Source organism: Lathyrus oleraceus, chromosome 2 (genome assembly GCF_024323335.1).
Source record: "Lathyrus oleraceus cultivar Zhongwan6 chromosome 2, CAAS_Psat_ZW6_1.0, whole genome shotgun sequence".
NCBI classification, from domain to species: domain Eukaryota; kingdom Viridiplantae; phylum Streptophyta; class Magnoliopsida; order Fabales; family Fabaceae; genus Lathyrus; species Lathyrus oleraceus.
In genome coordinates, this window is record NC_066580.1 from 63,000,222 (window position 1) to 63,072,310 (window position 72,089).

The following is a 72,089-nucleotide window of genomic DNA, read 5'->3' on the forward strand; positions in this document are numbered from 1 at the left end:
GCTCTTGGAAATAGTTTTAACAGGAGATAATCACAAAGTTGCTAAGGGACGCCGACAACCATGCATTTCAACAGCATTCATCGTATTAGTAATGTCACTGTAATTACTTCTATTACTATAATTACTTCAATATCATTAATATCAATCTAATGACTACAAACCATAATTTATTACCATCACAGTCAAATAAAACCCAACTTTAAACCAATATCACCAAGACAAGATACGAACAAAATTGGGAAGGAAAGCTGAGTTGTAAACAGGGGTACTACCGTTACCAAATTTGAAGTCTGGCTTAAAATGCGATGATGTCGGCGGTGAGAAAGCGGAAGCACCAGCTTTTGGGTATTGTTACTGTGCTGTAAATACAGAGCTTGGTGACAATTGCTGTCGGCGGTAGTGAAGAAGGGACAAATCTGTTGTTGTTCACTGCTGGGTTGGGTCGGTGTCCACCGATGGATTTGGAAGAGTTGTCTTGGAGGTTTGAAGGTGAACTGCGGAAATAGAGGGTGGTTGATCGGTAGTTGTTGAGGATTTCACGCGGTGAGGGTTTTGAAGGAACGTTTTAGTTTTGGGGTAGTTCAAAGGTGATGACGGCGTTGTGAGTTGTTGACGGCCAGGCGAGGGTTTTGAAGGAGGCGTTGGAAAGGTGAAGCGGCATTGGGGTTGCAGTGATTCATGGATCAGATAACTATGAAGAGAGTAGAAGGTCGTTGGGTGGAGGTGTCTCAGAGGTTGTAGCGGTGGCGATGGTTGAAGGGTGAGGAGTGAACGGCGGCAGTTTTGGGGTTTTACAGTAGTGGGTGTAGGTTGATGAAGGTTGTGTTTGGAAGATGAAGATGGAGGCGGAGGCGAAAGATGATGAAGTGAGGTTTTTGACGGTGTAGGTGAAGTGTGGACGGAGACGGCGTTATTGTTGGTGTGGGTTTGAAGGTGGTGTTGGGAAGAAGAAGATGAAGGGAAATGAAGATGAAGGGAGAACGTGAGGTGGTGTCAGGGATTGAGAGAGAAAAGTGAAGGCTTTTCCATTTTTTTCTTTGTTCTCGTTAGGAGTCTTTCTTTCAGAGAGAGAGAAATGTGAGTGGGTAGGTATAGGTGGAAGTTGGAGAGGTGTGAGGTGTCCAAAAGAGAGAGGTCGGGGACGCTATGATATAACCGTTGGGGAGTGTAGTGTGAGTACTGAGTGGGTGAGAGAGTGAGGTAACGTGAGGTGAGTGTGGGTGAGAGATAGAGACGTGAGAGTTTGTTTGAAGAATCCAATGTAAGAATATATACATATTTTTTATATTTATTATTTATTTAAGAAAATAAAATCATAAAAGAAAATTTTAATTAATATTTGATTCTAATTACTTTAATTAAATAACTAATCAAAAAATGTTGACCAATTAGAAATAGAAACCGAGTATAAATTTGCTCAGAAAATTAGATCGGTCACACTAAAATTGTCAGCATAAAACATACTTATTAAAAAAATACAGCGTTTCCTCAAATTCTGAAATAAATTTGCATCGGTTAAATGGCTCAGGCGAGTCAAAATATAATCGAAACAGTCGCTGAAAAATACAACGAGCACACTCGGTTAAACTACGTGAACAGTAGATTACTAATACTGGTGTCTGCAATTTTAAATTTGAAACTTTTTTTACCCGCTGATTTTTTTGCATGTTCTTGAGAAATGATTCAACCGATTTGTCTGTATCTTCAATAAATTTATATTGACTGATATTTTAGGTATTATTCATGATGAAATGTATGTCATGTTATGCATATGATGCAAAATAAAAAATGAAATCAATTCTATGAAAATTAAAATATGCCCGGTCAAAATTGGGGTATGACATTTGTTCCAAGGGGTTTGACCTAAAAGTCAACATTTTGAGGTCAAGGTTCCAAGGATCACAACTCCTTCAATTATCAACATTTTTAATGCCCCTTTTTTCATATGACTCTTCTCAACATCCTCTACAACTTCTCTTTACATTATAAGAGTCAATTATGCTTTGAGGATCATCAAAATTTTGGATACATTATAGGTCATTTATGGACTTAGTGAAATTTGACCTATTTTCAAGTGACTTTTTGCCAACTTTCAAAGATTATAACTTCTTCAATTTTCAACATATGGAACTGATTCTTCTTGCACAATGTCACTTATGATGCCATCTACAAGTTTTCTTCAAGGACCAAGGTAAAAATATGTTTGGAAGGCCATAGAATTCATTGGGACATTATAGGTAATTCTCAGTCATGAAGCACTCAAATTTTTCTAAGTTATGGAACCAGTATTTTATGCCAACTTCAACAATCCATAACTTTGTGCTCAAACATCCAAATGCAACCTTTCTTGGATCATTGTAATCTTGGCCATGATGTTAACACATTTCAAAAATAATGGGATCAAAAAGCCTCTTGAGTAGGATGCCCCATTGAGTTGAACATGGTGACTTGAAACTGAAGAAATCACCATTACCCTAAATTTGATCATGACTAAACTCAATTCCAAGCAAAATTATCAAGTTTTTTTGGTCCTAAACATGTTTAATCAAACCTCCAGAAGTTAATTGACACTTAAAATGCATCATTTGGCTGAGTTTTTAGGAGTTTCAAGCCATATTTTTCACACACTTGGATCAAATTCGTTTTGCACGAATTCAACATCATTCCACACGTATTTGGATCCAATTACATTTCCTATAAATAGAGGAAGCTTTTGAATTAATTTGCAAGCTTTGGAGAGCCAAGAAACCCCTGTTGCAACTTGAAGTTTTTCCAGAAAATTCAGCTATCATGTTTTGAGTTTTAGCCTGTTTCAATCCATTTTCTTGATTCTATTAGCTCCATCAGCATCCTCTGAAACTTTTACAATAATTCTCAAGCTCTGAGACCTTCTGAATTTCTCCAACCAGAACGAGCTTCATCAACTTCTGATCACCATCTGGACAATGTAGTTTTGAGCATCATTTGAACTCAAACAAGTTACCACAATGTAGTGTTTCACTCTCTGATGCTTTCCCCTAACTTATCTGGTGTTGATTTTTCATCATTTAATTTAATTTCTCATGACTTGCTTGTTTCTGAAACATCTTTGAAATTCCCTTTACTCAGTTCACATAAATGAATTTGAATCATACGGTTGAATTCGGGATGAGAAGAGGATCACAATGGTGGTGGTCTCGTGTCCTGAAGTTACCAAACGATGAAACTCCGGTGAAAGCTCACCGGAGAAGATGACCGGAGCATTTCTCAGGTGGTCTGTGTTTGGACCAGACACGTTGGCATTTTGAAATGTTTTGATTGGTTAAATTCAAATTGGATCTTGTGTTTGGCTTGTAGCTTGTTCCATCGTGTTTCTCATTAGTTGGTGTTAGATATGCCACGTCAATTAATGAGGCGTGATCCAACACTCCTGGTTTTTTTATGATTTTAATTATTTTAAATTAATTTTTCTTTAAAAATCCATAGGAATTTCATTTTTTCTCCAAAAAAATCCCAAAATAATTTCTAAAATTCTCTTTTATTTTTCTTCATCTGATTTTTATTATTTTACATTTTATTTCATTGATTTTCTATTTTTCATGAACTTTCTCTTTTATCCTTTGTTTTAATTGGTTTAAAAATACTTTTCTGCATTTTTTAATTCTGAAAAGTCTATTACATGTTTCTCATTTTATTTTCAATCTTCCATAATTTTCTTGACCATTTATTTGGTGTTTTGGAGAACTTTGTGATTTTCCATTTTAAAAATCATTTAAAAATACCTTCAATGCATTTTTATTTAATTTCATTTCATTTTTAATTTGTTTGATCTTATGGACTTGTGTTGGCCTTGGATCATGATGATTTTAACTTCAAGTCTCATCAAACTCAATGGATCTTGAGTGTTGATGGGGTGAAAACCCTAATCCACCAAAATGGATGATTGATTTTGATGATGACTTGATCAAACTTGTGATTCAATTTGGGTGTGACCTCTCTTGTCCCCTTTAATCTTCATCCCTTTCTTTTATTTTGATCAATTGGATGGATTTGTGTCCATCTTGTTCATGATGTGTGGATTGGTGCTTGATGAAATTTCATCATTTCAAATCTACCTTCCAAGTGATCATGAATCATTTAAGGTACTTTGGATTGATGCATAAGTTTGTCCTAAATATCATAAAATATGGATTGAAGTAATGGACCATCCTCCTAGCCTTTTTGTGCTTGATCACCCCCTTTCATTTTCTTTTCTTGTGTGGCATAACTTTATGAGGATGATTTACATATCATTTCTCTAGCATGTATTAACACAAATATTATTATTGACCGACCTCAGATAGTTGTGACTTCTACATAAGTCCAATTATGATTTCTTAACATAGCGATAAATTTGTCCCAAAGGCAATGACATTTTTATAAGTGAGATTTTAAGTCTCCTATTCCTCACGGTATTGTGTGAAAGTTTTGCTCCTTTTCCATTTGTGAGAGCTAGTGGCATACTTGTTTATTTTATCCAAGTTGGAGCCCTTCTCATAAATGATGCATAGGTTCATATTTTCATGCTTGTGAGTGGATAGTTGAGTGTTCTCCAAAAAGTGACCAAAACATCTTTTCATCTTCACTAACATCTTTTACTAATATTTCATTTGTATTAACTTTTATTTCAAAGTCATTTACCATTATGCCTTTACTTTTTATATCATTTATTTTATGCTTTATGTTTAATATTTCATATCATATTATTTATGTTTATGTCATTTTGTTCTTTGTCCATTTAGACCATTCTTTATTGCATTACTAAGAAAACCTAAAAAAAGGGAAACTTGTCTCTCTTAATTCGTGGACTTGTGGTTACCATCCTTGGCATCTTTATGGATTTATGGACTTAGAATTAGGATCTTGACCTTTGTTTTGGGACTTGTTACCTGAGACCTTGAAATTCATCGGATGCCTTTAACTTGGGATTTCCTCTTGAAGACTTGGATTGGTTACTCTAGTTTCATCTGACATATGGGTTACTACTTGCTTATTATTCTTGCTTGAGGCTTAATCCAAATGAGGGAATTATTACTTGACTTATGTCACAAAGCTTGCTATCTCTTGGTTAGATCTTTCTTCTTTAGATGTTACTTTATTTCTTTAGGATGGTCTCTTCTTCTCCTCCCCCTACTTTAATTTTTAAAATCTTCTCTCTTTTTCAAAACTTTCTTGTTTTAACTTGAACCACTTTCTCAATAAACATTGACTTTTGTCAAGTGATTTTCAAATCTTTTTCTCAATAAATGTTAATCCATCTTAAGCATGTTTAGACCAATTTTAAAAGATTAAAAAGTGCCTAACTCATTCAAATCATTTTTGTACCCTTGTACATTTTTCCTTTCAAAACATTTCTCAAGGTATTAGACATGAGTCATTTCCATAGTTGAGTTATAATTCTCATATCTCCATAGTGTTGATGACAATTTTTTTCCATCTGTGGGAGCTAGTGGCATGCTTGTTGATCTTTATCCAAGTTAGAGCCCTTCTCATGATGATGCAAAGCTCTCATATTTGTGGGTGACTAGTTGAGTATTCTCCTTAAAATGACAAAATGTCTTTTCCATATAAAAATTGAATCAAAACAAACTTCTTTTGATATTTTTACCACAAACTACGAGGTTTTAATCCTCCATTGCACTTTGTTGGTACGTAGGCATGAGACTTTAAAAGTCTTGGCAAGCACTAAATCATATTAAAAATGCTTCTTTTATCATCTCTCCAATCTTTTGACAAACACCATCTTTTGACAAACCAAAATGTATATATTTTCAAAGAGGTTCCATGGAGTACCATGGATGTTTAGGGTGCTAATACCTTCCCTTTGCATAACTAACCCCCAGACCCTTGTTCTCTTCTTGCAAGTTTTATTTTAAAACTTCTTTGGGTTTTGTTCGTACTCTTTCCCTTTTACTTTAGAAATAATAAAAGTGTGGTGGCGACTCTTGCTTTGCGAGTTAAGTTAATCGATAGGTTAATCTCAAATTTTTTACCGCTACACTTTGTGTGTCTCTCTTCGTTATTGTATTTCATATCCGCTGCCTACCTCTGATTGAATAGAATTTTATATATTGTGTTTAGAATTTGACCATGAGTTTAAAAAGAAAGAAAAATTCAACACAATTCAACCCCCATTTTTGTGTTTTTCTCACCTTATTTTGGCATCATAGCACGGTCTGTGCTAAACACTTAACAGTGAGGCAAAAAAGATCCTAAGAAAAATATATTGAATTATGTTTTGAGTTTCCGAATATAGTAGTGGTACTCCTAATCCACATGATGCTATTAATTATGATTATAACACTTCATAAAAGAGCAATTATACAATTAGAGCTTTAACTTTCAATGGAGACTCGACTGGGTTTGAATGGTAGAAGAGCAAGATGTATGCTCATATCATAGGTATTGATGATGAGTTATGGGATATTCTAGAAGATGGCATTGATATTCCAGTCAATAGAGTTAGAATGGCGTCCGATAGAAAAACTTCCATACCTGCTCAGAAAAATATCTATATAAAACATCATAGAGTTAGAGGAAACTTGGTTGATGCTCTACCTCATTCTGAGTACATCAAAATCATTGATAAATCTACTACTAATACCATTTTTAAATTCTTATGTGCTACTTATGAAGGGAATTAACAAGTTTAGGAAGTTAAGGCCAGCCTTCTAGTTCAATAGTATGAGTTGTTCATAATGAAGGATGGTGAAGATATTGAAACCATGTTCTCAAGGTTTCAATTTCTTATATCTGGACTTCAGGTTCTGAACAAGAGCTATATTACCTTTGATCGTGTCAAGAAGATTCTTAAGAGTCTTCTTGTCAGATACAGACCCAAGGTGATAGCTATCCAGGAGGCTAAAGACTTAAACACATTATATCTTGAAAGTCGTATCCCCAACCTCCAGAGCCATGAGATGAAGCTCAACGCAGATGAACCTGTCAGAAAGTTAAAGCCTCTTGATTTGAGATCAATTGCTAAAACTACCAATGCTTCTAAAGTTTGGGAGTCTGAAGAAGTTTCTCATGTAGAAAGTTCTGAAGACGATTAAGATGATGAGGAAATTGTCTTTATCATCAAAAGGTTCAAGTATATGGCCAAGAAGAATAAAAGATTATTTGGAAGAAGCAGTGGCTTCATAGGATCTAGCTCCAGAGAAAATAAGGATGATCATAAAGGATGCTTCAACAACAAGAAGCATGGCCACTTCTTTGCTTATTGTCCAAAAATGCAAAAGGACAAGTCAAAGAAGGGGATATTTCAGAAGGATAAATTCAAAAATAAGTTCAAGAAGAGTCTCATGGAAACATGGGATGAACTTGACAATGAAGAAGACTCTGAAAAGGATGAAGAGCAAGTCAATCTTGCTTTGATGAATCTTACATCTTCTGAAGCAAAATCTGACTCAGATTCTGGCTTAGATTATAATGAAGAAGATTAGGTATTTTCTAAACTATCTCGTTTTGATTTAATTACCTTCTTTCAAAATCTCATTGGAAGGTGCTAAGAGAAAGTCAGACACATGAAAATATTGAAAAGGCAATATGATCTTTTGAAGGAAGAATTAAATTTTTTTCGAAGAAAAAATGAAGCCCTAGAGAAAGATCATATTGATCTAGTAAAACAAGTGTCTGATAAACCCCTTGATGAGCATGAAATGACTCTTCAAGAGTTTATCATAACCGGCTTCAATGGAATTAAACTTGCATCCAAGATTTACGGTGTAAGTAGAAATAAAGGGGATGGTCTTGGTTACTCACAAAAATCTTTTAATCCAAGGTTTGAAACCTTGAGTAAACCAACAGATCATTCTACTTCAAACTCTTCTCAGAAAGGGCTTGACTCTTTTTTTGTACCTGCTTGTCATACGGTGAACTGACTTTGTGTGTTTTTGCTTCGGAAAGCAAATGTCGCGGATAGCAAGAGTCGCCACCGACTTTTCTTTTATCCAATAAGGAAAGGCGGAAAAGAACAGGAAAGACCTCAATTAGATTTTGGGTTCGGGAGGTACATTATACAAAGGGAAGATGTTAGCACCCTTTGTATCCATGGTTATCCATGGGCTCTTAATTGCTTGATCACTTATGTTTTTCTTGTCTGAAAAAGTGTTTGTGAATTGCTTAGAAAATGTTTTGAAAAGAGAGTTTAACTTTGTAATGATTCTCGTACGAATGTATACAAAGTATTTATCTCGTTTGATTTTGAAAGCTATTTAGAAAAATGTAACTTGGCAATGATTCTAGTATGAATGTATACCAAGTGGTGATTTTCTAGTAGATGTTTTGCAAAGTGTGAGGTGTGAAAAGTATTTTAAGTTGTGAGTCAGCATTTAAGAGTTATACCTACCCAAGGTCTTTATAGGCATTTCCTTTCCTTAGGAGGGTAAAACTATCCTTACTATTGAGAAGTAAGTAGTCTTATCCTTTGGATGTAAAGGGACATCGCAGGGTCGTCGATTGGTCATCGAAGGCAACATTTGTAAGGATACCTTAGCATTCGAAGGGACGATCGTCATTTAACCGTAGGCTACAGCGACGGGTCATCGAGGGACAAAATCATATATTCGCAGGCAGCATCCGAGGGACTATGATTTATCTTATAGGGACATGATGATTTAATCAAAGGGTCTTTGCTAAGTGTATCCCCACATTCGCGGGACATGACCGTAATACCGTAATACCGTAAGGCAATAAAGAGAGGGCCAAGATCACATATTAAAAGGCAATATTTTGTAATCAATTAGATAATTAGGATGAATCTCCAAAACGTTTGTAATCAATTAGGTGATTAGGATGAATCTCCATAAGGGTATCCCACAAATAAAGTGGAATACCTAGCAAGCTACCTTTTCCAGGAGTATGTGAGCCCTTACAATATTCAGCAAACAGGTCAGAATACCAAATGGGGTGCAATCAAGAGTTGCACCAAACAAAGGAATCACAACAGTAATAGTGTCAGGTAAACAATGCATGGTTATAATAAAACATGTCAGATGGGCAAAGATCAAAACAGCAAAAAGCAGCGACTGTCATGTTCGCTGCTGCCTCGCCTAGCGAAGGCTTAGCGAGTACTCGCTACATGTTCGCTTAGCGATGTGCTAGTGAACGGCTGCGGGTTTTGAATTTTAAAACAGTACGATCTCAGCAAGCTTCGCACCCTATGGCTTCCATTACAGAAATTATATGGTTAAACATTCAAGATATTCATATATATTTAAATCCACATGCAAAACCTCAAATATATTTATGAATTCAATTATGATATCACATGTAAATTAAGAATATAAAGCGGTAATAGTAATGCAAACCTGTTTGCAATTGACTTGCAACCTTGAATTGGCAAGTCACTCTTGGGGTTGGCGCCGGATTGAATTGGGCGGAGGTAACCTTTGTGCAGATGAGTTTCCTTCAGGGTTTCCTTCAGGGTTGCTCTGAATTCTCTGGGTTAGCCTCCAGGGTTTGCTGTCTGTGGGTGTTTGCCTTTCTCCTCCGTTTTCGTCCCCCTCCCTTTTTTTTTCTATTTTCTGACTGAGGTCTTGGTATTTATAATGATTTTTTTGTGACCTAATGGGCTCAGAATGAAGCCCAAAATTTATGGTATTCGCAAGCTTCGCTAGGCGAGTGCTGCAGCGAAGGATTCGCTAGGCGAAGGGTTTTGCTCGCCTAGCGAGTAAGCCAGTTTAGGCCATTTCCTGGATTTGGCCACCTGTATGTTGGGTCTTTGTTCCCTTAAGATCAATGTCTTGAAAAATAAGTCGGAGTGCCTTGAAAAATGCCTTGTAATATTAACGGGCAAATTTTGGGGTATGACAGCTGCCCCTGTTCAATATTCTTGAACCGAGAGAGTTAGAATGGTATGTACGCCATTCGTGGTCTGGAGGTGGAAGATTATTGAACACTTAGAATGCCCCAAAATTTGCACTTGTTAATCAACAGTTAGTCTTGATGGAGATGCGCTTAAAGATGCCATCCAGGAAGTTTGATGATGAGAGCTTCAGAGTGCGTTGTACATTAGACGATATCTGAAGACATGGGTGTCATACCGGGTCATACGCTAGACCGTATAGTGAGTCATCCATTAGGCTGTCGACTTCGCTGGGGAGTCAGAGCGTGTCATACGCTGCTAGGGATAAGGGATCAGAATGGATCATACGCTAGATCGTATCTGAATAGCAGAGTGAGTTGTCCCTTAGGCGGGTGACTTCACTGAGGATGAAAGATCAGAATGGATCGTACGCTAGATCGTATCCGAGTTGCAGAATGAGTCGTCCATCAGGTTGTATCTGAGGATGAAAGGGTAGTCGTACACTAGACCACGTTTCAGAATGTACGGTACGCTAGGTAGTATCTGAGTAGCAGAGTGAGTTGTCCCTTAGGCGGGTGACTTCGCTGAGGATGAAAGATCAGAATGGATCGTACGCTAGATCGTATCCGAGTTGCAGAATGAGCCGTCCATCAGGTTGTATCTGAGGATGAAAGGGTAGTCGTACACTAGACCACGTTTCAGAATGTACCGTATGCTAGGTAGTATCTGAGTTGCAGAATGAGCCGTCCATCAGGCTGTATCTGAGAAATAAAGGTCAGAATGGATCGTACGCTAGATCGTATCTGAGTTGCAGAATGAGCCGTCCATTAGGCTGTATCTGACGAAAAGTAGTCGTACGCTAGACTACACCTCGGAATGTACCGTACGCTAGGTAGTATCTGAGGAATGAAGATCCAAATGGGTCGTATGCTAGACCGTATTGGAGTAGTTGAAGGAATCATATGTTGGGCTGAATCAGAATGAATCGTACGTTAGGCTGTATCTGATCGTATTTGCAATAAATGTCTGGGATGGGCTTAAAGATGCCACCATTAGGAGGATATCGGAGTGCTTATCCGAGCATGTTCATATGGATTATATCTGAAAGATGTATTTGAATCTTGAATGTAATCGATAAGGGTGTCCGTCTGAATGAACCTTTATTTTGACTGTATCAGGAGGATAATTAACCTGAAAAATAAAGTTAGCTTTATGCCATGTCATGATGCATGAGATGCTTTATGCTTTCGAAAATAAAGGCGAACAATGTATGTGTCATGCGTATGCCGTGAAATGATGTAATGAATGAATCATGCGTCTGAAAAGTTTTTCCAGGGGACTCCACTGGGGAAAATAAATCCCCGTATTCTGGTTGGAGATATTTGTACTGATGACCCTTTCTTAGCCGGGGACACTTGATTTCTGTCTGATGGTAGGAATATTCAACAGAGCCTGGCTGGGGATGGAAGAGATGACCAGTCTGTCTAGTGATGCCAATTTCTTCTGGGAAATAACTGGTTTTGCTGGGGAATAGAATTAGCAACCAGATTCATTGGAAAGCATGGTTAGACCTTCTCCTTGATCCTGAAGTCTTTTAGTAATTGCTATTTCCGTTTTATGCATGTATTTTAGGTAAACATCAATCATATTCAAATGCATATATTAATTCGAATTAAATCAATGGACGTTTATGCAAACAAAACAGAGAAAGTAAAACAAAATCATCTTTTTGGAAATACAATTGTATTGATTTTGAAAGAGGGCCTATAAATAGGCAATTTGTGTACAAGGAGACAGAAATCCTAGTAAGAGGAGATTGTCAAGAAAGCAAAGAAAAAGCTATGAAGAAAAAGTCCTACCGATTTTAATTCCACTACTGTCATTATGTCTTCAAGCCTCTCATCTCCTGTTGTCGGATAGAAGTGATTGGCTTGTTCAGTCCCTTTGACTTGGGTGAAGCTGACCGAGAACGGGACATAGTCATACGCTTTAATCCCTAATTTTTGCCTGGACCGCCTTTTCAGGTTTTCAGTCCACCAGGATACCCTTTTTTGCCCAAGCCGCCTTTTCAGATTTTCGACTTGCCGGGTGTACATTTTTATATGTTTATCCCTAATTTTTGCCCGAACCCTTTTGGTTCGCCGGGATGCCCTTACTTTTGCCTAGATACGTTGACCTAGCGGGTCTCTTTTATGCGTAGTATTTTTTAACTATGTCTGCGTTCACGGGATGTGGGAAGTCTTCGCCATCCATTGTAGCAAGCATCATGGCTCCACCAGAGAATACCTTCTTAACTACAAATGGCCCTTCGTATGTGGGAGTCCATTTGCCTCTGGGATCACCTTGTGGTAGAATGATACGCTTTATTACCAAGTCCCCAATTTGATACACCTGTCTCTTGACTCTTTTGTTAAATACCTGGGTCATGCGCTTCTGATATATCTGCCCATGACAAACAGCCGCAAGTCTCTTCTCATCAATCAAATTTATCTAATCGAGTCGAGTCTGAATCCACTCATCTTCATCTAAGCCCGCCTCTTTCATGATTCTTAGAGAGGGAATCTGAACTTCCACTGGTAAAACAGCTTCCATTCCGTAGACTAAAGAGAACGGAGTTGCCCCTGTCGAAGTGCGCACTGAAGTGCGATAACCATGAAGAGCAAATGGTAACATCTCATGCCAGTCTTTGTACGTTACTGTCATCTTTTGTATGATCTTCTTGATATTCTTATTAGCAGCCTCCACGGTGCCGTTCATCTTTGGCCGGTACAGAGAAGAGTTATGGTGTTTTATTTTGAACTGCGTGCAGAGTTCAGTAATCATCTTGTTGTTCTTCCGGAGAGAGCAGGTTTCTCAGATGTATATTTGATAAGATCCATCTTAGAAATCCATAAAGTGGTATGATTCAACATATACTGTCTTAGTCGGCGAGCAACCCAAACCAAAGCACAGCAAGTTTTCTCGAGCAATGAGCATTTTGTTTCACAGTCGGTAAACTTTTTGCTAAGGTAGTATATGGCATGCTCTTTTCGATCAGACTCGTCATGTTGCCCCAACACACACCCTATTGAATTTTCTAACACGACCAAATACATGATTAGAGGTTTTCCTTCAACTAGTGGCATCAAAATCGGAGGTTCTTAGAGATATTTCTTGATTTTGTCAAAAGCTTCTTGACGTTCATCATTCCATATTATCTCTTGATTTTTCCAGCGAAAACCTCTACATAGTCATGTAACATCTGAATCAATCTTTCTTTGACACTGTTTTCCAAGCCTGCTCCTTCAGTACCCAGATTTACAATTTCAATTAATTCCTCATGCGGCTGTATGGTCTTTTCTTCTTTCAGTAACAGTCTGGCAAATTCTCCAGGGACTTCACAATCTTCCTCACTTCCATCCTCGGCTTGGTAGATCGGATTTTCAAAGTCATAATGAACAGTAGCAGAGTTATTATCAACAGGATCCAGAGTGGATATGGATATGAAATTTGTTACGTGAGTGTGTGCAAGAAAACATAGCTTGTTTGAAAGATGACAGGAAAGATAAAGAGCGCAATATTTGAATGCAAAAAGGTCCATTTATTTATTGAATGTGAATATGCTTATGAAAATGACAAGACATTTAACAGAATTTAATACATTAAAATAAGCAATAACAATTACTCCTGACTAAAGGAAATTAGGATAGTGTCTTCAGCCTTCCAATTGTTGAGTCTGTCACCAATTGTTGGAAAAATCCAACTATCCAAGTCACAATCGCTATCAGCATCTTCTACAGCATTGACAGTCTTGTCATGATTAGGCAGAGGAGCAGTGATGACATCAGGAGTCTCCGGAGGATCAGAGGTAGTCGCCTGTATCTTTCCACTTCGAATGCCGCTTTCAACATGTTCACCTGTTAATATAAGTTCAGTGAAACCCAGTGAGGAACTCCTCAATAGATGGCTGTAGAATGGGCCAGTCAATATGCTCATGAACATGTCCACTAATTCTCGACCAGTCATAGGGGGTTTGACTCTGCCAGCCAAATCTCTCCATTTTTTAGCATATTCTTTGAAGCCTTCTTTAGATCCCATAGTCACATTCTACAACTGTAGCCGAGTAGGCGCTAATTCAAAATTGTACTGGTAGTGCTTGTAGAAAGCTGTCGCTAAATCAGTCCAGGTGCGGATGTCAGAGCTCTCGAGCTGATAGTACCATTCTAACTGTGTGCCAGACAGACTCTCTTGGAAGAAATGGATCCATAGTTTCCTATTAGTGGTATACGGCTGAATCTTTCTCACATAAGCTCTCAGATGCATCTGAGGACAAGACGCGCCATCGTACTTAGTGAAAGTGGGGATCTTGAATTTGCGAGGAATAACCACACCAGAGACCAGACCTAAGCCTTCGAAATCCAGACCGGACGCCTTCTGACCCTCCATAGCTAGCATGCGTTCTTCCAGCAACTTATATTTAGCATCTTTTGGAGAGTACAGTTCATTTTCATAATCTTCATCATCATCCTCATGGTTGAAAGGGTCAGCATTCTCATCTTCCGAATCATTTTCTGTCTCATCTTCTTGATCCTTCGGAATTCTAATCTTGACTCCTGCGGCCTGTCCTTTGAGCCTTCTTCCCGGGTTGATGTAACTCACAGGTTTCTTGTCTTTCTTTTTCTCGAGCAAGAGAGCCTTCAGTTCCTCCTGCCCCTTGGATAAGTTCAAGATCATCTCCTGGAATTGAGCATTCTGAGCCTGGAGATCTTTGACAGTTTGTTCGAGGTCCATTTTTCTGTTTAGAAGGAAAACCGTGAGAACATTGAACCCTTTAGAGTACCTGTTATGCAATGTCATGTTATGCTATGAAATGTTTTCAATGTTTAAAGTCCTTGGAATGGTTAGTACAATGCCACGATGTCACGATGTTATGATGTTATGATGTTAAGTAAATAACAAGCACAAGCAAGTCACACAACAATCATTCCTAAGTCTTAAGGCTTGCATGAGTTCCATAGGTAAGTACCCTTCCCACTGAAGTTTGGTTGGTTCAACCTGTCCTAGAATAGTAACCGGGTTCTAGAAGGATCTCAAATCATTGACCTTTCTTTAAGTCCACTTCAGTGCAACACCAAGTGGTTGACCAAAGCTTCCCTAAAGTCCAATCTCAAAGAGTGTAGTATCGAGTCTCAACCAACCCCAGTCGGAACCGAAGTCAGTTATCTCACTACTTTCTAATGGCCAGGATGAGTCAATTAGGGTTCTAAAGGTCTGGTTAACGCTTTGATGACACCACGCAGACGCCAAATTTCTCCTCAAGTAAACATGGGGAACATCAGGACATCCAAAGTGTCACATTAACCGTAGCCATCATTTTAACCATTCCAGTATACGCCGGATAGTCGCGATGATCTATTGCTACTTACCTAAGGTACACTAGATCCGGGTGTAGGATCTTTCACTCAAGCACAACATACCCAAGCAATCCCTTAAAAGACAATTCAAATAAGTGATCTTTTTTTTAAGGTAACCTCTCTTTGTTTCTCCCCAGCAGAGTCGCCAGTTCTGTCATACGGTGAACTGACTTTGTGTGTTTTTGCTTCGGAAAGCAAATGTCACGGATAGCAAGAGTCGCCACCGACTTTTCTTTTATCCAATAAGGAAAGGCGGAAAAGAACAGGAAAGACCTCAATTAGATTTTGGGTTCGGGAGGTACATTATACAAAGGGAAGATGTTAGCACCCTTTGTATCCATGGTTATCCATGGGCTCTTAATTGCTTGATCACTTATGTTTTTCTTGTCTGAAAAAGTGTTTGTGAATTGCTTAGAAAATGTTTTGAAAAGAGAGTTTAACTTTGTAATGATTCTCGTACGAATGTATACAAAGTATTTATCTCGTTTGATTTTGAAAGCTATTTAGAAAAATGTAACTTAGCAATGATTCTAGTATGAATGTATACCAAGTGGTGATTTTCTAGTAGATGTTTTGCAAAGTGTGAGGTGTGAAAAGTATTTTAAGTTGTGAGTCAGCATTTAAGAGTTATACCTACCCAAGGTCTTTATGGGCAATTCCTTTCCTTAGGAGGGTAAAACTGTCCTTACTATTGAGAAGTAAGTAGTCTTATCCTTTGGATGTAAAGGGACATCGTAGGGTCGTCGATTGGTCATCGAAGGCAACATTTGTAAGGATACCTTAGCATTCGAAGGGACGATCATCATTTAATCGTAGGCTACAGCGACGGGTCATCGAGGGACAAAATCATATATTCGCACGCAGCATCCGAGGGACTATGATTTATCTTATAGGGACATGATGATTTAATCAAAGGGTCTTTGCTAAGTGTATCCCCACATTCGCGGGACATGACCGTAATACCGTAATACCGTAATACCGTAAGGCAACAAAGAGAGGGCCAAGATCACATATTAAAAGGCAATATTTTGTAATCAATTAGATAATTAGGATGAATCTCCAAAACGTTTGTAATCAATTAGGTGATTAGGATGAATCTCCATAAGGGTATCCCACAAATAAAGTGGAATACCTAGCAAGCTACCTTTTCCAGGAGTATGTGAGCCCTTACAATATTCAGCAAACAGGTCAGAATACCAAATGGGGTGAAATCAAGAGTTGCACCAAACAAAGGAATCACAATAGTAATAGTGTCAGGTAAGCAATGTATGGTTATAATAAAACATGTCAGATGGGCAAAGATCAAAACAGCAAAAACCAGCGACTGTCATGTTCGCTGCTGCCTCGCCTAGCGAAGGCTTAGCGAGTACTCGCTACATGTTCGCTTAGCAATGTGCTAGCGAACGGCTGCGGGTTTTGAATTTTAAAATAGTACGATCTCAGCAAGCTTCGCACCCTATGGCTTCCATTACAGAAATTATATGGTTAAACATTCAAGATATTCAGATATATTTAAATCCACATGCAAAACCTCAAATATATTTATGAATTCAATTATGATATCACATGTAAATTAAGAATATAAAGCGGTAATAGTAATGCAAACCTGTTTGCAATTGACTTGCAACCTTGAATTGGCAAGTCACTCTTGGGGTTGGCGCCGGATTGAATTGGGCGGAGGTAACCTTTGTGCAGATGAGTTTCCTTCAGGGTTTCCTTCAGGGTTGCTCTGAATTCTCTGGGTTAGCCTCCAGGGTTTGCTGTCTGTGGGTGTTTGCCTTTCTCCTCCGTTTTCGTCCCCCTCCCTTTTTTTTCTATTTTCTGACTGAGGTCTTGGTATTTATAATGATTTTTTTGTGACCTAATGGGCTCAGAATGAAGCCCAAAATTTATGGTATTCGCAAGCTTCGCTAGGCGAGTGCTGCAGCGAAGGATTCGCTAGGCGAAGGGTTTTGCTCGCCTAGCGAGCAAGCCAGTTTAGGCCATTTCCTGGATTTGGCCACCTGTATGCTGGGTCTTTGTTCCCTTAAGATCAATGTCTTGAAAAATAAGTCGGAGTGCCTTGAAAATTGCCTTGTAATATTAACGGGCATATTTTGGGGTATGACACTGCTGCTGAAAAATGAAAAGGTTTTGAACTAGTCAGAACCTAAAGTTGTTAAGTCAAAGTTTCTGAAGAAACCAGAACCTAAAACCCTAGAGTCAAAGGTTCTGAAAAATCCAGAACCTAAGTGTAGCGGGGTATTCGTTACCATTGGAGATATTGACTAAATCCAAGGTAAATCATACAAAGTCGAGTCGCCACCGCACTTCTATTTATCCAAAGGAATGGTTAGAAAGCGAACAAAAACCTAATAGTTTTAACAAAAACTAATAAAAGAAACAGAGATCTGGGTAAGGGGATGGTTATGCAATGGGAAGGTGTTAGGCACCCAAAACATCCTAGGTACTCCTAGGGAGCCCTTTTCACACTTGTTGTAAAGGTTATTGTCTTGTGAAAATTGTATTTGTGCGAACATGATTGAAGAGATGAGAAGAGAATGTACAAGTTTATTTACATTTTCGTGTTTGGATGGATAAACCCATTGGCTACGTACCCTCTTATAAAAAGATTAGGATCAAAACCTCGTAGTTCGGGGTAAAAATCTCAAAACAAATGAGTGGATTGATTGGTCCAAAAGCCTTAAGGTCTTTTGTTATCAAAGGGAGAAAACTCAACCTAAAACCACAAATCCACCATGTGAGGATAGCTTCAACATGCTAGTGAGGGGTTAACCCTATAATAAGCATGGAAGACTCATTGTCCATCACTAAGGATATAGGTGAGTATTACATCTACCACAAAGATAACTCAAACCTAATAGCTAAAGGTAATGGAAAATTTGATTAAGAAAGTGGACATTGGAACCACAAAAATCACTTGAAGTGAGTTGAATTTACAAATTAGAAGTATTCACAAAATGAGGTCAAAGTATGAATTAGAGTTCATTTACAATGAGTATTAGTGAAAAGAGTTTGAAAAATCAAAGGCATATGGCCTAGGTTTCTAATTTGAAAACAATGTCAGTGTTTGCACAAAAAGTTTTGGCTTGGGTTAGAATGGAGAGATGAAGAAGGAAGCTAAGTCCTAAGGAAAACAAAAAGGTGAGGGATAAGGAATGAAACCACACTAGGAGTTCCTCTCTTGAGATCATATTGATGATCCAAGTAGATCCCCTCCTTTGGAATAAACAATCACAAGGTATAAGCAATCAAACAAGTATCATAAGAGATCCTCAATGTATCTTGTATCTTCCACTTAGATGAACATGGTAATGATATTTCAATTAAGCTCAAATGGAAACTCCTAGCTCAAGAGCACACACATCATAGAGGGTCTTCTAGGTTTCACATGGGAGGTCACAGCATGTGCCTCTCCATCTTTCTTCTTCGCAAACGCCCCATAACGTTTGGCAGAAGAGCCTTCTTCCTTGGTCAGACGTCCTTCTCTAACCCCTTCTTCTAGACGCATCCCCATATTCACCATCTCGGTGAAGTCAGAAGGAGCGCTAGCAATCATCCGCTCATAATAGAATGAACTCAAGGTCTTCAAAAAGATCTTGGTCATTTCCTTCTCTTCTAGCGGAGGCACGATCTGTGCTGCCAATTCTCGCCACCTCTAGGCGTACTCTTTGAATGTTTCTTTGTCCTTCTGGGACATGGCCCTTAGCTGATCCCTATCGGGAGCCATATCCATATTATATTTGTACTGCTTGACGAAGGCCTCGCCAAGATCATTGAAGGAACGGATGTTCGCACTGTCCAGACCCATGTACCATCTCAAGGCAGCACCGGACAGACTGTCCTGAAAGTAATGGATAAGCAACTGGTCGTTATCAGTCTGAGTTGACATTTTCCTGGCATACATGACCAGGTGGCTGAGAGGGCAGGTGTTACCCTTGTATTTTTCAAAGTCAGGGACCTTGAATTTCACAGGAATCTTCACACTGGGAACCAAGCACAGTTCGGCAACAGACTTGCCAAAGAGATCCTTTCCTCTAAGAGTTTTCAATTCCTTACGAAGCTCAAGAAATTGATCGTTCATAGCGTCCATCTTCTCATGGACATCTGGGCCCTCAGATGGCTCAGAATGATAGATGGTGTCGTCTACCCTAGGCACGGTATGCACGACAGGAGGAGGAACAGCAAGGACCGGGCTAGATGCCGGCATAGAAGCAAAAGTTGGAGCAGGGCCCTCAGGCATGAAATTGGGAGGCATCCCCCACGGAAACCCGGTTCGCATAGCTGTTGGAACAAAGTGTGCACTGGCTGCAGGCACAGTTGAAGAAATAATCTCAAAGATGACTGTCCTCTGGGGAAGAGTTGAAGGCGTTGGAGAAGACTGGCTCTGGGCAGCCAGGAATAATTCCATCAAAGCACTCAGTCTGGCGACTTCTTCTTTGAGTTCACGGTTCTCTTGCTCTAGGTGATCCATCAGTCTTGAAGAGTTAACTCTAGTGTAGTATCGGTGAGTCAGCTTGTCTTCAAAATAAATGAAGAGCACAGAATTAGACCATAGGATAGGAAGCCAGAAACCAAAACCTGCTTATGTATATGATGCATGCAATGCTTATGCATATGATTTGTTTTTATTTCAAAGGAACTCTAGGGTTTTATTTGCAAATTTTAGAAATATTAACATTCATCGCATATGGAAATATCTCATCAAATAATATCAGGAAAAGGAAGTACAACATTGTCAATCATATACAAGAGGAAAGGAAAATAATCATCCTATGGATCCCTAGGAACAATCGTCTAAAGCTCGGGGCACAGGAAGATAGGATGCACGAAGCCTCTTCACCTCCCTCTCATAGGCTGCTTCCATATCCGCCTTTTCCTTGGCGAGTCGATCATACTTCCTCTTCCAAAACTTGGAAGACTGAGGAAGTAGAGAAGTCCATGCATCGTCAGGGTCATCAATAACCTGATGCTCAAGAAACTCAATCAAAGCATCCTTCTCCTTAATCTGCTGAAGTAACTCTTCCCTTTCACGGATCCAGGCACGTGATAGGTCTTCATCTCTCAACTCCTCTACTCCTTGATTAGGGAGGGTTGAAGGCCCAGCCATAATCAAAGGTGTAGGTCTCGGATATTCGTAAGGCATGAGATACTCAGATGCTTTCTTCCTTACCCAAGCAGTGTAAGGCTCCATAGCAATGCAATTCTTAGGACCCAACTCCTTCCTTCCTTTCTTATGAACCTTGCGCCAAGCGCGAACCATTCTGCCCTTCAAGCCTTGGGGATCTTTACCCTCCTGAAAGAACACACCCTCTAACGAAATGTTATTGGGTTTATCTTTTAGGGGAAACCCAAGTTGTCGACGTGCTAAAACAGGGTTGTAGTTAATCCCACCACATGTACCAAGAAGAGGCACATTGGAGAATTCACCACAAGAGTCAATAATCTGCACACCATCATACACGCGATTGTACCAAGAGATATCATCATTAGTGAGAGACATAAGTCTCGTGGACCACCGTAGACATCCCTTGTTCTCCTTGAAGGCGACCGTCTGAGGTAAGTGAGAAATAAACCACTTATACAACAGAGGCAAACAGCACACAATGGCACCACCACCCTTTGCATTCCTCATATGCAAAGAGAAATAGGCATCACCCAACAGATTCGGAACGGGATTAAGAGCAGAAAATATCCTAATAGCGTTCACATCCACAAACTTGTCGATGTTGGGGAACAATACCAATCCATAGATGAGAAGTACAAATATGGCTTCAAAAGCATCCTCACTCATGGCCTTCCCATAAACAGTAGCTTGAGCAATGAGGAACTCAGAAGGGAGACCTTGAATTCCACCTTTGGTAGTCATATGAGCACCAACCAGAGATTCATCTATGTGCAACATGTCAGCTATCTCTTGAGAAGTAGGAATACTCTCCAAGCCACTGAACGGCAACTGGTCTAGAATAGGTATACCCACGAGATAAGCATACTCCTCAAGGGTAGGCAAAAGCTGGAAGTCCGGAAACGTGAAGCAACGGTACAAGGGATCATAAAACTGCACCAACACGCTCATCAACCCTTCATCTACCTGAGTAGTCAGAAGAGGAAGAAGCTTCCCAAAACGAGCTTTGAGACCCAAGGAATCTAATACATAGGATGTCAGATTCCTTAACTCTTTCAGATCGGGTTCTCTGAAGCTGTACTTCTTTGTATTCCTTCTTTGTCTTTCCATGTCTGAATATTTTGCAAATAAACCCCTTAAGTTCCTTGAAAATTTTCTTATTATTTTGATGATATGGATGCAAATGTGTGCATGAATGCATGTATGCAACAATCACACTCAAGGGTCAAGCAAAGCACACCAAACAAAGGTCATGGGATGGATCATGTTATCCTTAATATCAATCATCCATTTTGGTGGATTATGGTTTACACCTTATCAACACCCAAGTTCCATTGATATTAAGTATATATGAACGGATCAACCATGAATCAAGGGTTTGTTGCAAGTCACGAGCATGGAGTCTCGGTTAAGAACCACCCAAAGGGAGTGTACTAGGGTTTAAACCTGCCAAACATGTTCTATAAGAGGTTCCCATAGTCATCATCCCATCTTTCGGATATTATCGGAGAAACGACTACTCGTATTCCAAAAATATTCTCAAGAGAGACTCTTATGAGTGTAGTATCGCGTAACAATCGTATCAAATCTTACATTTGAACGACTTTCGCACTACATCCTAAAAATAGGCCAAGATGGGTTTGGTAAACTAAGGTCCTTGGCTTCTAAGGTCTATATTGGAAAGAGTAATGTCTAACCACAACTTACTTGTGTGACATTATTGATCCCATCATGACCTCCACCGAGTGAATGGACTTGCAAGTCGACTTGCTCAGGAATAACTCCACACAAGTCAACAAGACTATGCCATTCTCCTATCCTAAGTGCACTCGAGTCCGGGTATAAAACTCATCTCACAAAGATCACCAAACATGCAAGGAATTCATATCAAGCAAATCAATCATTACATACAATACAGTAATCCCAAATTGCACAAAAATATGTCACAAAACAATATAATACAACAAGCATGAAAAGTTGGCAAACCCACTAGGATTTCCCCAGCAGAGTCGCCACTTTTCTGTAGTGGGGTATTCATTACCATTGGAGATATTGACTAAATCCAAGGTAAATCATACAAAGTCGAGTCGCCACCGCACTTCTATTTATCCAAAGGAATGGTTAGAAAGCGAACAAAAACCTAATAGTTTTAACAAAAACTAATAAAAGAAACAGAGATCTGGGTAAGGGGGTTGGTTATGCAATGGGAAGGTGTTAGGCACCCAAAACATCCTAGGTACTCCTAGGGAACCCTTTTCACACTTGTTGTACAGGTTATTGTCTTATGAAAATTTTATTTGTGCAAACATGATTGAAGAGATGAGAAGAGAATGTACAAGTTTATTTATATTTTTGTGTTTGGATGGATAAACCCATTGCCTACGTACCCTCTTATAAAAAGATTAGGATCAAAACCTCGTAGTTCGGGGTAAAAATCTCAAAACAAATGAGTGGATTGATTGGTCCAAAAGCCTTAAGGTCTTTTGTTATCAAAGGGAGAAAACTCAACCTAAAACCACAAATCCACCATGTGAGGATAGCTTCAACATGCTAGTGATGGGTTAACCCTATAATAAGCATGGAAGACTCATTGTCCATCACTAAGGATATAGGTTAGTATTACATCTACCACAAAGATAACTCAAACCTAATAGCTAAAGGTTATGGAAAATTTGATTAAGAAAGTGGACATTGGAACCACAAAAATCACTTGAAGTGAGTTGAATTTACAAATTAGAAGTATTCACAAAATGAGGTCAAAGTATGAATTAGAGTTCATTTACAATGAGTATTAGTGAAAAGAGTTTGAAAAATCAAAGGCATATGGCCTAGGTTTCTAATTTGAAAACAATGTCAATGTTTGCACAAAACGTTTTGGCTTGGGTTAGAATGGAGAGATGAAGAAGGAAGCTAAGTCCTAAGGAAAACAAAAATGTGAGGGATAAGGAATGAAACCACACTAGGAGTTCCTCTCTTGAGATCATATTGATGATCCAAGTAGATCCCCTCCTTTGGAATAAACAATCACAAGGTATAAGCAATCAAACAGGTCTCATAAGAGATCCTCAATGTATCTTGTATCTTCCACTTAGATGAACATGGTAGTGATCTTTCAATTAAGCTCAAATGGAAACTCCTATCTCAAGAGCACACACATCAAAAGTAAACAAACATCACACCCTAGATCCATACAAGAGGCTCAAACAATGGGTGGGCTTTAGTCAAGAGGGGTCATATCAACCTCGACAAACAAGCCAAACTGAAAGGGGTAATCTGTAGCTCTTAACCACTAACATTGAACATTAGGGTGAAGCTGATCAAAGTGTAATGAGGATGAGACCTCATGCTCTTAACCCTGGACAGGGTGAGCTCATGACAAAGAAAGCGTGGGGATCCAGAAAGAGGGACCCTATTCCACTTGACAGACTCTGGACAAGGATCTTGGGCACATGTTCAGAAGCATCAGCACGTAGTGCGAGCATAAAGAACGACTCACTGAATAACGGGGGATTGGCTACTAATCCCTTTTATCCGTCAATTGCCTCTCCATGGAGGTCTTATCAAATACCACATGCCTCTCTTGGAGGTCTTTGGCACAATGTTAAACAAACACAAACAGAGCCTCTGAAGGAGGACTTGCCAGCAAAATGCCTGCCAAAAAGGTGACAGGACTTCAGACTACATGAAGTAAGAAGCTAACTACCTGAGTGGTGTATCAACCACAATCCAATGCTCAAGCAAGAGCAAAAGCAAGCAAGCAACTAAAGTACCTGTACAAAAACTAAACAATTAGTACTTCAGTCAAAAAAAATCAGCATACAAACAGTGAAACTCTCCAACATTTACACAATTCAATGCATAATGCCCAAACACTCAAATAAGCTCATGAGTTCACCACATCAATTAGAACCTACAAAACAAACATAGGTTAGAACTCAAAGGCATTTGCATCTCACAAAGTGAGAACAAATCCAACCATCAATGATAAGTGTCCAAACCTGAAACAACAAGCAAAGTTAGTTCATGTGCAAAACTTTAGTACAAAGACAAGACTCAAAACCTAACCAAATAACCAAAACAGAACCCAATCTTCTACACATCACACATTCAAACATTCCACAAAATGTCCTCAAAAGGACCAGCATCAAATCAAAAACCAAAGGCCTCAAATTGCCTATGCCATGCAATGAACAAAAATGTGCACAAAATGAACTTCCAATTTAGAAAATTCATATAAAATCAAAAATGCATGCAATGGCTTTGAGATTTTTTATGCAAGTTTCTTATGCCATGAACACTCATCATGCAAAAAATCAAATCCAGAATGATGCAAATGCTAGATGAACAAAAATGCACCAATTCAATGTCAAAAATGTGACACAAATTGTCACATTTATCTCTATGTGTCAAAAGTGATGATAGCAAATGAGAAAAATTCCAAACCAGTGACCAATAATTCATATCATATATGAATGTTAGGCATGCAAATAATTGGATCAAATGGCTCGACATAGAGAATTTCACAATGCATTGAACACAATAGGTCAAAATGGCACCACATGAATTCAAAAATTCACACATAAAAATCCAGACATCAACACTTCATGAATTCAGCATCATAAAAAAGTAGCCATCCATACAAAACTGTGAAAAAAAATTGGAACTCATTTGGACTATTTTTGAATTTTTTATGAATTTAACAAAACAAGCAAAATAATTGAATATGCAAATGGAAATGGAGGGAAAAGAATTAATTCAAATAAACTCAGAAAATATCACAACCACACGATCTGGCGCGCGCTCAGATCAAACGGCTCACATTCAAATGAATGAAATGCGTCGTTTCATTAAAACAGTCAGCATGCCAGTCAGCGCTTCAACGCACGCGTGGCCTGGTCAAAGCAATAGCATCCAATCAAACGTCCAAGCAAGCGCACACATGGCAACCAGCTCAGCTAAACCCTAACAATTACAAACGCCGGAGCTACAGCTCCGGTCGTCTTCTTCGATGACAAGCACGGCACCGCCGCCACAAAATTTTGCAGAAACTCACGAGGCCTATACCATTTGAACCGTCCTTCAACAAGGATTCCAAATATGCTCTTAATTCTTCTTAATCCTACCTAGGTTTTGCAGATCGAAGAGAATAAAATTCTAGATCCAAACTTATATTCAACATATCATGCTCAATTCTCACTCAATTTCAAATCTAAACATATGTACATGCTCTACTCAACAAGATCTACAGTTCTATATCATGAAATCAGCAAAAGGAGAGGATGAAAATTGCATCACCTGGAAATGGAAGTTTTTATTCACGCGTTCTCAAGAGCTCCAATGCTCCAGATCAACTCCTATGCACCTCCTTTGAAGCTTTAAGCAAGAAGCAATGGTTGAAAACACTTGAATCCACTTCAATTTCCAAATCCGATCCACATGAGGAAGCACTTGAATAACATGATTTCTTGATGAATTGCAACAAATGATGGATGATTCTTGATCAGTGAAGCATGAGGATCAAGAATATGCAAAGATATTTGAGGTTTGTGTGCAAAAAATGAAGAATCAAAGAGAGAGAAATTTGAGAGAGTTTCTTGAATTTGATCTGAAATGGTTCTGTTATGGCAGTTAAGATTAGGGTTTTGGTATTTATATGCCTTGCTAATGACCATGTTAATCATCTTTTCCATTTGTTAATCATGATTAGTGAGTAATGAAGCAAATTGCAAAAATGCACATTAAGCTAACATGGCCATAATGCACGTGTTCTTTCCCATGTTAAGGCTTTAATCCACTCAAAATCATCCAATGGTCAAGCTTTGAGGATTGCTTTGCTTGCATCTCAAGCCAAAAATGAATTGTGAAAATTTTCTTCCAAATGAACATGTATGAAATAATGTGACTTTTGACCATGATTCCTTTGCATAATTGAGCCAAATAATATCATTTTGAGATGCCTTGACCATGAGGAGCATTTTGCAAAAAGAATGAACCAATTTGGAGCATTGCATCAAAAGTTATGCCATTTTGAATTTCCATGCACACCTTGTGATCAAATGACCATAACTCCTCAACCATTCATCATATGGACATGAATTAGGACTTTTTGGAAAGGGGAGACAAAGATCTACAACTTTCATGTTCACCAAAAATCCATTTGAAACTTCTTTGACATTGACAAGTCAAGTTGAAAGTGAACCAAAAACTTGCCAAATTTGGAAACTTTGAATTATAGGCCATTTTCCATTTTTAGTAACTTTGTCATGACCTTTGAATCTTCAAGATGGATGTCTATAATGATGAATAGACCCTATTTGAACATTATTGAGGTGTCTCAACTTATTTCCCCACCTCATAGCCCTCAGTTGACTGCACAGTTGACTTTTGGTCCTCAGATGACCTTGAAATGTCTTGATTAACTTGAGCCTCCACCACTTGGTGAAATTGATTCAAAATGAAACCCTAGCTCATGTAAGCTATTTATAACAATCATGTGATCCTCATCCCAAGAAAATACCTCATCTCTGCACAAAGGATCTTCTTGAAGCTCTTGACCTGGGGATTGCTTAAGCTACAAACAAAGATGTTAGTGACATATTTTTGTGCTTTTGGTTAGTAAACAAAAATGAGAAAAACAATGATATACAATTCAAGCATGCTTGGTGATCTCAAACCACTCACAAGAGATCCCTACCCAAAGGCAAAGGGAACCAAGATGCTCAATGATCCTTGAGGCTTTGCAATGCAATGTTATGATGCCATGAGGGATCTTAGGGACAAAATTGGGGTCTTACACTAAGATATCAGGAGCTACGGTTCTAAAAGGTTCAGAACGTAAGGCCAAGATCCATTCAAGATAACAAACTCTCAAACCAAAAGTCTTGAGTGATCCTTGAAAGTAGAGAAAAACAAGAAAGGGGGGGTTTGAATTATTTTTGAGAAAATAAAACTTTTTGGAATTTAGACACACACAGAAATAAATAAATTCAACACAGAATTTTATACTGGTTCGCTTGAAATTCAAAGCTACTCCATTCCACCCGGCCAAGGTGATTTCGCCTTCAAAAAGGACTTAATCCACTAATCTTGAAAGATTACACAAACAATCGTCTAAGAGAATAAAGATCTCTTAGCCCTCTTAAGTTTACAGACTTCACAAGTCACTTGAGGAAATTTCTCAGTAAATGAATAGAATTACAGTAATGATTAGTGCTTCTTGATAAACAGAAATTACACAATGTAAAAGCAAAGAATTATTTCACACGTTAGAGCAGCAGCTCGTGTGAGAGAATGAATAATGAATATAGTAGAAGTGTTGTATTCTCGTATGTTTCAAGTATCTTCTTAGAAAGGTGTTCCATCCTTTATATAGGAGTGTTGAGGAGACCGTTGAAGGATGTTAATGTCAGAATCTTAGGCAATGATGGATGATTAATATCATTAATCTCTGTGCTCTTTCCAAAACAATTTTTGGGGCGCCATAAACTTCTTCCTAAAATAGCTTCTTTCCGTAAGTGAATTCCTTCAAGGTTAAGTATTATGAATCAGAAGGTTCGGATATTAGAATCTTCATTAAGCAAGTGTATCTTCCGAAGATGCTTGTCGTTGACTGTCTTTAGAGTTACTTTTCACTTGATTTCATCAGAGTGTAAGTCTTTAGATTCTAGAGTCATTCTTCCGCTTCAGAGTGTCTGATGTCTTTTGTTTAGTTTGCGCTTACGTTGATCAAAGTAAGAGCTTCTGCTTGCGTATCTTTTAAGTGGTATCTCAAAACTTGATTCTGTATCTGATGAGTGTCTATCTGACTATTTTGATTAGAGTCCTGCATACTTAGAAAAAATTTGTTAGGGTAGCATTTTTGTTTCATCCTTTGTTATCATCAAAATCTTAGAGATACATTGTAAAACTAAATTTGTTCTTACAATCCTAAGCCTTATCATATGAGAGCAAAGGTGCAAAACAAGAAGAAAACTGTAAGAACTAACCCTAAATAACCCATAAGACTATGGGTACCGAAATATCAAATTATTTTTGCTACAAATATGCTTCAATGGAGAAGCAAGGAAACAGTCATGGTACCTGGACAATGGTTGCTCACGACATATGATAGGAGAAAAGGATATGTTTCAAATCTAAACTGTGAAAGAGGGAGGAACTGTGGGATTTGGAAGAAACCAGAAAAGAAAAGATCATTGATATGGATACTATCGGTAACTCATATATCTCAATAAAAAATGTTTGGCTTGTAGATGGACTATTAGACTCAGGGGGAACTTACAAACCTCTGATCCTGAATTCATCTTGTTAATTAAATTAACAACCATTGTTCTTAAATACTTATGTTTGTCATCACCAAAAAGGGAGAGATTGTTGAAACAAAATTGGTTGGTCTCATATCCCTTAGGTTTTAATGATAAAAAATTATTTAAAAAATAATTGGATATACTAATATTTGTTCAAGTATGCACGACCATAGACTAAAATTTCATGAATAATCTAAGTATTGGTTCTAACTATGAACATCTTAAGAGAAGCTTAAAGACCAGAATCTGATGGATTAGAAGTTGAAGACCAGACTTTGAAGAAGTCAACTTCTAAAGAGGTCAATGTCTGAAGCTCAGAGTCTGAAGAAGTCAGCCTCTGAAGACCGGACTTTGAAGAAGTTTGCTTCTGATGATCAGAACTTAAGTCAGTCAAAGCACAGCGACCAAGGTGACTCTGATAGGTCAATGTCAACCTCTTAGTCTACTTTTTCACATGAAGACCTAAACTTTTTTTCTTCATAGAGTCAGCTGGGATGCAAATGATAATTCCTCTTACAGCAAAAGAATTTCAAACAAGCTTTCAATGTCAATAACCATTTGTAGAAACATCTCAATGTCTCTATTCAAACTTCTCAAAGACTCTATATTGTTGAATCTTCAACGATTTTTTTCTTCTCTATTTAAAGAGCTGAAGACTTGAAGAACAAACATAACTATTAACACTCAAAGAGAAATTACTCTATCAAAACAAAAACACAAGTTGAACTTAGGATTTCTTATCCTTGTAAGAGGAACCCGGATAACTCTACGTGTCTCTTTTTTTTCTTGCATTTCATATTCACTGTCTACCTCTGATTGAATCAGATTATATATCTTGTGTTTAGAATCTAACCAAGAGTTTAAAAAGAAAGAAAAAATCAAACAATTTAACCTCCTTCTTGTGTTTTTCTCACCTTCGAAGAGATTTTCAAACTCTTGAACGAGGCCGAAGAGAGAAAACCTAGAAAGATCGTTTGGAAGGAGTGAAGAGGAAAAACCCAAAAGCTAAAGCTTCAATGCTCTGCGAATTTAAGGCCAGGGAAGAAAATTATTCATGTATCAGTGTTTAAGCAGTTGAATAGTGAGGATTCATTATCCTCCTGCCTTATTTCTTTTCTTTTTCTTTGTGATGATGTTTGTGACTAAAGAAGATTTGGACAAAACCTTTATAAGATGAATAATATAATAATATTTTCCTTTTTGTATTTTATCAATTTTTGATTTTGAGTTGATAACATGTATTAATGCCTTTTGATAAAACGAGATTGATTGGATAAAATATGATGACGTTTTATGACAAGACGATACTATAAACACGTAATATTTGAATTGTATTGTTCATGGCAATGCATTTATTGGGATGGAGAAAGTGGTGAGAACTTACGCAGAGGTTCAGAGACTTGTTAGCGTTTACCAAGGATTCAAGGGGTTATTATGCCAAATACGCACGCGAAAACTTCGTCAATTACCGTGAGGTCGATCCTTCTGATTCCACAAGTCTCCATGATCTCTTTCAACGTACCTACACTCATTGCCTATGTGTCCTCCATAAGTATTCGGTCCATGAATCTGCCGCCGATAAGGTCAAAGGGATATGTTGCGGTTAGTTCGGTGCCGCCCAACTGTTTGTTGTTTTTCCCCACTCAACGCTTTTCTAATAAGTTGCACTTGGATTAATATTTTCCTAATGTTTGTTAAAGATTTGTAAGATTACGTTTATGATTTATGATGATATATGATACATGGTTACTAACTGCAATAAACATGAGCATGTCTAAACAAAACAAAAAGTAACTAAATTTATCATACCGAACTAAGTTAATTGATGGTGTTTCTAAACGGTGTTTATAGATATAAAGTTGTACAATTAAATTTTATCTTCTGGTGTTTCTGTGTTTCTAAACCATGTCTAACCTCTAAAACTCAACATCAATTCCCCATAGAGCTAACTTGTGGTAAAATTATGAGTTTGAATTACTTCAAAAAAAATCTGTGGTGACTTAGAGAAATTCATCAATTTTTTTCATGCCAAAATCAAGGACATAAAATATTCTCAAAGTAAAATGCAAGTGTCTCTTGATATTATTAAATAAATATGATTTATTAATGATATATTTTTGATAAAATGTATTTTTATATTTTTCATTTAAAATAATCAAACATTAAAGTTTAATTTTAAAAAAATATATATTAAAATTAGAGTTTGGCTTAACTGAACCTTATAAAATCTATTTGGTTCAGGAGTTATATCAACCTTCTCTCTTTATAAACTGTTCTCAAGCAAAAACTTGCTCAGAGTCCGTGCGGGTCGGCGATGGCGGGTACTACGGTCAGTTTGGGCGAGTTTAAAGTAGTTTTTTATTGTGGTGACTGTTCGTTGTTGTTTTGATGAGTTTTAAGTCGATTGATATGTTTAGAGTTGGAGTTAAAGGTATTTGATATTTTAGAGTTGAGTTAGAGTTATGTATAGTTAAAAGAGTTGAGTTTTGAGTTATTTAGAGTTATGGCGAGGGTTTTGGGAAACCCTTGCCAAATGACCGTGTATATACAAGTTTAGAGTTATGGCGAGGCTTTTGGGAAACCCTTGCCAAATGACAGTGATACACTTATACACTTTTAGAGTTAAGACGAGGGTTTTGAGAAATTCTTGCCAAATGGCATAAATGCAACTTTAGAGTTAGGGCGAGGGTTTAAAAAAACCCTTGCCAATGGTGATGAGGTAATACTTAGAGTTAAGCGAGTTATTCGTTGTATTTTGAGCCACTGACATGTTCAGAGATGACTTTGAGATGTTTTGAGTTGAATCTAATGCGCTCAATAAGTTAAGGTTATAGTACGCCTTATGACTCTTATTCTTTGAATAAAAAGTGGAAGAGTTATTTATGAGTTTTGTTGAGTTAAGGGTAAACCTTGTTGAGTGTTGATGTGTGGTTGATGATATTTTTTACCCTATTGATAAGCATTGTTGAATGATTATGTAATTATATGTATTGTGTTGAGCTGTAATTATATATTATGTTGAGATAAGTAGTTCAGAGATGAACTACATTGATGGTCGTATATTGGTGAAGTTGTGGATTCAGAGAGGAAACTGTAATTGATTATTACATTGATATTGTTGTGTCATTTTATGCATTCATGTATATCGGAGATAGGTAGGACTTCGGTCTAGTGAGGGTCATGGTTCAGAGAGGAACTAGTGACGGTCTTAGGTCCAAAGAGGAATCAGGTTTAGAGAGAACCAAAGACGATGGATTAATTAATAACATAACTCTGACATCCAAACCTTGGTACCTCATGCATTTGGAGTAGAAGAGAAGAATGACATTGCATTACATAATTGCTTTATGATTGAGTGTTGTTATGAATTAATCTATGTGATTGTTGAATAATGTTGTTGAGATATCCTCATTAACATTTATGAATATATTCTCACCCCCTATTTGTTGTTTATGTTATTAGTTATGTCGGTGTTGCAGATACTCAGGTAGAGGAGCATTATATGTTGTTGTGTTGGAGAATGACATGGATATCTTCTTCTTTGTTTATCGCTTTAAGTTTATTTAGTATTCATGTGTTTCACTCTGATAGTGTAACACTAAGACGGGTTGTTATCCTTTGTTTTGTATTTTCTAGAAGTTATGGGACTAATTTCTATATGTTTCATTTGTTTTAATTACAAGATAATCAAGTGGAACTATTTTGGAGTTCCGCTGCTTTATTATAATTTTTTAGAGTGTTGGTTTAAGAGAGAGTTGTGACACCCTGTTGCTAATTTAAATTTATTTTTGCATGATTTTATTTAAATAAGAGCTTAGGAGTTTAAAGTGTTGCATTCTTCACTTTGCTTCTAGAGTATTGAAGTTTTATTTTTCGTACCTTAGGAACTCCTTGAATTTTTGAAACATGAGCCTCACGAATTTATTAATCTCACTTTGACAACCTTCATCTTCTGATTCCATATCTTTGATGTTGGTAGCTTCAAGACTTTTCTAGTTGGTATCTAATTGTACAAACACTTGATCTTGAGTTCTCTTATAAGATGCTTTGGTTATCATTAGAGTTGAAAGCTATTGTCATGCGTTGTCGTCATCAAAACTCCAGATGTCGATCTTCATTACCTGCAAGCTCATAGATTCACGTGATGGATCTGAAACTTTCCATGGATTTAGGTTGCCTCCTAGAAGCCATGAAATTTGACAGAAAAAAGACTATATAACTCTCCCTATGAATGAATAAATTCTCTTATGAGCCCCCTAGACCAGGCCATAGCTTTGACTTTTAGGGCAATAACTTACACTTATCAAGGTCGGTCGTTCTGTTATTAGTGTCCATTCCTTATGGTGTATAGATCTCACGCTAGATAGGATATTCATTTATTCTCTTGGTGAAGATGTTCATGTACCTGGCTTCTTTTGTCTTCTCTTAAAAATTCAATGAGAAGGAAGATTCCACAGTTATCTGGCAATGTCAACCACATGTTTTTGGTTGTCGACGCCCCCCCCCCCCCCCCCCCCCACACACACACACACACCCACACCCCTCGTGTAAAGGGGATTCTCTCTCTGATCGGGGAGATTGGGATATATCTACCTCTCATTCCTTCTCTCCCTTCCTATGCTTTGAAGGGAACCATTAATGTGATTAATGACCACATTTTCCTAGAGTCTCGAGCTTTTGATGTGAAGACGGTTCAAGATTTGTCCCTTTTAAACTTGTTCACTATGGAGTTCCAAAAAGGTCGATTGTGTGTGAAATTCTAGTTAACAGACTTTCGATGTCACACGGGTTGTTATGACATCCAATTCTACGCAGACAAGAATTATGCCGAACTTAAAAGTAAGTGCAGTAAATAACACAAGTAATTGTTTACCCAGTTCGGTCCAACATGACCTACGTCTGGGGGCTACCAAGCCAGGGAGGAAATCCACTATTAGTAGTATTAATTCAGACCTTAAACCAACTGTTTAACCCTATCACTTAATACCTACCCAATGCAATTTTAATCTTACACTAAGATCAGAGTTCCTACTCACTCCCCCTCAATCACCTCAGTGATTACAACCTTTAATTAAGAATTAAAGACACTTGTGAAGTCACACTTCAAACAACTCTTGATTGTGCTTAACAGCTTTAATCAAGATACACAGCACTCACGCTTAAAAGCTTAGAGTGACACAACACTTACAACTCAATGAACACCCTATACCAATGCAATCATCTACGTGATAATAGCTTGGCTTACAAGATGCGTCTAATACAAGACACACAAAATACAGCAGTGAAGTATGATGGACACACTAAATCTTCACGCCTAAAAATCCCTAGTTCTGAATGAAGGATTGCCATCCTTTTATATTGTAGCACTTGGGCCTTGTACTTGTATTTTCCTGAAATTAAGGTCACGCGAGTTCCCTTAAATTCCACATCTAGGTTGCTAACAAATAGGCTATTTGTTAGGTTCATTAATTGTAGCTTGGTTGTTGGTTTCCTGGATTTTCTCCCAGCTGTTGAATCCCTGAAGAATAGCCTGAGAAAAATGCTGAAACAGAAAAACTAAACAACCTACAATATAGCATACGCTGTCAGGAATGAATGTCACAACATTCAGTTTGACATCCAAATCAAGGACCATATGCTAGGTCCGTTTTTCCTGAAAACAGACAGTACAAATTTGCTGAACTGTACAGGACCAATTTGTCCATACCTCAGTATCAGCGTACATTAATAAATGTCAAGACATCCAATTTGACATTTACACATAGAGCCTTACACCAGGTCTGTTATCCCCTTGATAAGCAGACTGAGCTGCATACTGAAATGTAGCAGAAAACCACTCTGCCTATTGTTCAGTATATGTTGTCAATGATGAATGTCATAACATCCAGTTTGACATTCAGACAGTAGGCCTTATGTCAGGTCTGTTATCCTCTTGATAAGCAGACTGATAATAAATACTGAGTTCTAACAGAAGACCAACTGTTCTATTCCTCAGTATCTGCTGACAGGGATGAATGTCATAACATCCAGTTTGACATTCAATAAATCCTGTATTAGCTAATCCTGCAGTATACTACTCAAGTATGTCATGACATCAGCCAAGACATCAGAGTACAACTAGATATTCTAACATACAATGCAGTCAAACAAACATCTCCACAGCATGTCATGACATCAGTCACGACATTAGAATCCAGCTAGTGTTTTACCATACAATGCAACGAATTAAACATCTACAAACTCCCCCTTTGGCAAATTTTTGGCTAAAACACTTTGGTCTCACAACAGAGTCCATAGCAGCGGAAATCACACATCTAGCAGGAAATTAACCTAGCTAATACACTCAGAGTAGCAGCACACTCACACAAATGGAAGTTAAATAGAAACTTCACATATCAGCACACATACAGAAGTTAAATAAAAACTTCTAATTGCAGCACACATAAACATACTCACACTCATTAGAAGTGGAACAACAGCTGCAGCACAACCTCTGGATTTGAGGATCTTGAATATCTGTCCTGAATATCTGTTTAGCAATAAGCAAAACAATCTGTTGTCCTGGGGTATCACCTGTTACTCCCCCTTTTTGTCAAAAATGTTGCCAAAGCAACACTTTAAATTACAGATCCACATAACATAAATAGAATTACATAAATGACAGAATTACATACTTGATTTATTCATCAGCCTCATCATTAGTGTCATCATCAGAACTGGCCTCCTCCTCACCCTCTGAGCTTTGCCTTGCAGCTCCATCTGTATCCTCAGCAGACATCTCCAATTGAAAAATCAGCTTTTCCAGGGCGAGCTTCCTAACCTCCAGCTCTTTGCAAGTCTCTCTGAGCACAGCAATGACAGCAGCTTTATCTGGTTGGTTGCCAACATTGGATGTTTCTCCAGATGTCATGACAATGTCAGGGACATGCTTACCCAGGAACAGTTTGTAGTTGAAGGCCAATGGACTCTCTCTTCTTTTCACAAAGTCATTGTCTGTCAAGATGTTTGGGAATTGATTCAGCACAATGCCACATATGAGAGAAGGAAATGCTATAGGTCCCTTCACACTGAAACTCCCAGCATGTTTCATGGTCTGATCAAAGATGTAGGTACCATAGTCAAACTTTGCCTTGGTTCCAACAACATAGATGAACTTTCCAAGCATCACAGACACAGTTGACTTGTGATTTGTGGGCACCCAGTTGGCAGCTCCAACTTTGTGTAGCATGGCATACTTCACACTAAGTTGGCTGGCCACCAGCTTCCCTTTAAGAGGCCACTTCCGGACTTGATTTGCAGTGATGACTTGATAGATTTTGTTGTCAGTCACTTCAAGCTCTGGTTGCACTACATCAGCTCTTCCCAAATACAGATTGATTACTGAAGGAGAGAAAGTCACACACTTGCCACGCACATAGACCTTTCTGAATTCTCTGGACTTCCCATCTGCATATTCCTCAGACACATTGACAATGAACTCCTTCACCAAGGTCTCATAGCACTTTGGGAGTTGAGTCACAGTTCTCATTAGCCCTGCCTCTTTAATAAGGTCCACAATCTCCTTACACTCCAAGGCATTCTGAGCCAGTTCCCTCTCCAAGGCCAGCCTCTTGTGATAGACATACTTCCACCTGTTCACACTAGAGGCAAAATGAAATGACACATTGCCAATAGGTACCTCTGGGACACTAGCAGCCAGCTTGCTAGTGGTTGGCTTCTTCTTAGAGAGAGATGTTGTGACATCATATGGGACATCTGAATCTGACTCCACCACAACAGCCTTGGTCTTCATTTTCTTGGGCACCTCTTTGCTCCAAGATTTTGCAGGTCCATGTCCTTTCCTTTTGAGGGGACTCTCTGTCACCTTTTGCTTGGGAGAAGTTGTCACGTCAACCTCCCTAGTTGGGGGCCTCTCCACCACAGTCTTTCTCTCCCTCATAGTCCTAACCCTTTTTGCTATGCTAGGGACAACTGAGGTCAACAGTTCATTATCAGAGAACTCTTCCAGATTCACTGTGTTAGCATTAGGGTTGTCACTGACATCTTGAGTGACACGGACCTCCTCACCTCCCACATGATCTAAGGGTTTTTCAATCCTTGAACCCTCATGAGCATCAGGTTGCTCAGCATCGTCAGAAACATTCTTTCTTAAGACGACTGCATTTTCTTGACATGCAACTCTATCAGGTATGATAGTGTTCAAGGGAACGGAACCCCCAGGATCATTCTGATCCCCAGATAGTATCTTCGTGACAATGGTTGCAATGGCATTATGCACATACCTCGAGCCTTCCCTGGTGGGTTCTTCAAGAGAGATTGCTGAGGAGAATTCGGAGACCATTTCTTTCGGTCTTCTTACATGAGAAGAAGTTGCAACGTTAGCAGCAGAGTCCTCCCGGTTAGGGTTGCACGACTCAGTGCTGGGGGAATCTGGCAGGGTCGTGTAGGAGGTGGAATTGGATTGGTCTGCCATGCTGAATATCTCGAAGGAGAGTTGAACAGTTTCTTTGGGAGAGGGTTTGCAAGACTGAAAGTTGAAGCAATGGAATAGGGAACGCTTGTTGCACGAGTAATGTCTATTAATTTTTGACCACTCAGAGTGCACTCTTAATTGTTTAATAAGTTGACTTACTAAACAGTAGCTAACTAACATCATTAGTTGCTACAACTTCTCAGAAGAGCACATTCCCTCTTTGCCCCTACCATTGTCAAACTGAGTAGCATCCAATGTCATGACATTCTGAGTGACATTGTACTCAGTCTGCATCAGTTTCATCCATACCAGTGATGACCACCTGCTACCAGAAGCTAGGTACTTAGTTTCTGCAGACGACAATGTTACACACATCTGTTTATCCCTTGCTACTGCACCATTTGTATGATGACCAATAGGTGACAATGACTCACAGCTTTCAATCAGACATTTTCCACAGTCTGTTTTCTTATCCACAGGCAGATTTGGGATTCCTCTAATTGCTCCTTTGGATATGATTTTCTTCATTCCTTTTAAATGAAGTTGTCCAAGTCTTCCATGTCCCAGCTTCACTTCCAGCTCTCCCTTGGCTAAGGGGCACTTGGAGGAGTAGAGTGAGTCTTTAGATTTCCATAGATAACAGTTATCTTTGGATCTGGCTCCTCTCATTACTTCCTGATTGCAACCATTCAACACCACACATCCTCCCCTAGTGTATTTCACATTGAATCCTTGGTCACATAGCTGGCTTATGCTGATGAGATTAGCAGTTAGTCCTCTTACTAACAGCACATTACTCAGTTTTGGAACTCCAGGACAATCCAGCTTACCAACACCCTTGACTTCTCCTTTAGCACCATCACCAAATGTCACATACTTGGTGGCATGGGGTTGTAGATCCACCAATAAGTTGCTCATCCCAGTCATATGTCTTGAGCATCCACTATCAAGGTACCAGTCTTGTCTGGTAGGTGCCCTTGGAGATGTGTGAGCTAGTTTAGCAACACATTGTTGATTCTCAAGGGAGAGATTAAGCTTAGATGCCTGCTGCTTAGGTCTGACTTGAGGTGTCTGATTAAAAGCCCATTTCTGTTTCTTAATGGGGGCATTAAGCTTAGACGCATTCTGCTTAGGTCTGACTTGAGTAGTCTGGTTGGGATAACCATGCAGCCTATAGCAGAAGGGTTTTATGTGACCAAATCTACCACACTAATGACATCTCCATCTCTAAAATTTCTTTTTCTGATGGTTACTCATTCTGGTTCTCTGATGTTGAGACATCGATTGTGACTTCTGCTTGAATTTCTGAACTTCAGCCTTAGATCTTTTGAGTTCAAATGGAGATTTCTTAGCAAAACCTAAACCAGACATGGTTCTTGACTTCTGTCCTACCTTTAGAATCTCTTCCAAGGTGTCAGTTCCTTTGTTCAACATTCTGATGGATTTTGTCACTTGTTCTAGCTTAGCCGTCAGCAAAGAAATCTCACCATTCGGACCATCTATGACTTTCAGCTGCTTCTGTTTCTCAGCTTCCAGCTCTTTGATGAGTTTCTTCTGCTTTTCTCCTTGGATACATACTTCTGCATTTTTAACACATAACTATTTATATGAAGCAGCAAGTTCATCCAAGGTAAGCTCATCTCCGCTTGAGTTATCCTCTGAGGCACAGACACTGGTCAGAGCAGTGACATGTTTAGCAGATTCTCCTTCAGATTCACTCTCAGAGTCTTCTTCAGACCAGGTGGCAGCTAGCCCTTTCTTTTGCATCTTGAGGAAGGTAGGGAATTCAGCTTTAATATGACCATAACCTTCACATCCATGGCACTGGATTCCCTTGCCATGAGTGACCTTTTCTTCATATTTTGACTTTCTACTGATGTCATATGAAGAGTTCTTGACATTAGGTCTACCCTGTTGATCAACCTTCTTTATGAACTTGTTGAACTGTCTTCCAAGCATGGCTATGGCTTCTGAAATGCTTTCATTTCCCCCAATGTTTCCTTCTTCTGAATTCTCTTCAGTATTTGATACAAAAGCTATGCTTTTGTTCTTCTTTTCAACATTCTCACACAAGCCCATTTCAAAGGTTTGGAGAGAACCAATGAGCTCATCCACCTTCATGTTGCAGATATCTTGAGCCTCTTCTATTGCAGTGACCTTCATGGAAAATCTCTTAGGTAATAACCTGAGAATCTTTCTTGCAAGTTTCTCTTCAGCCATTTTCTCACCTAAGCCACCAGAGGTGTTTGCAATCTCAAGAATATTCATGTGAAAGTCATGAATAGTCTCATCCTCTTTCATCCTCAGATTTTCAAACTTGGTGGTCAGCATCTGAAGTTTGGACATCTTCACCTTGGAGGTACCTTCATGAGTTATCTTGAGGGTATCCCAAACTTCCTTAGCCAGCTCACAGTGGTGCACCAGTCTGAAGATGTTCTTAATGATTCCATTGAACAATGCATTCAAGGCCTTAGAATTTCCAAGGGCTAATGCCTCTTGCTCCTTGTCCCACTCTTCTTCAGGAATCTGCACACTGACTCCATCTTCACCTGTCTTCGTTGGATGTTCTCATCCTTTGTTGACAGCTCTCCAGACTTTGCTATCTAGAGACCTTAAGAAGGCTATCATACGAGGCTTCCAGTCATCATAGTTAGAACCATCCAGCATGGGTGGTCTATTTGAGTGTCCTATATCCTTGTCCATGGTACTAGAAAGTAACTTCCCTAGATCTCACCCAGAAATTAACAGGCAGGGTGCCTGCTCTGATGCCAATTGAAATTCTAGTTAACAGACTTTCGATGTCACACGGGTTGTTATGACATCCAATTCTGCGCAGACAAGAATTATGCAGAACTTAAAAGCAAGTGCAGTAAATAACACATGTAATTGTTTACCCAGTTCGGTCCAACATGACCTACGTCTGGGGGCTACCAAGCCAGGGAGGAAATCCACTATTAGTAGTATTAATTCAGACCTTAAACCAACTGTTTAACCCTATCACTTAATACCTACCCAATGCAATTTCAATCTTACACTAAGATCAGAGTTCCTACTCACTCCCCCTCAATCACCTCAGTGATTACAACCTTTAATTAAGAATTAAAGACACTTGTGAAGTCACACTTCAAACAACTCTTGATTGTGCTTAACAGCTTTAATCAAGATACACAACACTCACGCTTAAAAGCTTAGAGTGACACAACACTTACAACTCAATGAACACCCTATACCAATGCAATCATCTACGTGATAATAGCTTGGCTTACAAGATACGTCTAATACAAGACACACAAAATACAGCAGTGAAGTATGATGGACACACTAAATCTTCACGCCTAAAAATCCCTAGTTCTGAATGAAGGATTGCCATCCTTTTATATTGCAGCACTTGGGCCTTGTACTTGTATTTTCCTGAAATTAAGGTCACGCGAGTTCCCTTAAATTCCACATCTAGGTTGCTAACAAATAGGCTATTTGTTAAGTTCATTAATTGTAGCTTGGTTGTTGGTTTCCTGGATTTTCTCCCAGCTGTTGAATCCCTGAAGAATAGCCTGAGAAAAATGCTGAAACAGAAAAACTAAACAACCTACAATATAGCATACGCTGTCAGGAATGAATGTCACAACATTCAATTTGACATCCAAATCAAGGACCATATGCTAGGTCTGTTTTTCCTGAAAACAGACAATACAAATTTGCTGAACTATACAGGACCAATTTGTCCATACGTCAGTATCAGCGTACATTAATAAATGTCAAGACATCCAATTTGACATTTACACATAGAGCCTTACATCAGGTCTGTTATCCCCTTGATAAGCAGACTGAGCTGCATACTAAAATGTAGCAGAAAACCACTCTGCCTATTGTTTAGTATATGTTGTCAATGATGAATGTCATAACATCCAGTTTGACATTCAGACAGTAGGCCTTATGCCAGGTCTGGTATTTCCTTGATAACCAGACTGAAAATAAATACTGAGTTCTAACAGAACACAAACTGTTATATTCCTCAGTATCTGCTGACAGGGATGAATGTCATAACATCCAGTTTGACATTCAATAAATCCTGTATTAGCTAATCCTGCAGTATACTACTCAAGTATGTCATGACATCAGCCAAGACATCAGAGTACAACTAGATATTCTAACATACAATGCAGTCAAACAAACATCTCCACAGCATGTCATGACATCAGTCACGACATTAGAATCCAGCTAGTGTTTTACCATACAATGCAGCCAATTAAACATCTACAGTGTGTTTATCTCCATCAGATGATTCCTCAATAGCATGTTTGTTTCACTTTCAGTTAATTAGGTCTCTGGAAGTTATTTGTGAACCATGTCTTCCCTCTAGTGGGTCTACCTAGGAAACCTTTGAAGCATGAATCTCTCTTTCACTTTGAAGGGGTGTGGGACCTCAGAGTCTTGAGGTAGTTTGATTTGATTCTTTATACCAGAAGACAAGGTAGTGAGGCCTTCTTCTGGATGCAGGTTTGATCTCACGATAATGCTTGCAACGAATTGTAGATGAATTGAGATTGCGAGCTAGTCTTCTCCCACGATTCGTCATTCTCTAATTACTTTGATAAGTTGTTTTGAATCGTTATTTGTGTTTCCAGAGACGACACACAATTTTCCTCCCAATAAAGAAGCTTCTTCACAGAATGATCGGGTTTTAGACGTCTTCAAGAACTATCGTCTATTTGTCTCCTAATAGTCTTCGATGGAGAGGAGGTCGGTGTACTTACACACATTTCTATTGATTGATATTTATTCCATATCCTTATTATTTGACATCACTTTGAGTATAACTATCTTCCATTGACATTATGGATTATTATTTTCTATCGAATCATCAATTAAGACTGAGACAAAATAAGGTCACTGTTCATCAGATTATCCGCTAGGATTGGGCGAGTTTATATTTTTATTGCTTTTAGTTTTGTGATGATTTTAATATAATTATAATTTTTGTATACTATATTATAAATTAAAAATCAACTTGTCCCAATTTTTTTTTTAAAGAATTAAAAATTAACTTTATTTTTCTCAAGTTAGGTCAAACAATTTTCTCAATATATATACTATATTATAAATTATAAATTAAAAATTAACTTTATTTTTGTATACTATACTATATTATAAATTAAAAATTAACTTGTCCCAAGTTATGTTTTCAGAGAAGACACCCAATTTTCCTCCCAATAAAGAAGCTTCTTCACATAATGGTCGAGTTTTAAACGTCTTGAAGAATTATCGCCTATTTGTCTCCGAAAAGTCTTCGATGGAGAGGGGTTGGTGTACTTACACGCATTTCTTCTGATTTATATTTATCTCATATCCTTATTATTTGACACCATTTTGAGTATAAATATCTTCCTCTTCCATCGTATTGACATTGCAGATTATTATTTTCTTTCAAATCATCAAATAAGGTCATTCTTCATCGAATTATCCCCTATGATTAGGATTGGGCATTGCCAAATATTTTTATATATTATATATTTATTGTTTTTAGTTTTGTAATGATTTTAATATAATTATTATTTTAATTTTTAAATTAAGTTTATTATATTTAATTTTTTTATTAAGAACACTTACATTATTTTTAATACACAGATATGTTTTCTCAAATACTTTATTTTCATTTTTTCTCGAATACTAAATGAATATTTTCTTTTCTTTTATTATTTTTTATAAAAAAAACTTCATCAACTAAATAAAATATAAATAAATTGAAAATCAAGTTGTCCCAGTTTATTTTTGTGAAGGAATTAAATATTAACTTTATTTTTCTCAAGTTAGGTCAAACAATTTTCTCAATTACTAATATATATATATATATATATATATATATATATATATATATATATATATATATATATATATATATATATATATATATATATAGATAGATTTAATTGAAATACATTGACAGTGTAAAAGCATTTTACACCATCAATTAATTATAGGATATTGAAATAAGTTTGATTTTTATATTAAAAACTTATAAAATAATATAAACGAGTGTAAAAGCATTTTACACCATCAATTAATTATAGGATATTGAAATAAGTTTGATTTTTATATTAAAAACTTATAAAATAATATAAACGGGTGATGGTGATGAATCGACAGTCTAAATCCTTTTACACAGACGATGAATAGTAATTAATCCTTTTATATATATATATATATATATATATATATATATATATTCTTGATATACGAATTTTACCATAACAATAACATTTACAACAATCTAGAGACACATTCTCCTCAACTATCATACATGCGTTTAAAATTCTCTCTCTAATTATAAATCTATCTCTCTTTATGTAATCTTAATTTCTAGATACAAACCAAACACAAAATTTCAAACTTAGGTGGTCCTTCTAAAAGAGTTTATATATGTTGTTGGACATAGCAATCACACTTGTTACTCCAGCTAGTATGATCATAACAAGTGCTATAATCTTGTCCTTTCTCGTTGATATACCATGGATATCCCTGTCATTTTTTAACAACACAAAAACATGGTTAGTAATTTTTCTTATAGATTAAAATGAATACTAAGAACAAAACAAAATGAATTACCTTAAAACAATAGAAGCAGGGAAAACAAAGGAAAGACAAACTGCAGAGGTTGATCCCATAAACTGAAAAATATACCAAATATCCGGAATTGCTACAGCAGCAATGTAACTAAGAACCAACAGAGCGATTGTCAAGATCATAAATCTCTTGTTATCTGTCACTAACAAAGGTCTTTTAGGGAAGAGAAATTCATCAACGGTGGTTCTCAATGAGAAATTTAGGACAGGAAATGTCAACAAGATATGAAAAGCATAGCTTAAACGGACCAAAGTATTGAGTAAATGACCAAAAGGCGAATCAGCACTGTGGTCGAAATTGATTAGAATGTCTGATTGAGTTGAATCACCAAATAAAAGGTAACCAAATAGACCTATTGAGAAGTATATAACTGCACATAGGATTAGTGCTATTCTAACTGCTTTTGCCATTTCTGAAGGTTTTCCAAGCTCAAATCCAATTGGATGTACTGCAAGTAATAAAATCAATTATTAGCAAAATAATCAATTTCTTCGTCGCTAAATCAATCACCAACGAAATAATTACCATTAAAATGAAATGTGTAGGCTGTTACAATGACCGGAACTGCGGTGAAAAGATCAAAGAAAGATGTTTGTTTGTCCAAACGAGGGACCAGTCTAGGTGTCTGCGTTTTCCCTTCCGCAAGAGCAATGATTGCCAACACAGAACATATTGTAACAAATGCCACTGCCAGAAGAGTTGATACTGCAGAACTGAACTTCAATGACTCTGTAAAAACAAAAGCAATAAATAACACCAAATTTGAGTATTGTAAGCTAACATCAAGTTCATTGAATATCAGATACATTTAACTTTTATATACATCAAAGAGAATCTTTACAAACACTTACCAACGCGACGGTACAATACCAATGGAAACAAAATGAAGATCATGGTAAAGATTAAAGCAAATTCTCTTGAATTCCACCAATGAATCCCAAACCATTGTTGCAAAACACCCATATGTACTACTCCTTCAGGTTTATTTCCAGAAAATACATCCGCTGCAAAATACATCAAATAATACACAATTTTAAAAAATAAAAAAAAATATCCAAATTCAAAAATGCTAATGAACTAGAAGCCATTGAAAAAAATGCGTTGTTACTTACCCATGATAATTAGGTACATAATTAAACACCCCATATTAGTAATCACAACACAAAGTTGAGTTGCTGCAGCTCCTAAGGGACCAAAAGCTTCCCTCATGACACCAGAATACGTCGTCGTTTCACCCGAACGCGTAAACCTCATTAAAAATTCAACAGAAATTTCAGCCAGTAAAGCAATTACCAGAACCAAAACGAAAGCCGGAATCACACCGAGAACCTTCAGAGTTGCCGGAAGAGACATGATTCCGGCGCCAATTACGCTCGTTGCGACATTGAACACCGCACCGGAAACAGTTGCCGGTTTCAAAGAAGTCTTGGATCCTGACAAGAGAGGTGCGTTTGCTCCGATCACCGGCGACATCCCGGCGGCAATATAAAGAAAAGATTTGAGAAAGTTTTGTTACTGCTTTGCTTTGCGTTGATTCTTACACGATGAAGAGATAAGGGGGTGAGTTTTTATAGAGATTCTGGGTTGAATGATTGAAGTAATTGAAAGACGAGAATACCATCAATGAATATGAATATGAAAATTTAAGTATAGAATTAGATGAGGGTGTTTTTGTAAATTGAAGTAGGTTTGGTGACAGGTAATTTTGTTGTTTATTGCTATCTGTGAAAAAAATGACAGTTAGATTATAAGTTTTATTTAGATGTTCAATGAACAGAGACAAAGTTGTTAAAATATGTCCAATCAGAACACTCAATGTATTTGGATGGAAAAGTGGGTTGGATAACTCATCTAATGTTGTTGCCTTCATCTTATTTGTGGCATGTCATTCTCTTAATAGGAATAATATTTAAGTAGCTAATAATAATTAATAAAATTTTGTTTTTTAATGAAATATAGTCCTACGATACACTTATCCAATCCCTGAAAATTGATGATTTAATTATTTAGTTTAAATATATTTTTTAAAGCAATATTTTAAAAATTGAATCGATAATTGAATCCGTGAGGATATTGAGTTATTGATTCATTGGTCAAATAATTGGATCATTAATTGAACCACATAATTAAATCGGATAATTTTGTGGAATAAATCTAAATCTGTCTCTATAATAAAATTATATAATTATTAAATCAATCGAATCAGATGACTGGCATACTATCTCTGATCATATTTATAAGAGAAATTTTGTTTTTTAAGTCCATTGAATAATAAATGTATTTGGATTGTATAATATATCAGATACATTGATTATTCAATGAATCTAAAAATGCAATTTTCTCTTATAAATAAATCTAGATCGATTATTAAATTTCAATATGAAACTAGCTTCACTTTCACTCATGTTAATTCAAAAATGTTATTTGATCTTACCATTTTCAAGTATGTATCATATGCATCTCAAATCAAAGTTCTACTTCAACATGTTTATGGTCAGTTTCATTAAAAAGTAATGTTAAGAGATTCTTTTGTAGCTATGTTATTTTGTTAAAGATTATAAAATTTTTGCTTAAAGTGGAATATTCTATGAATATGCCTTTATCGACTTTTGCATCAAATTTTTTTAAGTTGTCTTTTCTGTTGTTAAGGAGGAAGCATTTGCACTCAACAACATGTAAGTGGGAAATATCCAGCTATTTTCCTTTATATAACTCATAGGGCATCTGCATTAGAATTGGTCTTATCAAGACACGATTCATAACATAGCAGACAATGCTTACTACATCAGCCCAAAGTATTTTGGAATATTTGTTTGATTGAGCATCATTCTCGCAAGCTCTTATAGAGATCTATTTCCCCTCTCTACTATCCTATTTTGTTGCGGACTTTGTGGAGTGCAAAAAGTATGTTGAATATCGTTCTCGTTACAAACTATTTCAAATTCCTCATTTTGAATTTCTCCACTGTGATCACTTATGATGGAAGCATTGCTTAATCATTTCTCGTTATGGATCATCTTTGCTAGTTTTTGAAAGGCAAAAAATGCGTCTCATTTTAGAGATAAGAATAATGTCCAAGTATACGAGAACATGGAAGACCAACTTGTTTAAGTGATCTATGTGAATGTGAGCTACCCTCTTATGTCATAGCCAAGATTCATCCTCGTTACTCATGAGACATAGATCATTTGAAATAATTTTATTTAAATTCATTGTGTAGATATTTCCACTTCTTGAGCTTGTAAAAAAGAGTTTCTATTTGATTTAAATTTTATAATCCGGTATCTAGAAGAATCAAAGATTACATTATTACCTTTATTACATAGTTGACTTATACTAAGTAAATATATTTTAACCCTTCAACCAAAAGAACTCTCCCAATCATTGGAATGGAGGACTTACTGACGGTATCAAAATCTAAAATACTTCTCTTATTATTGTCATCATAAGAGACAAAATTTTCCTTCTTAGGAATGAAGGAGGAGAACAAAGTTTCATCACCGTGCATATGCTTTGAACAAGCGATATCAATGTACCATTTGACATTCAAAATTATAAAGCATTCTTACAATAAAAACTCTAGTATTAACGTTAGGTACTCATACAATTTTGGATCCTTTATTGTTTGTTCCATAAATACTTTCACCTCTAAAATTTATATCATAAATACAAGAATGCAAAGAGGTGGATGTATTTTCCTTTTATGCTCACAATATTGTCTATAAAAGTATGAATGAGGATGTCCTTGTTTTCTCTCATGACTTATTTTCTTAATGAAACATACCATAGTAATATGATCATCTTTATTATTGTAATTACATTTTAAGGTTTTACAATGAGATATAGATTTAGCAATACAGATATTACTAAAGTTCTTATTGTTGCTTTAGGGCTCATAGTCCATACCGACCTTATTGTAGGAAGCTCTTTGATTTTCCAACAAAAGATTCAAATTTTCTATTCCTTTAGTAAACTTTCCAAGTGTTTTTTGAAAATCACAAATTTCATTTTTCAAAGTATCACATTTATCTCACTTGACAAGTTCATCTAATTCTTCTTTAGAAGAGAAATAATTTTGGACTACATCATTTTGTCTCTCCCTAAGATTTTCCATTTCTTTCAATAGGTTTTTATTTTTAGATTCAATGGAAGAAATAGTAACCTTAGAGGTAGAGATAATTTATTCTAATTTACTCATTTATTTTGTTAGTTTTTTATAAATGCGGAATAGATCTTGATAAGAAAAGTAAGAAGTTACCTTATCATTTTGATGATCTGCTATGAGACATATGTTGGCCTCTTCATTATTTGAGGAATCCATGTGATTGTCACCCCACACGATGTAAGCCTTCTTGCCATTTTTCGGAGATTTCTTAAATTTCTTTTGATTCTGATTTGCCTTTTTGCCTAGAGGACTATTTAGTATGATATTTAATTTCTTTCCACATCGATAGCATGTAAGAGTGCATGAAGTCTTTTATTCACTTTAAGAGGTAGACTTTTGCTCGTCTTCTCCCCTTCCCCATCCATAGCAAGCTTTTTTAGGTCCATTTCATGTTCATGTAATTTATCAAAATGTGTGTGTGTGTGTGTGTGTCCATGGTTTCTAGTTCCCTAGGTTCACAAATCATAGTAACTTTAGGTTGTTAACTAAGGTTTAGGCATCTAAAAAATTTCACAACTAATTCTTCATTTGAAAATGTTTTTCCCAGGGTTCTCATATGACTCACAAAATGGACAAACCGTGTTTGTAAATGATTTATGTTCTCTTCATGTTACGTTCTGAAAAGTTCATACTCCAATGTTCCCACCCCTTCCCTCTTTACCTCATTAGTTTCTTCATGGGTAATTTGGAGGACGTCCCGCATTTTCTTTGCAGGCTCGCAATGACAAACTTGCAAGAACTCATCGAGACCAGGAGCAGTAATGATAGAACTTTTCGCCTTTAAACTGCACTACACATTTTATTTATCATCTATAAACTAATCATGTTCAGATTTGCTCACTACAGCATAATCCACTTCGTGTGTAAGAACAAATAGACCTTCCTTCACATCCATCCAAATACCGCGATCCATCCCTTTAATGAATAACTCCATCTTCTATTTCCACAAACTATATCATTCTCCATTAAATTATGGTTTTTTTAGTAAATATCTCTAAGTCATTTCATGCCTTTTAGGACGGCAAATCTTTAATAGGAGTTAGGCTTTGGCGCGACTTGTTGAAAAAGTGACTTTAAGCTCAATGGAGGGGGTGAATTGTGGAATTTAAAATTCGTGATTAATTAAAAAGGTTTCTTATTTAAAGAAGTAATTTGTGTTAGTATTCAAAACTTAGAGAGAAAAGAAATGAAAAGAAATCAAACAATAAAGTAAATTGCATACATTAAAGAGATAGGGTTAGAGAGATGACATAGTGATTTATACATATTCGATCGAATTTTGGCCTACTCATGTCTCTGAGAGATTTGTCTCTGAGAGATCTTCTTGATAATTTTAATAATAATATTAACCTTTTATAGGTTATGTTCACGAACCTTCATTACAATAAAATCGATAGATTTTACAATGGCTTACCTCCCAACTAAAAAAGAGTTTTTCCACGGGATGGAATCATGAGCCAAATAGATATTTTACCGACTAGTCTCAATAACAAAAATGAACTTTTATCGGGATAGGTTATAGAACCAAACAAATATTTTTAATGGTTTATATCTAGAAAAAAGAAGAACCTTCAAGAGAATCACATTCTTGAAACAAACAATGGCACAACATCAGTACAACACTTTCCTTACAAGTAGGTTTTGCTCACAAGACACTTAGGGAAATTTGGTTAAAGAAAAATACTAAGGATAAAGGAGGAGAGGTATAAAATAGTAAGAAATATGAAAACTCCAGGTATTTTAGAATTAGAATAGACCTAATTTATATAGGATAAATTAGGTTCAAAAAGGAAATAATTCATGATCTGAATTAATGGAATAATCGATTGTTCAAGCCACAAAATAGAAAGTTTTGATATTTAGTCTTTAGAAATCATTAATAGACTATCCCAATCTATTTTATTTAGACTTAACCAAGAGAATGAAAAATCAATTATATGATTAGGGCTAATTGATTATTTAGTTGTGAAAAGCCTTCCAATCAATTAGACAATCCCCTAATCAGTTAGCTAGGTCTTAAACATATTTTTACGTGATTTTATCAAATAAAGAGATGCCTTAAAAACATTTTAGGTATGTGTGTGAGTTGCCTTTGTATCTTAGTAGTTACTCTCCTACTTTCACTAGACTCTGGTCTCTCATACATACATGATCAAGCGAACTTTCACAATTCCTCTCTTTCACAATTCTGAAGCTTTCAAGTTCCTTTTCTAGATGCACCAATCATATAAGAACTGGAATCTTGAATCTTCTACTTGATGAATCTTAAGATAACATCAAGTTAATCACCATCATCAAAGAGTTGAAAAGACTTCACTATCGACTTTAACAAGCATCAATGTTGTCGTAATCAAAACATTAAGATAGTCACCAATATCAAGATCATTAGCTTCATACCTGCAAGCAGATAGATACACACTTCTCAAGACAAGTAATATCTTGAGGTATATTGGTGATGAGGTGCGATCTTTTGATTATCCTCACCTATTAGCTGAGAAGGTGCAATCATTGACTCAAGGAATAAGAGAGAGGGATGTTTCGTTGTTGTCGACTCGGAAGGAGTTGTTTGACATTGAAACTTACCTTACCAATTTGAATAGGGCCTTGAATTATTCTTATAATATGATAAGGGAGCTTGTATATCCTTAAATTAAGCTTGAGAAGGTTGAGAGAAGGATAAAAATAATCTTCGTGAGATGTGTTATAAAAATATTCACCTTTCTATAAAGTACGTGAAGGCGGTGTATCACGATTATTATATAATGCAATCCTCTTTTGAGAACGCTTAAAGAAAGTGGAATTCTTCCACCCAGGGTGCAAATACAAGTTATCAGGTTTATCTTGAGCACAAAATAATAAATGGGAAAATGCTAATCCCTGGTGAGGAACCAGACTCGTAGACGCCCCCTTTCTTTTTCTTATCAAACTATCTTTGTAATGATGTTGATTATTGTTTTAAGAATAAACTATTTGTGAATGTGCATTATTGTTAGATTTATTTCAACATGAAGTATTATCATTTTATTTATTATAATGGAATTTACCTTTGAGGATTATTGTTACAATGCCACAATAAGTTTCTTTGGGCCCTGGAGGATACGCGAGGTTGTGCTCATAAGCTTTATTGGATGTCTTCGAGGAGCGCGCCTGGCCAAAGGTCTACTACTCTTACATATACCCAAGTTTATACTTGGTTTGAGGCCGGTGTAATGGGGCTTCACTCCGTGTATTATGGAGTGTCTAACTACTAAGAGAGTGTGAGCCCAGATCATCACCTTTTAGTATGAGGTTTGATATCTTTGATAGAGTGACTTTCTTTATAGTGGTTTGATTGCTTTATTCGTCAACTCATGGTGTTTATGACAACACCTCTTAGGCTTACCTTCCTTTATATGGCAATAAAGAAATTAATTTAATGGATAATTTATTCATTGTTGAAAGAAAATGAATACATAGTAGAGTGAGCTTTTCTATGTATGATTAAAAGTAATTAGCTAAGATGATATAATTTTTTTCATATTGATCCAAGAAATGTATCCTTAGTAGTAGGCTTATTATCATTGGAGTCTCCTGGGTCAACTATCATAGTGAGCTCTAAGCTACTTCAATGTTGTTCTTTGGTTATTTTCGAGACTAAATCTCTGAATCCTTTCTTGATGTTATCAACTGCACTCATCGAGTTATGATACTTCATATTGTACCTACTGGGAGACGTCCATCCTCCACTGTGAAATCGACCACCATCGCCTCTAAGCACTTACTAAGGTTGAGGATGTTGACTTCCATCACATTATTTTTCTCTTTCACAACTAACACCATGTCTTGATTGTGTTGCAATGCTTTGTATATTCACTGAGCTCTAGATAGGTTGACACATATTGTCATAGGCTCATCGTGGAGGTTGTGGTACTTCATCTTAATGTGAATTAGGGAGGCCAAAATACCGAGTGTTATGGTAAAGGGGATACCCAAAATGCATTTGTATACACTTTTGCATGAAACCACCATAAACTACAGGTCAACTATTTTTGGTGTCTCTTCTTTCTCCAAGTGTTACCATGAGCTCTACAAATTTCCATGGGAGGGTACTGTGACATTAAAGGCGTGTAGTTTAGAGCTTGTCTAAGGCGATTATATTTCTTTATTAAACCCCCCTTTTAAAATAGTCTGGCATACATGATATTACACAAGCTTCCCCTGTCGATAAGGATCTTTAAACTATCAAAGTTGGCCATAATTTCTGTTATAACTAGGAGAAAAATCCCATTTAGGATACCACTTACTTTCTCACTATCTTTGATTCCAAGGGTTGGTGTTTTCTCCTTACCTTAGGAAGCTCCATATTCTTTCTTATTGACCTCCGTCAACTTAGTGATCATTCTCTTGACCGTCCCATTGGATGAGTTCTTTTGGAGGTGAAAACCTCTCGTGATAGAAGCTATGAATTAATGCTTTCCTCTTCAGTCTTCTTGCTTTTCATCACTGGAATACTTCTTTTCTTTGGCCTCTGTCATGACGTCAATTATATTCTTTGGGGATGCCTTCACTCGGAAAGGGGACCAAATCTTCCTTGGCAATTATTCTTGCTTTTTGTATTCTTTTCTTTTCCCATGATCGTTTGTATGACCTTTCTTATAGGTATACCAGGTTAACTTTCCTTTCTTAATTAGTTCCTTATATGCATACTTCATATGTATGCACTAATTTGTATTAGGCTTATGGATTATGTAAGTGCCAAAGTCTTGTCTTATCAGTTTTGGAAAATTCTTTCACGCTGTAAGGGTTCCTTATTTTGGATTCCTCGAATTCGATATTAGTGGATTCCTGCAAGATTTTTTCTTGATGTATTGAGGTGCATGCATGATAAAAAAAAACGGGCCTAGGGGCCTCAATTTGTGTCATCTCGACACTGGTTAGGGTCTCTTTCGATGGATCAATTATTTGTCGGCTTCATTGATCCTTATCTTTTCCTACCTCTTATGTAATATGATTTTCATCCTATTTAATGTAATGTTCCCTAGTAAGGAGGTCGCTAATACCTCTGGCACCTTCCAATCCTAACTTCACGTGAAACAAACATTTGAACCTTAGTCATTTCTTAAATATCCAACATTTCACTTTTTCATTCGATTCACCCACTTCGACGACTACCATAGTAAATCGATCAATGTACTCTCATAGGGTTTCCGTTTTCTTTTGTTGGATTTTAGAAAGAACGTCGATGATCTTGGGCTACAGTTTTCATGCTCTAAATTAAGTAGTAAAGGAATCACAGAGCTCTTTAAAGTAGTCTATATATCTACCAGGTAAGGTTTTGAACCATGTCATGGACTCTCGTGGCGTGGTGGTACTCAAACATAATATCCACATATCCGATGTGTTTGATATACTCACCTGAATCTTTGGTCCCGTCATAACTATCCAGCTTTAGAGATTTGTTTTAGGGATTTGGGGATCCGACTGTCAAGGATGCATTTAGAGAGTGTGTTTCTTTTTTGATCAAGAACTTTTATTTTTATACCTAGCTCGTCCCCTCCTCGAGGGTGGCGTAATGAATATCTTTAAAGATGACATCATTTGAGGGGATTATGACAACCACTTTCGCCTCTAAAATCATGCAGATGAGAGTAGTTTGTCTATTATATATGATGATCTAGCTATCTGTAAACAACTCTATATGAAGAGGCAATGTCAATGAGGATCGATAAAGGTGAGGCTCTGCGATTACTGTGTGGTGCCACTTCGTGCAACGAGCAACCTCGAGGTGAAGCGCATTCAAATAAGTATTTTGGCTATAAGATATGCATTCTACTTTTGCACCAAGTTATAGATGCTACTGAGCTATTCATTCGCCTCTTATATGCCTAGATTTTCTTAGAATTGCTGGAGGCTTTGAATCATTTATGGTCTGTGGACCTATAGTTACAGCTACGTTCGTTTGTCCTTGGAGCAACTCTTGGAAAGTTTTTAAGGTTGGAAGGATCTGGAATGTGCTTTGGCCTGTATGTTGAGGAACCAGAGCTTAAGGAGTCATAACTTGGGGGAAGTCACGAGGAACGGATCAGACCCTCCTATCGAAGGAGGCGTGGCTTCTCTTGCGGGATCAAGAGCATTAGTTGTCATTTCAATATAAGCATTGGTGTTATGTTAAAAGACGATTTGAGCATACTTAGACGCTACCATAATTGGTACATAATTGTTCGAAGATTGGACTGGAAGAAAGACCAGTCGGCTTGACTTACGGGTTAAGAGACAACGAGTTTCTATGGAAATTTGTAGGAATCGGAATTTTATTCTCACAAACGATGCCCTTATTCCAATCACGAAACCAATGTTTTAAAACCTGGACCGGTCATCGACCCAGTCAAACTATTGGGTCATTGGGTTACTGACCGGACCAGTGGGTAATTGGACATATCGCACAATCTCTAATTCAGTTTATACATATTTAAAAAAAAAAGCTTAATATCCTTTTTGTCTCATATGTTAACCTCGGAGTTCATTTTTGTCCCTTAACTTTAAAAAGGTCCATATTGGTCTTTTAACTTTTCAAAACGTATCATTTTAGTCTTTTTTTTATCTTATTAGCGACAAAAAAACTTAGAAATCAGTTGCTAAATACGTCTTTAATTAAACGAAAAATGACTAACATGATACGTTTGAAGAGTTAAGAGACTAATATGAACTTTTTTTAAGTTAAGGGACCAACATGAACCCCTAATTAACATAAGAGACTAAAATGATAATAAACCTAAAAATATTATGAAATAAATTTTTTGACATAAATTTCATAACTATAAAATCTACAAAAGAAAAAAGAAAATTGTATGATTTTATTCATGTAAATAAGTATAACATCTTAAATAAAGTTCCAACTTTTCAAACATACAAGTTGTTAATGTTTATAAATTACAAAACAAATAAAAAAGTAATTATATGATATAATGATACCATAAACAATATAGAATAAAAACAAATATTATGCTCAATTAAAAATAAAAGATAGATTTAAAAAATAAAAGTTTATAAATAAAAAGTTTAATAAAAATAATATGACTTTTGCTTTAAAATAATAATGATACTTAAACCGAAAATAACATAAAAATTTAATTCCATTCTTCTTTGATAACATAATTTTTCCTAAATTAATAAGATTCATATTAATAAAAAAAATATAATTTCATTTTTCTTTGATAACATATTTTTTAAAATGTTAGTTAATTTATTATATTATTATATCATACTAGATGTATGACTCGTGCGCGGCACGAATTTGATTTGAATTTTTTTCTTCAATATTTATATGAAAAATATATTTTAGTAAGTATGATTATATATAACTTAATTATTGAATATATTTTAAAATTATATTAAATATAAAGAAACTGTTTAGAAGTATGAGAATTCATATTAATTTATATTATAATTTTATGTAAATATTTTAATTATATTATTTAAATTTAAAAAATATGTCATATTTACGTAAATAACATAACATTATAATAATATTTTATATCAAATTATTTTTATAGATTATTGTTTAGTCTATAATTTACTAAACCTAAGAAATGTCTTAAATTTACAATTACAATATCAATACATTAAAAAAAAAAACTTAAACCATATACTATATGTCATACAAGTGGTTATATGTTTGAAAAAACATCTATTCATGATTATATATATATATATATATATATATATATATATATATATATATATATATATATATATATATATATATATATATATAATATATATATATATATATATATATATATATATATATATATATATATATATATATATATATATATATATATATATTGGAAGGGTATATTTTGTGGCTTAGGTTAATTGATTGTTTATTTTATGATTATGGAATACTATTGTCTATTATACTCTTTTCAAACTTTATCTTTGAATATCTATACTTATTAAGATTATTTACAATCGAAAAATTTAATATTTTAAGTAATTTCATATGTGGTAATAAGAGACTTAAAAGAAAAGTTTATATAATATCCTTTTATTATTTTAATTATAGCAAGGGTAAAGTAAATCTAAAAAATACATCTCTAAAAAGGAATATTATAAGTCATTGTATTAGATGCAAAAAATAATTAAATTTTGTAGGCAAATTATATTAATACTTTTTTATCAAATAATGATATTTAGATTCTTAAATATATTTTTATAATAAAATATTTTTTAAAGTGGTTATCATACTTCTCATTCATTTAATAAATAAAATAAATCAATTGTTTACAATGCATATTATTTAAATACTACATAAAATCAAATATTATATCATCAGTAAACTCTTAAATAATATTAAAAATAGCATGCATATATGCTCCAATCATTCATATTATTATTGTAACTTACAAATAAATGTTGTTTTGCGATTTTATTTGTATTAAGTTTTAAGGATAAATATGATAGTTATATTGTAAATAGTTATGTGATTAAGAGGAGAGAGAGAGATTATAATAATAAATGAAATTATTATTATTACTAGTATTATATATATAATATATATATATATATATATATATATATATATATATATATATATATATATATATATTATATATATATATATATATATATATATATATATATATATATATATATATATATATATATATATATATATATATATATATATATATATATTAATATATATTATATAATATATATATATATATATATATATATATATATATATATATATATATATATATATATATATATATTATATATATATATATATATATATATATATATATATATATATATATATATATATTATATATATATATATATATATATATATTAGAGTTAGTATAGTTTGTAGGATTTAATTGATTTTAACTCGTAATTTCTTTTATTATTAATTGATTCAATTTTGTAAAAAATATTACACAATCAACATATTAATGAAATATTTTATACACTTTTAATAAAATTATGCAGACTACTTTCTAATACATACAACGTATATACAAAATATGTGTGTTGATGTATTAATTTAAAAAATGTCACTTCTTTTATAATTTTTAGTTTTTGCGTATCTTTAGTAGTCTATTTTTTTATTAGAACATAATATAGTGATACTTGCGTATGTATACTACAAAGTTAAAATAGCGAATGATTTATTAAAATGAAATGACAATGCATATTTTAACTAGAATGAATTGAGGCTTAATCAATTACTTGATAGAAGAATATTAAATATAACATCTAGTAATAAGATGTGATGTGAGCAAATATTTTAAGGATGAAGAATGTATTCCTCATATAAAAGATAATTTGCTAGGTGATAGTTGACTAAAAAATCTAAATAAATAGTAGAATCAAAGACCAAAAAAATTTCTTTTGTATTCTCTCCGTTCCGAAACTGAAATTGATTTCATTTCTCATAGTCATCAAATATAATATATTTAATTCTAATCTAACTATTAAAATAATACATCCATTGAATTTCATAAATTTCACTATTAATATTCTACAAATATATTAAAATAATATTCCACATAAGTAATATTTGTAGTTTGTGTCTCCGAGAATCGCTCAAGTCATCTTCTTAGACAACGAGGATCATAGAGATGGGAAACTCAGTCAGGGTGGCCCAAACGGGGGAAAAGGGAGAATGAACTGAGGTTAAAGCAAGAAGACGGAAATCGATACGATCAAAATCACAAGGACGTGATTGGTTTGTGGTTGCACTTAAGGGAGGAAGCAAGGGTGGGAGATATGCAATCTATGATCAGAAGAGCAGGTGTGACAAACATGGGTTAGTTAACCGTGGAGCTAAAGTAAGTTTTGGAGTCTATGACAACCATGAAGGTGGAATTTAAAGAAGGTATCAGTTTGATCTTCATAGGACTTCTGTTTCTAGGGGAAGATCACACACACGTAGGTCATTGAGTTATGTCGAGTCTGTTATGCGTAGGTGCAATTATGATAATCAATTCAGTAAGAAGGACATATGTGTGGAATCATCTCGGGAAATAATGATTTCTTTCTACTTTTATAAATATTCTAGAGTATCTTCAGTATGTCGAATTAAGAAGAGAACTAGAGGTATGTGGAATTTTGTTCGATGTTTTTGTTTCTAGAAATAGAAATGAAATGGGATGATTGTTTGGGTTCACTCGGTTTGCTAATGTGAGGGATGTTGAAAATCTGAGCAAAGCTTTAAATAATGTTTATTTTGGAGATTATAGAATATATGAGAATGTGGCTCGTTATGATAGGTTTGAGAAGTTTGATATGATAAAATTGGAGGTGGGTGAGGAAGAAAAAATGTCAAGATATAAGGAAAGAAAATATACAAAGGAGAATGGAGGAGGGAGGCCGAGTTTGGGATTATGAGGAAAAAGGAGTTGGAGGGTGAAGGAGGAGGTTGTAAGAAGTGAAAAGGAGAAGGAAAAACTCAGAGTGGTGAATGATGAGAGTGTGGTAAGTAAGGTGCAAAAGGAGAGGGGAGAGGACCCGATTTTTATTTCAAAGAGGAATGGTAGGGTGGTTTCGTACGTGGAGCTAGTGGAGTGGAATTGTAAGAAGTTAAAGAGGGTTAAACAGGGGAGGGAAGAGGTGGAACCGGTGGGTAAACGTTATGAGGCTATTTCTGAAGACATTGATTGGGTCTATAATGGTTTGGTGGATAGGATTCGAAACGATGTTACAGTTCCAGTTAATCAATAAACTATTTCAGATGTTGGGTTTCTCGATTTTATGGTGGCACCGGTGGGAGGAGACAAAAAGGAGGTGATGTTGGTTTTTAATAAAGCTGCTAATTTTTTTTAGTACTTTTATGTATGAATATCATGTTTGGTCGAAGGATAGTGATATGGTTTACAAAATATCGTTGTTACGGCATGACGTTACATGTATGAAATGTGAGATTTTTTTGGGGAGCTTACTTCGGTTAAAGGAATATTGTTGAAATTCGATTAATGCACTATTATTAAAATGAGGTTGGATTATGCACATATTTTGCTCACTACAAAATTGGTGGGGGAAATAAATGAGGTAGAGGATTTTTGGGTTGCCGGGAAGAAATTTCATATTCGATTTGTGCAAGATTTAGAGTTTGGTCTAGTAGATGGTGCATGCTTATTTAAGTATGAGGGGGACAATGTGTCTCAGGGTACTGAATCTGTTTATGAGTTTGAAGACGTGTCATCGATTAATAACATTATGAATCAACTCCATGCATAATGGTTAACAGGTGCATACAAATTGCGAAGTGGTGAAAATGATTGGTCTAAGGAAGGTTTTAATTTAAAAGATTCAACTCAATGGCAAGGACCTTGGAGTTATAAATTTATCAAAGAGAAATAAATAGTGGAGGAAGTAAGTTATGATGGAAATGAAATTGGAAATATTCACGGTTAGCAGGAGAAGGAAAGATGCTCGCGTAAATCACGTAATAGGAAGATTGTTTCATCTGTGCTTGATCTAAAAAGAGTGGCAAGGTTATCAAATAAATATAGGTATGCATTTATTCATTCTCTCAAGGGTAGAACAAAGAAAAAGACTTCTAGTGGTTCATTGAGGTCTTTGTCTAAGGAAAAGAATGGGATTTCTTTGTCGGTGCGTTCAAAGGTTTCAAGTTTAAACGAGGATTGGAAAAATTGGATGGCGTTACATGGTAAACCTCAGGAGGTTGTTGATGATGTTTGTGAGGTTGTAACATCTATCAGGTTAAAGGTCAAGGGTGATTGATCTAAGATATTTAGTGTATTGTCAAGGGCGAGATGAGATTAGATTAAGAACGAGGGAGGTAGGGGAGAGAGGAAGAGAGTTATTGGGGTTAGAGTTGGAGTTTAAGATATGGTGTTTTAGTGGATATGGTGGTATTAATGAAAATTGTTTTTTTATGTGAGAGGGTTAGGTGGTTTGGAGAAGAGGAAAGAGGTTTAGAGGCTAGTTAGAGAGAGGTGTCTGCTGGTGGTCTGCATTCAGGAAACGAAATTGGAAGTGATTGATGACTTTGTGTGTAGGTATATGGGGGGTCCCCTGAGGTGGGCTATTTTTTTCGGCCTTCTGTATGGGCTTTTGGAGGTTTATTGACGATATAGGATACTATTGAGGAAAAGGTAAAAATTTCAATGAGTTTTGAGAAAAATTTATTATCAAAGGGTGCTTTATAAAGTCAGGTCACCAGTTTGATATTGTCAGCGTGTATGCCTCATGTGGTAGCGGTGGTCGGTTATCTTTATGGGATCGTTTGGGTTTTCTAAGTAATGATGATTAGGGGAACTCTTGGTGCGTGAATACAGATTTTAATTCTATTCGATCGATTATGAAAGAAGGAGTATGTCAATTATTAACCGAGTAGAGGATTTTACTCATTTTAATGAGTTCATTAAAGCTATTTTTCTGGTTGATCCCTTCAACTGAGCAAAATTCAGAGAACTTGAAATTCTTAAATTCCTTGCCATGGTCACTTCTTACCTTTATAATTTCACATCCCTTTTCTTTTTCAATACATAGGAATAACTCTTTGAAAACATTAAAGGTGTTGTATTTTTCTCTAATGAAGTTAATCGACGTACCTTGAAAATCATCCATACACACACAAATACATATCTTTTTCCATCAAGAGTTTTCACTTGCATAGGCCCCATGAGGTCCATATGAAGTAACTAAAGAACTTTTGAGGGGTCATGTGCTGGAGCTTCTTGTGGGTCATCTTGGTCTACTTACCTATTTGGTAGTCTCCCCATATTTTGCCCTCTTCAATCTTCAGCTTACATAAACCCATGATGACTTCTTCAGATATGTTCTTCTTCATGATTTTGAGGTTGAGACAACCATATTTTTTGTGTTATAACTTGGTTTTATCAACCTTGAATATCAAACAAGATGAGGGTTGAGATATCCATATATAGCAATTGTCCTTGGACCCGGAACCCTTCATTAGCACTTATTGATCTTTGTTGGTGACAATACATTTAGACTTGTTGAATTTCACATTAAGACCTTTATCACATAACTGACTGGTGTTTATCAAGTCTACAGTCATACCTTCTACCAATAGCACATCTTCAAGGCAAGGGAAACCTGGACTCACCAATTTGCATATGCCTTTGATTCTTCCTTTTGCTCCATCACCAAAAGTGACATAACTATTTGAGTAGGGTTTCAATTCTTCAAGATATATATTTTATACAATCATATTCCTAGAACACCCATTATCAAAATACCAATCCTCTCTTGAGGAAACTCTAAAGGATGCGTGTGCTATAAGATAAGTGACAGTTTCCTTGGGTTTCCACGCCTTATTTTCTTAAGTTTTCTTCCCTTTCTTTCCTTTGGACCTTGGCTGAATATAAGACTAAGGATATCCATACAATTTGTAGCAAAAAGGTATTATATGGCCATATCTTCCACAATGGTGACACCTCCAAGATGATTTCTTGTTGCCTTTGTTCTAAGGGAACATATGTTAAACAAGATGCTAGGACATGTGGTCCTTCAACAGAAAATCAGTTTTCTTTTCAGGAGTAACAACCTTCTAAGTGGGAATTTTGACTTTTTTTATCATGGCATTGTAGTCAAGTCCTATAACCTTATTCTCTCTAATTTCTAAGATCTTTTCTAACATATCAGAACCATTATTCAACATGGAAACATATTATGTCATATGTTCAAGCTTGGAATTTAACACAGTAACTTCCTCATGCAATCCTAAGATGGTTGAGACAAGCTTATCCTTTTTCTTATTAAGTGCACCTATGATTTTCTTCTGTTTCTCCATATTTATTCATGCTTCCACCCACTTAGTGTACAAAAGCCTATATGTTATAGTCAGCTCTTCATCAGTCATATCTTCATCACTAGACTCACCTTCAGGCACATACTTTCCAGTGAAATCCATCATTTTGTTGGTTGTTTCTCCTTCACTTTCATCATTTTAATCAAACCATGTGATAGGCAATCCTTTTTTATTTCTTTTTAAAAGTAGGACATCCGGCTTTAATGTGAACGAACCATTCACATTCATAATATTGTGTACCTTTGTCTCTAATAGGTTTGTCTTCATCTTTGTTCTTGCTATGGAGAATGATGTCTGACACCTTGTCTTGAACATTTTTCATCCATCTTCTATCAAGTCTTCTCAATGCTTTGTTGAATTTTCTTCTAATAAACTTTATAGCAACTAACAGACTTTCTTCAGTATCATTATCACCTTGATCTTCACTTAATTTAGAGTTGGATACAAAGGATACACCTTTGTTCATATTTTCCGATCTTCCATTTATGGCCACTTCAAAGGTTTGAAGAGAGCTAATGAGTCCATCAACCTTCAAGGTGCTTAAATCTCAAGCTTCTTCAATAACTGTTACCTTTATGTCAAAAAATTTAGGCAAAGATCTGAGGTTTTTTCTGACCAAATTCTCTTTTGACATCTGTAATACCCCAAAATTTACATTTCATTTTTCTTGGAAGCATGGGATTGAGTTTCACATTGCATTAGCATCATATTAGGTCATACTCATTGCATACTGCATCAGTGACTTGGGAAATCAGGGTTTGATTGACCACTCCTTACCAGAAGGAGCCCACACAAGGCAAGATCGAGATTTGAACTTCATTCTCCAAATATACAAGTCTCAAGGGGTCCATATGTCTTATTATGGTCCCCGGTTCATCAGTGGAAGATTCAAAGCTCTCAGAGTGTGCATCTAGATTTAATCAGAAATCAGGGTTCTGTGGCTATCTGCAACAAGCGTTGTTTGGTTGGAAGTGAATGGGCTCATTCATGTCATGATTAAAGAGGAATCTTGGTCTAATAAGATCCACAATTATCACAGAAAGATCCATTGGCAATCAATGCAATCAGTTCCTAGTCATTTTTGCCCTAAAACTAGGGTTTTGGTATAAAATCGGTTTATTTATGATTACTTGAGTGAAACTCATTTCCATGGCCCTCCACATGTCCACAAGGATCTACATGCAAAAAATCAGCTCTTTATTTGAGCCAGAGGTGCTTCAATTGATCAATGGAATCGGAAATTAGACAGATTGGGAAAAGTCAACTGTGGGGCCAGAAAAGTCAACTCCCGACATTTTCAAAGTGGAATCTCCAAATTCATGCCTAAGGAAGCCTACATGTGAAATTTGATCAAGGTTGGATCATGGATTCATCATTTAATCAGGAGTTGGAAAAGTTACCAAATTTGGAAATAGTTGACTTTCCATTTAGGGCAAGTTTTTATGGTTTTTGCACCCACTTTAAGCCCATATTCCATCAAGATGAAAGCTCCATTTGAAAATTTCTCCAATATGAAACTTGTTCCTCTTGTTCCAAGCTTTCTATAGATATAAAGTTTGTTTCATTCAGATTAAAATTGAGAAAGTTATGCTTGGTCAAAGTAAGACATTATTTTAGGACACTTAGAAAATTTTCTAAGTCCAAAATTTGCAAAATTTGTCAAGACTTATGGGCCAGATTTCTTGCACTTCAAGGTATCTTTTGAAAACATTTTCTTCATGACAGTTGTACCTTGATATGTCCTCTTTCACACCTTTTTGGAACCACTCAATTTGGATCATTGGTTTGGAAGATACACTCATCTAAAGTTGGTATCATAGGCTGAATTTTTTGACAGCATTTAGGCCAAACTGGCCCAACCATTTTGCAGCTATGGGACCTGAACTTTATGGCCATTTTTCACCCCTTTCCACTCACCATTTCAAGATGTGTTCAACATGAAAAATGTTAAGTTCCATACCCTCTTTCTACTGTTTGCATTGCCTTGCCATTTGGATCATTGGTTTGGAAGATGTCATCTAAACCTGGTATCATAGGCTGAATTTTTTTTGACAGCATTTAGGCCAAACTGGCCCAACCATTTTGCAGCCATGAAACCTGAACTTTATGGCCATTTTCCACCCCTTTCCACTCACCATTTCAAGATGTGTTCAACATGAAAAATGTTAAGTTTCATTCCTTCTTTCTACTGTTTGCATTGCCTTGCCATTTGGTTACATGCTCATCAAGATACAAGACCTTAAAGTCACCCTGTTGGGCCATTTTTGTGCTGCACAAGGAAATCAAGTCTAACCAAAAACGACCAACACACCAATTTTTACCTCATTTGGCCATTTACTTTTGGTTCACTCACTTAAGTTTTGCCACATTTAGCCATTTCTTTCCACACCTCATTTTTGCACATTTTGTTCATGACTCAAAACCAACATTTCAAGCCCATTAGTCACATAAGACCTACTGATCGCTCGACTTTATGAGTCGAATTTGGGGTACAAACTGCAAGTGCACAGTTCTATCGCGTAGTTTTAAAAGATATCGATCCCACAGGGACTTATGAATCGATATACCGTTATCTAAGGTTACTACGTAAAGCTAAGGTGAATAATGGTTGATTGTTTGGGGGCGAAGCTAAAAACTAAACTAAGATCTAGATTAAATATTAATAAAGCGGATATCGGTATGTAGTTCGTCGTAATTAGGGAATCAATTCTTTGTCGGTTTCTTGGTTTTAAAATAAATCGTTTCAGTTAACTTTATTGATTAAAGGTTTTATCTCAAACTCTCGCTCTGTTGAATAAACCATGAGTTTCTGTTAATGTAGCTGTCACTTATAATTAAGTCAAAAACCACTTTTTGAAAGCAATAAAGTTGCAGAAACTCCTTTTAAGAAAACACTGACCGTTTTAAACACCCTTATCTCAAACTCTCGCTCTGTTGACTTAGGTTATACAATTAAACCCGAATGCTTAACTCTCGTCCTCACATCCGATCTTTAAAAATACTTTTTGGAAAAAGTCAGAATTTAATTAACCCTAAAACTTGCTCTCGCCCTGATCTAGAATTAATGCCTAATTTACACTGTCCAGTTAAAACCTCAAACTCTCGCTCTATTGATTTTAACTTCTTTATGTCTTTTACTTTTGTAAAAAATCTTGTTATTAAACCTGTAAATTGAGACCGTAAAAAGATTGATTTTAATTTTAAGTTTAATTAGACCGACTTAGTCTTGATCCCTTATTTCGCTTACTTTACATACCGATATCTAGGCGAATTAGCCAGACATGCTAAACAGACAAAAATATATATCATGCATAAACAGACTCATCCCAGGCAGATAATATAAATAAGTAATAAAATAAAGCATTAAATAATAATTAATGAACCTGAATAATTTAAACAGTAGTCTTGAACACTCTACCACAAGCCGGTAGGATTTGCTCTCGAATTCTTCAATCAATCAGAAAATAAAACGAAGGAATAAAAAACTAGACTCTAACGTAAGGTTAGGTCCGGTAAAAGGTACACAATAGTTTCCGGTGTAGAAACTATTGTGCGAAAAATTAATTGAAAGCTAGAAAAGAAAATAGAATTGCAAAAAGGTAAAACAATAAAAATTCTGCAAAGTAATACTATAAAAATATAAGCCTAAACTGCTGGAAGAAAAAAATGCGAAAACGGCAAAAGGCGTGGAAGATCTCCGAACCCAGAGCTTTCCCAATTAGCTGCTATTTATACTGCTACTTGTGTAACTGCTTTCCAAGGGTTTCCGTATGAATCGATCTTTTAGTTCCGAGGGTCAGGCGTGGAAATAGCTTTCAACGTGGTCAGTTGCGTTCCTAGTGCCAAAAATATAGGGGAATGGTGTGACGTCCGTCACACCATGTGTGACGCTCGTCACAGGAGTGTGCTTAGTGTGACGCTCGTCACAACCTTTGTGACGCCCGTCACAGGCACAACGTGCGCTTTCTTTGGGTTGGGCTTGGTCTTTGTTATTTGTTTCCTTTTTATTCCTTTTTACACCTCCTTTTCTTCCCTTTTTCACTTTTGCTTCAAAATGGATACCTGACATAAATAGAAAGGAAATACCGCATAATATCTGATAAAATGAGATAAATTAAAGTAAATGATAATATAATCTAATTGAATTAAGTCCTAAAATGTGATATAATTTCATGTTATCACCTACATATATAAACTTCTAAAACCCTAATTAGAATAGAGGCTGCAGAACTTTAGGGCAAGGCAAGCAAAGGCAAACTTGGTTTTCATTTCAAGATCCATTCCTCACTTTTCAAGCACAAGCATCAAAAGAGCATTTCCTTTTTCTTCCACCCTCTCCATCAACAAGAAGCAGTGGACTTTCTCCACTAGGTAATCTCTTTATTCCAACCTTCCATGACCATATTCCATGTTTGTTCACCATGTTTTTCATGCTATTGTCATATTCATTCATGTTTACTTCATGCTATTTTCCACTATGTCATGCTTGTTTCATGCAAATTTTTGTTGTTAATATCATGCTATGTTTGTCTTATGGACCCTTCATTGAAGCATGTTCATTAAACTTTAATTTTGAAACATTGAATTTTTGCCAAATCCTCGCCTGAAGCCCCCTTGTTATTCGCTTTTCTACATGTTAGAGTAATTATTTTTAATGAAACAAAGCACCATTGTCTTCTACATATTCCAAACTCAAACTTTGATTTTTACATCACCTCATTTGGAGCCCTGTAGCATTAGTTATGTTGGTTTGAAAATGGAGGAAATGGGCTGCGTTTTTCATGTGTGCTGAATTTGGGTGCATGAAGCCCCCTTGTTGTTCACTTTTCTACATGTTAGGGCCACTATTTTTCATAAAACAAGACACCATTGTGTTCTACATATTTCAAACTTGAACTTTGATTTTTACATCATCCCATTTGGAGCATTAGAGAGGGAGATATGTTGTGTAGAAGTTGGAGAAAATTTCCTGCATTTTCGCATTTCCATTCATGCATGCATGGCTGTTTTTTTTTCTTATTCCATGATGAGCTGGCACGTGGCAGCCTGCAGACCGCCTGATCCGCGCGCCACTCTCCATCTTGTCCGTCCAGGCCTTGCTTTGGCATTTAGTGACTTAAGTTCTTACATGACCAATTGATTACATAGTTACATGTTTTATTAAATGAACTTTTTTTAAATGGTCACATGTTGTCACTATTCAAGTGGGCTTGCTTGCAACCCTGCTATTTCCACCCCCATGTGTCTGGCCCATTGCTATTATACCACATTCACATTTATCTTCTTTTTTTAATTCCACATTTAATTTCTGTTTTCATTTTAATTAATAAAAATATTTTATTTGTTCATAAAAATACCAAAAAATATTTTTTACATTCTTTAATGTTTTATTTAATTTATTTAATTTTTATTTTCATATTTTATTTAATGTTAATATTTTATTTCAATTATTTATTTCAAATGGTTCATTTTAACACACTTTTTTCATTTATTTTATTTTCATGACTTAAAATTATTTTTAGATTCTGATTTTTTGGATGAGGGTTGACCAATGTCTCATGGTCAACCTGACCTTTTATTGGAATTTTATTTCCCATTTTCAATTTATCTTGGATTTATTTTTGACCTAGTTTACTTGGTTGACTTTACATTTGACTTCTGTTTTATTTCAATTAATTTATACATCAATTTTCATTATTTTTAAAATCTTTTTGGGGGATGATGATGTCTTGACCTCACCTAACTTAGTTTAATTTTTCATAATTTTTGTGATTAGTTTACTATTTATTTGACATTTTTTAAGTTGACTTGACTTTTCGGTTGACTTTTCTATGATTGATGTTTAACTAAGGGATTGCTTAAGGCAATTGAAGAGATCTTTTGATCCTCCCTTGTCCATCTCATATGCCATGTATTAGAGGCCTTTCATCTTTATTTTATTTGATCCTTGCATCATTTCCCGATTAAATTATTCATTGGTTCTTTGTGTGCATAGTTTCACTTGTCCGATTCATCTGATATTTTTTATACTCATTTCTTTCATCCATGCTTCAATTGTTTGATTGTTTAACATGTTTATAATGTTTATGCATTGTTTAATGCTCATTCATTTCATTCTTTGATTATTTGATTTGATCATACACTTGTTTATATATCTTATTGATTGTTAATTGTGGTCTACTTGTATGGTGTATGAGGCTTATATTTTTATTGTTTGATTGCCATGAACAATCCCCATTCATAACAAATGTAGCCCTCTCCCATTGAAGTGTATAATGTCTATTCTTTCATTCTTTATTCATCTGTTAATACAAGAAATAAAATGAACATCTGATAACCATTTCAATACAAGATCAAAACCTCGATCCAACGTCGAGTAATCATTTTCCAAACTTAACATAACCAGCACGTATTCATTCATTTCTTTTGTAAGTCGATTGCTTCATGCATCGCCATTTCTCTTGTAAGTCGATTGCTTCATGCATCACCATCTACCTCTTGTAAGTCGATTGCTTCATGCATCGCCATCTACCCTTACCCTTATCCTTTTCTTGCTCCATTCGTCGATTATTGTTCCGATTAGGTAGCACCCATTAGGTAGAACCCTTTGTATGATAACATAGGTAGAATTCCCATATTCCTTTGTATGATAACATAGGTAGAATTCCCATATTCTTTTGTATGATAACATAGGTAGGATTCCCTCATTCTTTGTATGATAACATAGGTAGAATTCCCTCATTCTCTTGCATGCTAACATTAGGTAGATGTTCCCATTTGTAAATCCTAACACTTAAGTACACATTGCATGACAACTCTAGGGCAGTGCTTCCCCATTCTTTTAGACCTTCTGTGCGTCTCCGATCCTGTGGTATGTCACTCCGTTCTATTGCAAAGAGGTAACTGCCTAAGACTCGATTCAGCGAGCTGCGACACCTACTGCTAGGACGTGAACACATTGCCCACTCTCCTTTGACACAACTGGTGTCCTCCTTTGTAAGTCCATGTTCAGATGGCAATCCCTATGTAGCCGAACTACGGCAACTCTGATTCTCATGTTCAGATGAGATACGTAGGCACAAGATGCGATGTCTTGCCGAGTTTGATTGACAACTAACAACTAATCCTTGTTTGCTTTTGCCCTTGTTGCGATTCTTTTCTCTCGCCCTCGTTGCGATCGAGACCTTCCCTTTCTCTTGCCCTAGTTGCAATCGAGACCCTTGTTCCCGTAGTTAGTTGAACTACGTTTTGCTCTGATTCTCATTCTAGACGAGATACGTAGGCATAAGACGCGATGTCTTAGCGAGCACACATCTCTTTAACCCATAGGTAGCCGAGCTACGAAGACTCTGATTCTCATATTCAGATGAGATACGTATGCAGTGGATGCGACATCCGTGCAAGTCATTTTCTTTAGATTTTTCTTTTAGTAAATAGTACATTAGATAAGCACACACCCTTTAGACAAGAACAACAAGAGTGGATCCCGTAGAGTACTACGGATGCGTAGGGGTGCTAATACCTTCCCTTTGCATAATCGACTCCCGAACCCAAGATTTGGTTGCGAGACCTTGTCTTTTCCTTTCTTTTCTTCAGGTTTACTTCGAGCGTTTCCTTTTCCTCCTTTGGGATAAATAACGCACGATGGTGACTCTTCTGTCATTTCTTTCTCGCCGGTTGTTTTTTCGCATACTATATTTTTTTAGGCTGCGACAACATCTTCTCTTCCAATGTAAAATAATTGTTGGCTATATCACGAAGACGAATGTTGAATTCAGATATGGATTCTTCTTTCATCATTCTTATATTTTCAAACTTGGATGTGAGGAACTGCAACCTTGACATACGCACTTAGGATGTGCCTTCATGAGCAATCTTGAGACCCTCTCAGGCCTCTTTAGCTTCAATACATGTGTTGATTAGTCTGAACATATTCTTGTCAACACCATTGAATATGGCATTCAAGGTTTTTTCATTAGCAAGAGCTTCATCATCTTCGTCTTTGGACCAATCAACTTCAGGATTTAAACTTGTTGTACCATTTGAGAAGTAATCACAAGATGTTTCCAACATTTAATCACAACCTTTCAAGTTTTGTTGTCTATGGATTTGAGAAAGGCAACCATCTTAGCTTTCCAATAATCATAATTGGTGTCATCCAAAACAGATGGTCTATTTACAGATCCTTCATCCTTTGTATTGTCCATATGAACAAAAATATCTTCACCGGAGTTCTCCCAAACAGAACAGGGTTTCTGCTCTATGGCCAATTGAAATTATGTTCTTCAGGGAACAAATGTTGGACCAGATGTTTGAGACGACTTGTCCAACTTGTTATACCAGAATAAACACATTATGACAACAATAATAAATCAAGGTAAAATCAATAAAGAACATTGAGAACTGCTAATCCAATTGAGTGCAAACAACACCCACACCTGGGGGGCACTCTATCCGATAAAGGAAATTCACTCTTTAATAGAATTAGTACAAAGTGTCTTAGATGAACAAGCCCTTTGCTCAATGCCCCTCTTCTTAATTCTACCCTAAGTATATTTATATTTAGGATTTCCCCTAAATATGAGAATCCCCTCTCACTTTGTCTCAGTCACTAACCCTAATGATCATCAACAATAATAAGGATGATTAAATGTTGAATATATAACTCAACTAAATAAACCAACTAATATGCCTTATTATATGAATTAAGCAATAACATGGTGTATAATTAACACAAACAAAGACTCAACCTAAAAATACAAAATATCACTTAAGCTCCTCGTCTTCAAGTCATGGAAAGAGTCTTTATATATAGCAATCCATAACTGGGTTTTTCTCCTTGGGTTTAGTAGTCATCTCGTTCATATATAATGGAGATTCAGTTGAAATTTGTATCTCCAAAACAACTCCACAAAAATATTTGATTTGATTTGAATTCAAACTTAAATCTCCATGATTTTAATTTAATTTAATTAAATAAACAAATAAATCAGATTTCTTAAAGATAGAAATAACCCTTGTTGCATAAGTAACAGAAAAATGCGGTATAGATAGTTGGAAAATGCGTACATACAACAACAACTTTGTCTTGCAGACAAGGGCCACATGTTGGGATATTTGTTCTCACGTGTGTCTTTCTTCATAAAAGCAGTTGGGGCCAGATGTGTCACACCAGCTGGAATATCATGTCCAACATATGTACATACCATGTTGTTTTGCATAATTTAGCCAATCCAAAAAGGAACAACACAATATAACATAAAATAAATGTTCGATGTTTCAATAGTAAGAAAACTTTGTTGGGATTAGATTTTATTGACTTGTTCTTATGTAGCATCCTTGATTAGTAATATTAATTCTAATCAGTTATTAATATTATTGCATGTTGCTTTCATCGTAGCTCATGTTTGAGTCAACAACATATGACTAATCGTATTACCTATAGATGATCTCTCAGCCTATTAACCAATATGTCAATATTAATTTTCAACAATGAATGTTGATATTAATGTTCCATTTTGTCAATATTGTTATTTGTGCATATATCACACCTAAATTTATGTCTGTATTTTAACATCCAATAGATGATAGGCTTGAATCTATTAATGACAAGTATCTTTCGAATATCAAGTCATACTATGAAAACGTGTTTTAGATAGCCAATAAAAAAGAAACATTAAGAACAAAACATCCATCAATAATAAAATTTAAGAAGAATTACATAAAACGCCATGATCGAGATGAAAACACAAGTAACATGGCAACTACATTTAACCCTAATAAAATAGAAAATTAGCTACGCTTATTCATCATATCTTTACAATCAAAACCTAAAAGAAAGTTGAAAAGCATTTATTGACGATTCCTCGAACAACGCTTCCTCCCTCAATCTTTCTCTCCTCTTCTCTCATATTGTGATTTATGGTGCAAACCTAACTTCGCCTAGGAACCACCTTGAATTCCACTGGATGTGATCTAATCCTCTTAGATTAAACTGAATTAAATGTCTCAAATGAAGGACTGACACCCATATTTATAGGTTTGGGGAAGGTAGGCTCGCGTAGCGCGCCTACTTTCTTCTAGGTTAAGAAATGGCAGCTACCCTAGACCTAGCCTTAACGAACCTCCCTTGCTCGCCTGTCCACCAAACCCTTGCTTCACCTTGAAGTAACTTAAACCTAAAGCATTTGAACTTCCTTTGCTTACTAAGCACGCATATGTTTTCTGACTTAGAGAGGATGCAGATTTGCTCACTAATTACGCTTGTATTTTTGACTTAATTAGCGAGTCTTGATTTGTTGGAAAAAGTCTTGGCTTGGTCTTTTGCGTTGTTTTGATTGATTTCTTAATCTTTGTGCTTGTATTTCATAAATATATAATTAAAATTTTCA

General features: G+C 36.1%; 1 protein-coding gene and 1 pseudogene across 1 annotated transcript; one reads left to right on the forward strand and one right to left on the reverse strand.

Annotated features, from left to right (window-relative positions):
• The first annotated feature begins 29,882 nt into the window (after positions 1-29,882).
• On the forward strand, positions 29,883-30,473 carry LOC127121116 (LYR motif-containing protein At3g19508-like; annotated as a pseudogene).
• A 12,870-nt stretch (positions 30,474-43,343) lies between these two features.
• On the reverse strand, positions 43,344-45,296 carry LOC127118099 (amino acid transporter AVT6C). Its single transcript, XM_051048242.1, has 5 exons — positions 44,854-45,296; positions 44,593-44,745; positions 44,267-44,470; positions 43,724-44,189; positions 43,344-43,636 (listed from the first exon to the last, which is right to left on the reverse strand). Exons 1-5 carry the CDS (start codon positions 45,212-45,214, stop codon positions 43,522-43,524), a joined length of 1,299 nt encoding a protein of 432 aa, XP_050904199.1. The 5' UTR covers positions 45,215-45,296; the 3' UTR covers positions 43,344-43,521.
• Positions 45,297-72,089: the final 26,793 nt, after the last annotated feature.

What these genes read in the sequence shown, in the direction of transcription:
- LOC127118099 (XM_051048242.1), bottom strand. Translation starts at nt 45,214, where the DNA reads ATGTCGCCGGTGATCGGAGCAAACGCACCTCTCTTGTCAGGATCCAAG. An exon ending in TATGTACCTAATTATCATGG is followed by an intron (nt 44,746 to 44,853) that starts GTAAGTAACAAC and finishes TGTATTTTGCAG; the next exon opens with CGGATGTATTTTCTGGAAAT. An exon ending in CCTGCTTCTATTGTTTTAAG is followed by an intron (nt 43,637 to 43,723) that starts GTAATTCATTTT and finishes AAAAAATGACAG; the next exon opens with GGATATCCATGGTATATCAA.